Consider the following 72,089-nt stretch of genomic DNA (forward strand, 5'->3'; position numbering starts at 1 on the left):
ACTGGGATACGTATCACTACATACAACCTTCGGAAAGGGGAACCAATCCAGAACACTCAAGATAGACTACATCGTGGTAGACGTAAGCTCAGCCTACAACGCCTTAATAAGTCGGACAACGTTAAACCAACTCAGCGCAATAGTTTCAACTCCACATCTATGTATGAAATTCCCAACTACAGAAGGGATAGCTACAATAAAAGCAGATCAAAAAATAGCGCGCCGCTGTAATAAAGAAAGTCTAAACCTCAGAGGCGAAGGAGGAGAGTTCCACATAATCGAACTTGGTTGAGTTCAGAAGCAAGAAGAACTCCGTCCACAGCCGGAGGGTGAAGTAGAGAAAGTTCAGATCGGAGACACCTCGGATAAGACAACTAATATTGGCACGGTCCTGAAAGGAGATGCAAAGGAATCACTCATACAATTCCTACGAGATAATGTTGATCTCTTCGCATGGAAAGCTGTCGACATGCCAGGCATAGATCCCGAACTGATGAGCCACAAGTTGGCAGTCTATCCGGGATCCCGGCCGGTACAACAAAGACGAAGAAAATTTGGGCCAGAACGGTCTCAGGCTGTAGCAGAACAGGTACAAGCACTACTAGAGGCAAGGTTCATAAGAGAAGTTAAGTACCCACTATAGCTAGCAAACGTCGTCTTGGTAAGAAAGTCAAATGGGAAGTGGCGAATGTGCACCGACTACACCGACCTCAACAAATCCTGCCCAAAAGACCCTTATCCACTCCCAAGCATCAACGCTCTAGTAGATGCCTCATCGGGATATAAGTATCTCTCATTTATGGATGCATACTCGGGGTACAACCAGATCCTAATGTATCCACCGGATCAAGAAAAAACCTCGTTTCTAACACCCAAAGCAAACTATTGTTACATTGTAATGGCTTTCGGCCTTAAGAACGTGGGAGCTACTTATTAGAGGCTAATGAATAAGGTCTTCTCAGATCACATTGGAAAAATCATGGAGGTCTACGTGGATGACATGTTGATAAAGACACAAAGCATGGCATGCGACTTAACCCGGCTAAATGCACCTTCACCGTGGAAGCAGGTAAGTTCTTGGGCTTTATGCTCACACAAAGAGGAATCGAGGCAAATCCAGATAAATGCCAGGCCATGCTCAACATGAAGAGCCCAACCTGCGTCAAAGAGGTACAACAACTCAATGGGAGATTGGCGGCCTTGTCCAGATTCCTAGCAGGGTCAGCGATAAGATCCCTCCCTTTCTACGCTACTTTAAGGAAGGGAAAGAACTTCGAGTGGACAACGGAATGTGAGCAAGCCTTCCAAGACTTCAAAGAATTCTTGGGGCGGCAACCTATCCTATCTCGACCACGAAAAGGAAAACCACTCATATTGTACCTCACAGTAGGAAGCCGGGCAATAGCCTCAGCACTAATTAGAGAAAACGAGGGTGGGCAACAACTCGTCTACTTCATTAGCAAAGCACTGCAGGGGTCAGAGCTGAACTACCAGAAAATAGAAAAGTTTGCTTACGCTCTCATACTCACATCCCGATGACTTCGCCCGTACTTCCAAGCGCATACCATTAAGGTTTAGACCAACCAGCCCAAAAAGGGGATACTGCAGAAAACAGATCTAGCAGGAAGAATCCTACAGTGGGCAATCGAGTTGTCTGAATTCGACCTCCAATACGAGGCACAAACAGCCATTAAATCACAATACCTAGCCGACTTCATTGCAGAATTCACAGACATCCCGGAGATCCCCATAGAGTGGAATATATACGTGGACGGCTCCTCGAATAAAACCGAAAGTGGTGCAGGTGTGATAATCGAAAGCAACCAAGGAACCCAACTTGAGCTTTCCCTCAAATTCGGATTCCCGGCCTCAAACAACCAGGCGGAATATGAAGCGTTATTAGCTGGTTTGAAGCTGGCTAGAGAAGTTGGAGCTCGAAAACTCAACATCTATAGCGATTCACAAGTTGTTACCTCACAAATAACAGGGAGCTACCAAGCCAAAGATCCTACAATGAAAAAGTAATTGGATAAAACCAAGGAACAGCTCGGACAACTCGAGGAATATAGGATCTGCCACACACCCCGCGAGCAAAACGCCCGAGCTGATGCACTCTCAAAACTAGCCAGCACCAAACCAGGGGGCAACAATAGAAGCCTCATCCAGGAAGTACTACAGAACCCGTCAATATCAGAAGAAGAAAACGTCCTAGCCATAACAGGTCGGGATCAAGGATGGATGACCCCCATAATTAACTACCTCAAAACAGAAGCGCTCCCTACAGATGAAAAAGAGGCAAAGAGGTTAAAAAGGGAGGCACAGTACTACACTATCATAAACAACACCCTATACAAAAGAGGGATCTCAGCACCATTGTTAAAATGCATACCGACCTCCAATACAAAGGAAGTCTTGGAAGAAGTACACAGCGGCATTTGTGGCAATCATCTCGGAGCGCAAGCTCTCACCAAAAAGGTACTCCGGGTGGGATTCTATTGGCCAACTCTACGAAAGGAAGCTACCAAATTTGTAAAGACATGTCCACCATGTCAGAAGCATGCCAACTTTCATATCGCCCCGCCGGAAAAGCTCATCAGCGTGACCTCACCCTGGCCATTTGCAAAGTGGGGACTCGATCTTCTCGTACCCTTTCCCCAGGGATCGGGACAAGTCAAGTTCCTCATAGTAGGGGTAGACTATTTCACAAAATGGATCGAGACAGAACCCCTAGCCAACGCCACTGCTCAAAGAAGTCAAAAATTCCTATATAGGAACATCATTACAAGGTTCGGGGTCCCATACTCCATCACCACAGATAATGGCACCCAATTCACAGATGCAGGCTTCAGAAAACTAGTGACCGACTTGAATATAAAACACCAGTTCACCTCCGTCAAACATCCCCAAGCCAATGGACAAGCCGAAGCTGCCAACAAAGTTATATTGGCCGGGCTGAAACAGAGACTGCAAGAAGCAAAGGGAGCTTGGGCCGAGGAACTTCCACAAGTCCGATGGGTGTATCGAACAACCCCCTATTCTACTACGAACGAATCACCATTTCGATTAGCATACGGAGTGGAGGCAATGATTCCAATAGAAGTCGAGGAAGGGTCTCCCTAAGTAGTCCACTACAATGAACAAACCAACTCTCAACTTCAAAGAGAAGAGCTCGACCTACTTCCGGAAATCCAAGAAAGAGCTCGGATCAGAGAAGAAGCACTAAAGCGGCGAATGGCTGCAAGGTATAATCAAAAGGTAGTGCCAAGAGGTTTTGCTGAGAATGATCTCATCTTAATCCGAAATGATATTGGAACAACTCGACCCGAAGAAGGAAAGCTGGCAGCCAACTAGAAAGGACCCTACCGAGTCACAGAAGTACTTGGGAAAGGCTACTACAGACTGTCCGAACTCGAGGGACGAGAACTCCCCAGATCATGGCACGCCTGTAACCTAAGAAGGTACTATAGCTAGGACAGGTGAAAGATCTCATCACAAGATGTACTCTTTTTTCTAAAAAGGTTTTTTAATGAGGCGTCAAGATTGGGATTTAATCCGACTTAAGGGTACGGAAAACTCCCGCATGTATATATTTGCACTTTCTTTGAATAAAATACATTTAAGATATTCTACAAATTCCCAAGGCACATTAATCTGAAGCATTCATCGTCCGATTATAAAGCAACGGATCGACAGAAAGTGAAGAACAGATTCACTGTACGATCTTGATAGGAATGATTGACCGACAAAGGTGAAAACGCGATTCACCTAAAGAACGATCAAACCGGGACAAAAACCACCATCGACAAATCGGCAAAGATGAACACAGAATTAATGCAAGAAGTTATCGAAAGTGATCCCAAAAAGAACCTGCCGAGGTCTTATGGATTTCTATATAATAACTTAAAAGGACTGGCCGACACTAAAAAGTCGGACCAAGTCAACCCAAGTTATCAGCAAATCCCTGGAAAGAGGTCTGACCAACCCTATTAAAGATGAATTGCTATAACTTAGAAGAGATTGACCTAACGAAGTCGGTCTCCTACAAGACAAGTTATAAAAGTAATCCCTGAAAGAGACCTAACAAAGGTCCAAGAAAGAGGATTACAAAAATAACTTAGAAGAGATCGACCTAACGAAGTCGGTCTCCTACAAGACAAGTTATAAAAGTAATCCATGAAAGAGACCTAACAAAGGTCCAAGAAAGAGGATTACAAAAATAACTTAGAAGAGATCGACCTAACGAAGTCGGTCTCCTACAAGACAAGTTATAAAAGTAATCCCTGAAAGAGACCTAACAAAGGTCCAAGAAAGAGGATTACAAAAATAACTTAGAAGAGATTGACCTAACGAAGTCGGTCTCCTACAAGACAAGTTATAAAAGTAATCCCTGAAAGAGACCTAACAAAGGTCCAAGAAAGAGGATTACAAAAATAACTTAGAAGAGATTGACTTAACGAAGTTGGCCCCCTACAAGACAAGTTATAAAAGTAATCCCTGAAAGAGACCTAACAAAGGTCCAAGAAAGAGGATTACAAAAATAACTTAGAAGAGATCGACTTAATGAAGTCGGCCCCTACAAGACAAGTTATAAAAGTAATCCCTAAAAGAGACCTAACAAAGATCCAAGAAATAGGATTACAAAAATAACTCAGAAGGGGACCAACACGAAGAAATCGGTTATGGGGCGCTAAAAATACAAGCAAAAGCGAGAAAACCGACAAACAAGTCGGACCCATACAAGTCACGACCTCAAAGGATCCAAGTTACAAACAATAAAGTACAAAAGCAATCCAAAGAGGTCAAGCAGCAAGATTCCAACACTCTCAGAAACCAGAAGAGATACCATGTTAAAGCGCAATAAAAGCATAGTATAATAAAGCTTCAGGAGGCCACCAAAATCTACCTCAGAAAGCTACTTTTATTTTTCAAAATAAAAGTTGCCAAGCAGGCAACTAAAAAGCGTCAGCAGTTAAACAAAACAATAAAACAGTTCAAAAGCCCACAAACTGGGCTATTTACACAAATACTTAAAAAGAAGATCAGCAAAGATCGAGAGCCTTCCCGGCAGCATCAGTACGGGGAGAAGGAGGACGAGTCTGAATAGGCACAGCATCTACAGTTTCATCATCCCGGTTCAGAATCTGACAATCCAGATCAGACGTAACTAGAGGAACCGAGGAGGTCGACACCTTGATAGAAGGCACTGGGGGAGGTTCAACATCATCATCGGGATCATCTGGGACAATCTTGCCATCCTTTACTACGTTATCAAGACTAACGAGAGTCAAATCGGCATCAGGAGCTACAATCTGGAACTGCTCCATCAGGTTCTCAGAGGCGGCAGTTACGCTGCCCACAAGGTGACCCTGAAGCTCGGCATAATTAACCCGAGCAGTTTTCAAATCATCCCGAAGATGCATTAACTCCCTATAAGCTGAGACATAGCTATCCTTGTGCTTCAGTGCCATGTCCTCATCCAACTTCAAAGAAGCAGCCAAAGCAATAGAGCTGGCCTTCTCACCCTCCAGTTCCTTCTCTACCTTCGCCAACTTCACCTCCAACTCATCCTTCAGACCCTTGATCCGATCAAATTCTGATTTGGCCTCCTCCATAAAAGATTTTGTGGCATGAATCGGGATCCCCTGAACAGTTCAGAAAATAGCCGCTCCCATATGTGCCATTTTCACACTACTCTTGGTGATAAAATCCAGATGCTGAAAAAGAGACACATCGTCCATGGAGAGCCCACCATAGGGGGCAATTTGCTGGTTAACAAACTCGATAGCATCAAAATCCGGGGCATCCAGGTTAAAGGGCTTGGATGTTTTTTGCTCTTTTAAGGGAGGAACACCAGAAGCAATGGCAGAAGTTTGTGGAGGATCGACCTGACGAAACCAAGGAGTAGGAATTGCTTTCCTCGGCCCGGGAGAACTCGGCACAGGAGGCTTCACTGGAACCTGAGAAGATCCCTCGCCGGCCACTTTGGCCAAGATGTTTAGAGCAGCAGTTGCCTTTTTAAATGCCTTCATGGAGTCGTTGTTCTTTGACATCTCTGTAAATACATAATCAGCCACAGCAAAGAGTTACAGTCACAATAAGAGGAAGAAAAAATTAAGAAACAAGTGTAGAAACAAGTCAGACAAGTACCCAAAACAGTCCAAACCAAGGACGGGTCATTCAAAAACCTTTTTGTATCAAGATGGGGTGGTGCCCCCCATAGATCCTCAAGAACAACAACAAAGGCAGGCTCAACATCATCAAGCATCTCCCAGGTATAGCGAGACACTCTCACATCCCTCTACCACTCTAGAGGGAAAGAAGGCTCATCATTTTCATAAAAAAAAGGGGCAGGCCCCATCGACAGCACGAACCCTAAAGAAGTAATTCTTAAAGTCCTTAAAGGACTCATCATACATAGCAAAAACTTTATGGCCCTGGGCGGACCTGAAAGAAACCCAGGAAGCTTTCTTTTTTGAAGAACCGCCAGGCTTGGCGGAAACAAACAAATAAAGAAAAAGAGTCTGAGAGGGTGTGATGAGCGGATAATTTATACGCTTTTTGGCATTATTTTTAGTATGTTTTTAGTATGTTTTAGTTAGTTTTTATTATATTTTTATTAGTTTTTAGTTAAAATTTACTTTTCTGGACTTTACTATGAGTTTGTGTGTTTTTCTGTGACTTCAGGTATTTTCTGGCTGAAATTGAGGGACCTGAGCAAAAATCTGATTCAGAGGCTGAAAAGGACTGCAGATGCTGTTGGATTCTGACCTCCCTGCACTCGAAGTGGATTTTCTGGAGCTACAGATGTCCAATTGGCGTGCTCTCAATTGCGTTGGAAAGTAGACATCCTGGGCTTTCCAGCAATGTATAATAGTTTATACTTTGCCCGAGATTTGATGGCCCAAACAGGCGTTTCAAGTCAGCTCAAGAATTCTGGCGTAAAACGCCGGAACTGGCACAAGAATGGGAGTTAAACGCCCAAATTGGCACAAAAGCTGGCGTTTATCTCCAAGAAAAGTCTCTACACGAAAATGCTTCAATGATCAGCCCAAGCACACACCAAGTGGGCCCGGAAGTGGATTTTTATGTAATTTACTCATCTTTGTAAACCCTAGGCTACTAGTTCTATACAAATAGGACCTTTTACTATTGTATTTTCATCGGGGTAGCTATCTTTGAGTAGTCTTATGCTATCTTAGATCATGGGACTGGCCTCACGGCCATGCCTAGACCTTGTTCTTATGTATTTTTAACGGTGGAGTTTCTACACACCATAGATTAAGGTGTGGAGCTCTGTTGTACCTCGAGTATTAATGCAATTACTATTGTTCTTCTATTCAATTCGGCTTATTCTTGTTCTAAGATATCACTTGTCCCTCAACTTGATGAATGTGATGATCCGTGACACTCATCATCATTCTCACCTATGAACGTGTGCCTGACAACCACCTCCGTTCTACCTTAGATTGAGTGGATATCTCTTGGATCCCTTAATCGGAATCTTCGTGGTATAAGCTAGAATTGATGGCGGCATTCAAGAGAATCGGAAGGTCTAAACCTTGTCTGTGGTATTCTGAGTAGGATTCAAGGATTGAATGACTGTGACGAGTTACAAACTCGCGATTGTGGGGCGTTAGTGACAGACGCAAAAGAATCACTGGATTCTATTCCGACATGATCGAGAACCGACAGCTGAATAGCCGTGCTGTGACAGAGCGCGTTGAACATTTTCACTGAGAGGATGGGAGGTAGCCATTGACAACGATGAAACCCTACATACAGCTTTTCATGGAAAGGAGTAAGAAGGATTGGATGAATACAGTAGAAAAGCAGAGAGACGGAAGAGACAAAGCATCTCCATACGCTTATTTGAAATTCTCACCAATGAATTACATAAGTATCTCTATCTTTATTTTATGTTTTATTCATCTTTTAATTATCAATCCTCCATAACCATTTGAATCCGCCTGACTGAGATTTACAAGATGACCATAGCTTGCTTCATACCAACAATCTCCGTGGGATCGACCCTTACTCGCGTAAGGTTTATTACTTGGACGACCCAGTGCACTTGCTGGTTAGTTGTGCGAAGTTGTGATAGAGAGTTGAGATTACAATTGTGCGTGCCATGTTGATGGCGCCATTGATGATCACAATTTCATGCACCAAGTTTTTGGCGCCGTTGCCGGGGAATTAAATGTCCTAACTACAGTTTCGCCTTTGTTCCCTGCAATAACAGTGCCAAGTTTTGATCCGGCAACAACACCAAGTTTTTGGCGCCGTTGCTGGGGATTGTTTGAGTTTGGACAACTGACGGTTCATCTTGTTGCTTAGATTAGGTATTTTTCAGAATTTTTAAGAATGAATTCTAGTGTTTCAAGGTGATGTTTTCATCATCACCAAAGCTGATTGATTCTCATTAATTTAGCTCTTGAATGCAATGTCCTGCTGAAGCTTGGCTAGCCATGTCTAATTTCTTTAGACTGAAGCTTTAGACTAACATTGCATGATTCCTGGAATTCTTATTAAAAATTTTGAATCTTTTTATTTTCTTCCCCATATAATTTTTGAAAAAACCAAAAAAAATTACAAAATCATAAAAACCAAAAATATTTCATGTTGAGTCTAGTGTCTCATTTTAAGTTTGGTGTCAATTGCATGTTTCAGTTCTTCTTGCATTCTTCGAATTCATGCATGTGTCTTCATTAATCTTCAAGTTGTTTGGTGCACGAAATTGTGATCATCAATGGCACCATCAACATGGTATGCACAATTGTAATCTCAACTCTTTATCACAACTTCGCACAACTAACCAGCAAGTGTACTGGGTCGTCCAAGTAATAAACCTTACGCGAGTAAGGGTCGATCCCACAGAGATTGTTGGTATGAAGCAAGCTATGGTCACCTTGTAAATCTTAGTCAAGCAAACTCAAATGGTTATGGATGATGTATGAATAAAACATAAAGATAAAGATAGAGATACTTATGTAATTCATTGGTGAGAATTTCAGATAAGCGTATGGAGATGCTTTGTCCCTTCCGTCTCTCTGCTTTCCTACTGTCTTCATCTAATCCTTCTTACTCCTTTCCATGGCAAGTTGTATGTAGGGTTTCACCGTTGTCAGTGGCTACCTCCCATCCTCTCAGTGAAAATGTTCAACGCATCCTGTCACGACACGGCTAATCATCTGTCGGTTCTCAATCAGGTTGGAATAGAATCCAGTGATTCTTTTGCGTCTGTCACTAACGCCCAGCCTTCAGGAGTTTGAAGCTCGTCACAGTCATTCAATCATTGAATCCTACTCAGAATATCACAGACAAGGTTTAGACCTTCCGGATTCTCTCGAATGCCGCCATCAATTCTAGCTTATACCACGAAGATTCCGATTAAGGGATCCAAGAGATAAACATTCAAGCCTTGTTTGCTTGTAGAACAGAAGTGGTTGTCAGGCACTCTTTCATAAGTGAGAATGATGATGAGTGTCACATAATCATCACATTCATCATGTTCTTGGGTGCACATGAATATCTTAGAACAAGAATAAGTCGAATTCAATAGAAGAATAATAGTAATTGCATTAATACTCGAGGTACAGCAGAGCTCCACACCTTAATCTATGGTGTGTAGAAACTCCACCGTTGAAAATACATAAGAACAAGATCTAGGCATGGCCGTGAGGCCAGTCCCCCAATGATCTAAGATAGCATAAGAATAAAGATAGCTACCCAGATCAGAATACAATAGTAAAAGGTCCTATTTATAGAGAACTAGTAGCCTAAGGTTTACAAAGATGAGTAAATGACATAAAAATCCACTTCCGGGCCCACTTGGTGTGTGCTTGGGCTAAACATTGAAGCATTTTCGTGTAGAGACTTCTCTTGGAGTTAAACGCCAGCTTTTGTGCCAGTTTGGGCGTCTAACTCCCATTCTTGTGCCAGTTCCGGCGTTTAACGCCGGGCATTCTTGAGCTGATTTGGAACGCCGATTTGGGCCATCAAATCTCGAGTAAAGTATGGACTATTATACGTTCCTGGAAAGCCTAGGATGTCTAATTTCCAACGCCGTTGAGAGCGCGCCAATTGGGCTTCTATAGCTCCAGAAAATCCACTTCGAGTGCAGGGAGGTCAGAATCCAACAGCATCTGCAGTCCTTTTTAGTCTCTGAATTAGATTTTTGCTCAAGTCCCTCAATTTCAGCCAGAAAATACCTGAAATCACAGAAAAACACACAAACTCATAGTAAAGTCCAGAAAAGTGAATTTTAACTAAAAAATAATAAAAATATACTAAAAACATACTAAAAACATCCTAAAAACAATGCCAAAAAGCGTACAAATTATCCGCTCATCACAACACCAAACTTAAATTGTTGCTTGTCCTCAAGCAACTGAAAATAAAATAAGATAAAAAGAAGAGAATATACAATGAATTCCAAAAACATCTATGAAGATCAGTATTAATTAGATGAGCGGGGCCTTTAGCTTTTTGCCTCTGAACAGTTTTGGCATCTCACTCTATCCTTTGAAATTCAGAATGATTGACTTCTTTAAGAACTCAGAATCCAGATAGTGTTATTGATTCTCCTAGTTAAGTATGATGATTCTTGAACACAGCTACTTTATGAGTCTTGGCCGTGGCCCAAAGCACTCTGTCTTCCAGTATTACCACCGGATACATACATGCCACAGACACATAATTGGGTGAACCTTTTCAGATTGTGACTCAGCTTTGCTAGAGTCCCCAATTAGAGGTGTCCAAGGTTCTTAAGCACACTCTTTTTGCCTTGGATCACAACTTTATTTTTTTTCTTTTCTCTCTTTTTTTTCGTTTTTCTCTTTTTTTTCCGTTTTTCTTTTCTCCCTTTTTTTGTATTCACTGCTTTTTCTTGCTTCAAGAATCATTTTTATGATTTTTCAGATCCTCAGTAATATGTCTCCTTTTTCATCATTCTTTCAAGAGTCAACATTCATGAACAACAAATTCAAAAGACATATGCACTGTTTAAGCATACATTCAGAAAACAAAAGTATTGCCACCACATCAAAATAATTAATCTGTTATAAAATTTAAAATTCATGCAATTCTTCTCTTTTTCAATTAAGAACATTTTTCATTTAAGAAAGGTGATGGATTCATAGGACATTCATAACTTTAAGGCATAGACACTAAGACACTAATGATCACAAGACACAAACATAGATAAACATAAGCATAATTTTCGAAAAACAGGAAACTAAAGAACAAGGGAAATTAAAGAATGGGTCCACCTTAGTGATGGCGGCTTGTTCTTCCTCTTGAAGATCTTATGGAGTGCTTGAGCTCCTCAATGTCTCTTCCTTGTCTTTGTTGCTCCTCCCTCATGATTCTTTGATCTTCTCTAATTTCATGGAGGAGAATGGAGTGTTCTTGGTGCTCCACCCTTAGTTGTCCCATGTTGGAACTCAATTCTCTTAGGGAGGTGTTCAGTTGCTCCCAATAGTTTTGTGGAGGAAAGTGCATCCCTTGAGGCATCTCAGGGATTTGATGATGAGAGGGGTCTCTTGTTTGCTCCATCCTTTTCTTAGTGATGGGTTTGTCCTCATCAATGGGGATGTCTCCCTCTATGTCAATTCCAACTGAATAACAGAGGTGACAAATGAGATGAGGAAAGGCTAACCTTGCCAAGGTAGAGGACTTGTCCGCCACCTTATAAAGTTCTTGGGATATAACCTCATGAACTTCTATTTCTTCTCCAATCATGATGCTAGGAATCATGATAGCCCGGTCTAAAGTAACTTCGGACCGGTTGCTAGTGGGAATGATTGAGCGTTGGATAAACTCCAACCATCCCCTAGCCACAGGCTTGAGGTCATGCCTTCTCAATTGAACCGGCTTTCCTCTTGAATCTCTCTTCCATTGGGCGCCCTCTTCACAAATGACTGTGAGGACTTGGTCCAACCTTTGATTAAAGTTGACCCTTCTAGTGTAAGGATGTTCATCTCCTTGCATCATGGGCAAGTTGAATGCCAACCTTACATTTTCCGGACTAAAATCCAAGTATTTCCCCCGAACCATTGTAAGCCAATTCTTTGGGTCCGGGTTCACACTTTGATCATGGTTCTTGGTGATCCATGCATTGGCATAGAACTCTTGAACCATTAAGATTCCGACTTGTTGAATGGGGTTGGTAAGAACTTCCCAACCTCTTCTTCGGATCTCATGTCGGATCTCCGGATATTCACTCTTTTTGAGTTTGAAAGGGACCTCGGGGATCACCTTCTTCAAGGCCACAACTTCATAGAAGTGGTCTTGATGCACCCTTGAGATGAATCTCTCCATCTCCCATGACTCGGAGGTGGAAGATTTTGCCTTCTCTTTCCTCTTTCTAGAGGTTTCTCCGGCCTTGGATGCCATAAATGGTTATGGAAAAACAAAAAGCAATGCTTTTACCACACCAAACTTAAAAGGTTTGCTCGTCCTCGAGCAAAAGAGAAAAGAAGAGAGTAGATGAAGAAGAAATGAAGGAGATGGAGGAGGCTTTGTGGTTCGGCCAAAGGGGGAGAAGTAGTGTTTAGGGTGTGTGAAAATGAAAGAGTGAAGATGGGTTTATATAGGGGTGGGGAGAGGGTTAGGGTTCGGTTATGGGAGGGTGGGTTTGGGAGGGAAAGTGGTTTGAATTTGAATGGTGAGGTAGGTGGGGTTTTATGAAGGATGGATGTGAGTGGTGAAGAGAAAGATGGGATTTGATAGGTGAAGGGTTTTTGGGGAAGAGGTGTTGAGGTGATTGGTGAATGGGTGAAGAAGAGAGAGAGTGGTGGGGTAGGTGGGGATCCTGTGGGGTCCACAGATCCTGAGGTGTCAAGAAAAATTCATCCCTGCACCAAGTGGCGAGCAAAAATGCTCCATGTGCCAATTCTGGCGTTAAACGCCGGGCTGGTGCCCATTTCTGGCGTTTAACGCCAAGTTCTTGCCCTTCTCTAGCGTTTAACGCCAGTCTGGTGCCCCTTTCTGGCGTTAAACGCCCAGAATGGTGCCAGACTGGGCGTTAAACGCCCAATTGCTACCCTTACTGGCGTTTAAACGCCAGCAAGATCTTCCTCCAGGGTGTGCTATTTTTCTTTCTGTTTTTCATTCTATTTTTGCTTTTTCAATTGATTTTGTGACTTCTCATGATCATCAACCTACAGAAAATATAAAATAACAAAAGAGAATAGATAAATATAATAAGATTGGGTTGCCTCCCAACAAGCGCTTCTTTAATGTCATTAGCTTGACAGTGGGCTCTCATGGAGCCTCACAGATGCTCAAAGCAATGTTGGAACCTCCCAACACCAAACTTAGAGTTTGAATGTGGGGGTTCAACACCAAACTTAGAAATTGGTTGTGGCCTCCCAACACCAAACTTCGAGTTTGACTGTGGGGGCTCTGTTTGACTCTGTTTTGAGAGAAGCTCTTCATGCTTCCTCTCCATGGTGACAGAGGGAGATCCTTGAGCCTTAAACACAAGGGATTCTTCATTCACTTGAATGATCAATTCTCCTCTGTCCACATCAATCACAGCCTTTGCTGTGGCTAGGAAGGGTCTGTCTCGGATGATGAATTCATCCATGCACTTCCCAGTCTCTAGGACTATGAAATCAGCAGGGATGTAATGGTCTTCAACTTTTACCAGAACATCCTCTACAAGTCCATAAGCTTATTTTCTTGAATTGTATGCCATCTCTAGTGAGATTTTTGCAGCTTGCACCTCAAAGATCCCTAGCTTCTCCATTACAGAGAGAGGCATGAGGTTTACACTTGACCCTAAGTCACACAGAGCCTTCTTACAGGTCATGGTGCTTATGGTACAAGGTATTGAAAACTTCCCAGGATCTTGTCTCTTTTGAGGTAATCTCTGCCTAGACAAGTCATCCAGTTCTTTAGTGAGCAAAGGAGGTTTGTCCTCCCAAGTCTCATTACCAAATAACTTGTCATTTAGCTTCATGATTGCTCCAAGGTATTTAGCAACTTGCTCTTCAGTGACATACTCATCCTCTTCAGAGGAAGAATACTCATCAGAGCTCATGAATGGCAGAAGTAAATCCAATGGAATCTCTATGGTCTCAGTGGGAGCCTCGGATTCCCATGGTTCCTCATTAGGGAACTCATTTGAGGCCAGTGGACATCCATTGAGGTCTTCCTCAGTGGCGTTCACTGCTTCTTTCTCCTCTCCTAGTTCGGCCATGTTGATGGCCTTACATTCTCCTTTCGGATTCTCTTCTGTATTGCTTGGAAGAGTACTGGGAGGGAGTTCAGTAATTTTCTTGCTCAGCTGTCCCACTTGTGCCACCAAATTCCTAATGGAGGACCTTGTTTCAGTCATAAAACTTTGAGTGGTTTTGATTAGATCAAAGACCATGGTTGCTAAGTCAGAGTGGTTCTGCTTAGAATTCTCTGTCTGTTGCTTAGAAGATGATGGAAAAGGCTTGCCATTGCTAAACCTGTTTCTTCCACCATTTCTATTGTTGAAACCTTGTTGAGGTCTCTATTGATCCTTCCATGAAAGATTTGGATGATTTCTCCATGAAGGATTATAGGTGTTTCCATAGGGTTCTCCCATGTAATTCACCTCTTCCATTGAAGGGTTCTCAGGATCATAAGCTTCTTCTTCAGATGAAGCGTCCTTAGTACTGCCTGGTGCAGCTTGCATTCCAGACAGACTTTGAGAAATCAAATTGACTTGCTGAGTCAATATTTTGTTCTGAGCCAATATGGCATTCAGAGTATCAATCTCAAGAACTCCTTTCTTCTGATTTGTCCCATTGTTCACAGGATTCCTTTCAGAAGTGTACATGAATTGGTTATTTGCAACCATTTCAATCAGCTCTTGAGCTTCTGTAGGCGTCTTCTTCAGATGAAGAGATCCTCCAGCAGAGCTATCCAAAGGCATCTTGGACAGTTCAGACAGACCATCATAGAAAATACCTATGATTCTCCATTCAGAAAGCATATCAGAGGGACACTTTCTGACCAATTGTTTGTATCTTTCCCAAGCTTCATAGAGGGATTCTCCTTCCTTCTGTCTGAAAGTTTGGACTTCCACTCTAAGCTTACTCAATTTTTGAGGTGGAAAGAACGTTGCCAAAAAGGCATTGACTAGCTTTTCCCAAGAGTTCAGGCTTTCTTTAGGTTGTGAGTCCAACCATGTCCTAGCTCTGTCTCTTACAGCAAAAGGGAATAGCATAAGTCTGTAGACCTCAGGGTCAACCCCATTGGTCTTGACAGTGTTACAGATTTGCAAGAACTCAGCTAAAAACTGATGAGGATCTTCCAATGGAAGTCCATGGAACTTGCAATTCTGTTGCATCAGAGAAACTAATTGAGGCTTAAGCTCAAAGTTGTTTGCTCCAATGGCAGGGATAGAGATGCTTCTCCCATAGAAGTCGGGAGTAGGTGCAGTAAAGTCACCCAGCATCTTCCTTGCATTGTTGGCATTGTTGTTGTTTTCGGCTGCCATGGGTTCTTCTTGTTTGAAGATTTCTGTTAGGTCCTCTACAGAGAGTTGTGCCTTAGCTTCTCTTAGCTTTCGCTTCAAGGTCCTTTCAGGTTCAGGGTCATCCTCAACAAGAATGCTTTTGTCCTTGCTCCTACTCATATGAAAGAGAAGAGAACAAGAAAATATGGAGTCCTCTATGTCACAGTATAGAGATTCCTTGAGGTGTCAGAGGAAAAGAAAAATAGAAGGAGAGGTAGAAAATTCGAACTTATCAAAGGAGATGGAGTTCGAATTGTGCATTAAGGAGTAGTGTTAGTCCATAAATTGAAGGATGTGAGAAGAAGGGAAGAAATTTTCGAAAATTAAGTAAAAGATTTTAAAAACATTTTGAAAAACACTAATTGATTTTCGAAAACCAAGAGTGGAAAAGAAATCAAGTGATTTTTGAAAAAGATTTTGAAATTAGAAAGTAAAAAGATATGATTGAAAAGTATTTTGAAAAAGATGTGATTAAAAAGATATGATTGAAAAGTTATGGTTTTAAAAAGATGTGATTGAGAAAATATGATTTGAAAACAATTTAAAAAGATTTGATTTTCAAAATTAATGACTTGGCTAACAAGAAAAGATATGATTCAGACATTAAACCTTTCTCAATAGAAAAGGCAACATACTTGAAATGTTGAATCAAATCATTAATTGATAGCAAGTATTTTTGAAAATGGAAAGAAATTGATTTTGAAAACGATTTTATTGAAAAGATATGATTTGAAAAAGATTTGATTTTGAAAAATTTTGAAAACCTGAAAAAAATTTGAATTAAAAGCAGAATCTTCCCTCTTGTGCCATCCTGGTGTTAAACGCCCAGAATGGTGCACATTCTGGTGTTTAACGCCCAAACTACTACCCTTTTGGGCGTTAAACGCCCAGCCAGGCACTCTGGCTGGCGTTTAAACGCCAGTTTGCCTTCCTTACTGGGCGTTTTGAACGCCCAGCTTTTTCTGTATAATTCCTCTGCTGAATGTTCTGAATCTTCAATCCTCTGTATTATTGACTTGAAAAGACACAAACTAAAAATATTTTTGGATTTTTAATAATTAGGAATAATCAAAATGCAACTAAAATCAAATAATAATGCATGCAAGACACCAAACTTAGAAGTTTGTATACTATTGACACTAACAAAATGATAATGCATATGAGAAACAACAAAATACTCAAGTCAATAGAATTCAAAGATCAGAGCAATGAAATCATCAAGAACAACTTGAAGATTAATGAAGACACATGCATGAATGCAAGAAGAACAGAAACATGCAATTGATACCAAACTTAACATGAGACTCTAGACTAAAATATTTTTAGTTTTTTTATGATTTTGTAAATTTTTTTGGTTTTTTTCGAAAATTAAGTGGAAAAGGAAATAAAGATATCAAAATTCTTAATGAGAATTCTAGGAATCATACAATGTTAGTCTAAAGCTTCAGTCTAAAGGAATTAGACATGGCTAGCCAAACTTTAGCAGGACATTGCATTCAAGAGCTAAATTGATGAGAATCAATCAGCTTTGGTGATGATAAGAACATCACCTTGAAACACTAGAATTCATTCTTAAGAACTCTGAAAAAAATGCTTAATCTAAGCAACAAGATGAACCGTCAGTTGTCCAAACTCAAACAATCCCCGGCAACGGCGCCAAAAACTTGGTCCTGTTGCCGGATCAGAAATTTGGCACTGATGTTACCGGACCAAAAGCTTGCCGAAAACTCGAACAATCCCCGGCAACGGCGCCAAAAACATGGTGCACGAAATTGTGATCATCAATGGCGCCATCAACATGGTACGCACAATTGTAATCTCAACTCTTTATCACAACTCCACACAACTAACCAGCAAGTGTACCGGGTCGTCCAAGTAATAAACCTTACGCGAGTAAGGGTCGATCCCACAGAGATTGTTGGTATGAAGCAAGCTATGGTCACCTTGTAAATCTTAGTCAAGCAAACTCAAATGGTTATGGATGATGTATGAATAAAACATAAAGATAAAGATAGAGATACTTATGTAATTCATTGGTGAGAATTTCAGATAAGCGTATGGAGATGCTTTGTCCCTTCCGTCTCTCTGCTTTCCTACTGTCTTCATCCAATCCTTCTTACTCCTCTCCATGGCAAGCTGTATGTAGGGTTTCACCATTGTCAGTGGCTACCTCCCATCCTCTCAGTGAAAATGTTCAACGCACCCTGTCACGGCACGGCTAATCATCTGTCGGTTCTCAATCAGGTTGGAATAGAATCCAGTGATTCTTTTGCGTCTGTCACTAACGCCCAGCCTTCAGGAGTTTGAAGCTCGTCACAGTCATTCAATCATTGAATCCTACTCAGAATACCACAGACAAGGTTTAGACCTTCCGGATTCTCTCGAATGCCGCCATCAATTCTAGCTTATACCACGAAGATTCCGATTAAGGGATCCAAGAGATAAACATTCAAGCCTTGTTTGCTTGTAGAACAGAAGTGGTTGTCAGGCACTCGTTCATAAGTGAGAATGATGATGAGTGTCATATAATCATCACATTCATCATGTTCTTGGGTGCACATGAATATCTTAGAACAAGAATAAGCTGAATTAAATAGAAGAACAATAGTAATTGCATTAATTACTCAAGGTACAGCAGAGCTCCACACCTTAATCTATGGTGTGTAGAAACTCCACCGTTGAAAATACATAAGAACAAGGTCTAGGCATGGCTGTGAGGCCAGCCCCCCAATGATCTAAGATAGCATAAGAATAAAGATAGCTACCCAGATCAGAATACAATAGTAAAAGGTCCTATTTATAGAGAACTAGTAGCCTAAGGTTTACAAAGATGAGTAAATGACATAAAAATCCACTTCCGGGCCCACTTGGTGTGTGTTTGGGCTGAGCATTGAAGCATTTTCGTGTAGAGACTTCTCTTGGAGTTAAACGCCAGCTTTTGTGCCAGTTTGGGCGTTTAACTCCCATTCTTGTGCCAGTTCCGGCGTTTAACGCCGGGCATTCTTGAGCTGATTTGGAACGCTGGTTTGGGCCATCAAATCTCGGGCAAAGTATGGACTATTATACATTGCTGGAAAGCCCATGATGTCTACTTTCCAACGCCGTTGAGAGCGCGCCAATTGGGCCTCTGCAGCTTTAGAAAATCCACTTTGAGTGCAGGGAGGTCAGAATCCAACAGCATCTGCAGTCCTTTTTAGTCTCTGAATTAGATTTTTGTTCAAGTCCCTCAATTTCAGCCAGAAAATACCTGAAATCACAGAAAAACACACAAACTCATAGTAAAGTCCAGAAAAATGAATTTTAACTAAAAACTAATAAAAATATACTAAAAACCAACTAAAACATACTAAAAACATACTAAAAACAATGCCAAAAAGCGTACAAATTATCCGCTCATCATTGTTCTTGATGATTTCCTTATTCTGATCTTTAAATTCTCTTGTTTTGTGTGTTTTGTTGTTTCTCATATGCATTCTCAATTTGTTAGTGTCAGTAGTATACAAACTTCTAAGTTTGGTGTCTTGCATGCATTGTTTATTTGATCTTAGTTGCATTTTGATTATTCCTCATTATTAAAAATCCAAAAAAAAAATTTATTTGTGTCTTTTCAAGTCAATAATACAGAGAATTGAAGATTGAGAACATTCAGCAGAGGAATCAACAGAAAAAGCTGCACATTCAAAATACCCAGTGAGGAAGGAAAACTGGCGTTTAAACGCCGGCCAGGGTGCCTGGCTGGGCGTTTAACGCCCAAAAGGGTAGCATTTTGGGCGTTAAATGCCAGAATGGATACCATTCTGGGCGTTTAACGCCAGGATGGCACAAGAGGGAAGATTTTGTTTTTAATGCAATTTTTTTTCAAGTTTTCATAATTTTTCAAAATCAAATCTTTTTCAAATCATATCTTTTCAATCATATATTTTCAAAATCAATTTCTTTCCATTTTTCAAAATTACTTGCTAACAATTAATGATTTGATTCAACATTTCAAGTATGTTGCCTTTTCTGTTGAGCAAGGTTTAATGTTTGAATCATATCCTTTCTTGTTAGCCAAATCATTAATTTTAAAAATCAAATCTTTTTAAATTATTTTTCAATCATATCTTTTTAAAACCATAACTTTTCAATCATATCTTTTTAATCACATCTTTTTCAAAATAGTTTTCAATCATATCTTTTTGATTTCTAATTTCAAAATCTTTTTTCAAAAATCACTTTATTTCTTTCTCAATCTTAGTTTTCGAAAATCATCAATCAATTTTCAAAATGTTTTTAAAATCTTTTTAATTTATTTTCAAAAATTTCTTCCCCTCTTCTCACATCCTTCTACTTTTGGACTAACACTCCTCCTCAATGCATAATTCGAACTCTATCTTTCTAAGTTCGAATTCTTCTACCTCTTCCTTCTATTTTTCTTTTCCTCTGACACCTCAAGGAATCTCTATACTGTGACATAGAGGATTCCATATTTTCTTGTTCTCTTCTCTTTCATATGAGTAGGAGCAAAGACAAAAGCATTCTTGTTGAGGCTGACCCTGAACCTGAAAGGAAAAAAAGGCAAAAAGAGTGTGCTTAAGAACCCTGGACACCTCTAATTGGGGACTCTAGCAAAGCTGAGTCACAATCTGAAAAGGTTCACCCAGTTATGTGTCTATGGCATGTATGTATCCGGTGGTAATACTGGAAGACAGAGTGCTTTGGGCCACGGCCAAGACTCAAAAAGTAGCTGTGTTCAAGAATCATCATACTTAACTAGGAGAATCAATAACACTATCTGGATTCTGAGTTCCTAGAGAAGCCGATCATTCTGAATTTCAAAGGATAAAGTGAGATGCCAAAACTATTCAAAGGCAAAAAGCTAAAGCCCCGCTCATCTAATTAATACTGATCTTCGTAGATGTTTTTGGAGTTTATTGCATATTCTCTTCTTTTTATCTTATTTGATTTTCAGTTGCTTGGGGACCAGCAACAATTTAAGTTTGGTGTTGTGATGAGCGGATAATTTATACGCTTTTTGGCATTGTTTTTAGTATGTTTTTAGTATGTTTTAGTTAGTTTTTATTATATTTTTATTAGTTTTTAGTTAAAATTCACTTTTCTGGACTTTACTATGAGTTTGTGTGTTTTTCTGTGATTTCAGGTATTTTCTGGTTGAAATTGAGGGACCTAAGCAAAAATCTGATTCAGAGGCTGAAAAGGACTGCAGATGCTGTTAGATTCTAACCTCCCTGCACTCAAAGTGGATTTTCTAGAGCTACAGAAGCCCAATTGGCGCGCTATCAATTACGTTGGAAAGTAGGCATCCTGGGCTTTCCAACAATGTATAATAGTTATTACTTTTCTCGAGATTTGATGGCCCAAACAGGCGTTCTAAGTCAGCTCAAGAATTCTGGCGTAAAACGCCAGAACTGGCACAAGAATGGGAGTTAAACGCCCAAACTGGCCCAAAAGCTGGCGTTTAACTCCAATAGAAGTCTCTACACGAAAATGCTTCAATGCTCAGCCCAAGCACACACCAAGTGGGCCCGGAAGTGGATTTTTATGTAATTTACTCATCTTTGTAAATCCTAGGCTACTAGTTCTCTACAAATAGGACCTTTTACTATTGTATTTTCATTGGGGTAGCTATCTTTGAGTAGTCTTATGCTATCTTAGATCATGGGGCTGGCCTCACGGCCATGTCTAGACCTTGTTCTTATGTATTTTCAACGGTGGAGTTTCTACACACCATAGATTAAGGTGTGGAGCTCTGCTGTACCTCGAGTATTAATGCAATTACTATTGTTCTTCTATTCAATTCGCCTTATTCTTGTTCTAAGATATCACTTGTCCCTCAACTTGATGAATGTGATGATCCGTGACACTCATCATCATTCTCACCTATAACGTGTGCCTGACAACCACCTCCGTTCTACCTTAGATTGAGTGGATATCTCTTGGATCCCTTAATCGGAATCTTCGTGGTATAAGCTAGAATTGATGGCGGCTTTCAAGAGAATCCAGAAGGTCTAAACCTTTTCTGTGGTATTCTGAGTAGGATTCAAGGATTGAATGATTGTGACGAGCTTCAAACTCGAGATTGTGGGGCGTTAGTGATAGACGCAAAAGAATCACTGGATTCTATTCCGACATGATCGAGAACCGACAGCTGAATAGCCGTGCTGTGACAGAGCGCATTGAACATTTTCACTGAGAGGATGGGAGGTAGCCATTGACAATGGTGAAACCCTACATACAGCTTGCCATGGAAAGGAGTAAGAAGGATTGGATGAAGATAGTAGGAAAGCAGAGAGACGGAAGGGACAAAGCATCTCCATACGCTTATCTGAAATTCTCACCAATGAATTACATAAGTATCTCTATCTTTATTTTATGTTTTATTCATCTTTTAATTATCAATCCTTCATAACCATTTGAATCCGCCTGACTGAGATTTACAAGATGACCATAGCTTGCTTCATACCAACAATCTCCGTGGGATCGACCCTTACTCGTGTAAGGTTTATTACTTGGACGACCCAGTGCACTTGCTGGTTAGTTGTGCGAAGTTGTGATAGAGAGTTGAGATTACAATTGTGCGTACCATGTTGATGGCGCCATTGATGATCACAATTTCATGCACCATGGTGTTACATCTAATTCTCGGCAAAGAAGCTAAAAAATTTTAATAAAACCCCAGGAATTTGGGTGAAGCTGGGATGGGGCAATATTACACAACCACAACAGGTTGGTCTCGAAAGCAGTTCAACTGACTGAAGAAGTATTCATAGGCATAGAAGAAGGGACGCTCCCTCTCAATGGAAGTCGGAAAACAAACTCTCTCATCAGAATCAGGAGCAACAAGCTCATAATCCTCCTCACGGGCATTGTTACCACAAATCCTATGGCGCTTCCTCAGCTCTGTGCAAAATTCAGCATCCACAACAGAAACACACAACAAAACAAGGGAGTCCAGCCAATCGGACATCCCCTCGGAAACTCTGGAAGACATCTCTACAATGGTATTGCGAGAAGACATGAGGCCAACTAATCCTACAAGTAAGAAAAGAAGATAGGGTTACTAAAAACATCTCGGACAAAGGAGAAAACAACTCAATATGATACAGGCAGACACACAGAAAAGGAAAACCCCAAGACTCAAATAAAAGTCCTGGGGCATCCTTTGGAGGCAATAATAAAGCAAGGTTTCTAGGAAAAACCTACTTCTCGCATCCCAGTACCTCTCAAAACAAGAAAAGAAGGCTTCAAACAGCAAGCATTTTCCATCATAGCAAAACACAAAACGTCATAAAAATCATTGCCTTACAATCTAAACCAGCAAAAACCATCCACATCAAACACGCCAAGCAGAGGCCATTAAAGATGCAACCTTTTTCAGAATCAGACAAAGCAAATAAAACGAGGAACAAACGCGGACAGCGGTATCAGAACAGAAACAACAAAGAACATGCAAAGCCCTAAAAGCATCAAGCAAAAGCAAAAAGGATCATGCAGAAGATGGAGAAACTCCCAGAAAGCACATTTCAACAAATCTAGGGCACAATGGAAACAGAAAGATCTAAACTTTCTCAAAAAGGGAGGATCAAAATCAAAACCTCATCACAAAGCCAAAAACAAAGAGAAAGCACGAAATGGGACTAACCTGGAGAGGAAAGAAGCTTCGAGAAAGAAAAACGAAAATGCAGGAATGAAAGTTGCCCAAGAAATCGCCAAGCGACGCTGCAACGCAAGGAAGTAGAAGCACAAGCGCCAGACAGAGAGCGAAGAGAGCAGAGAAAGAAGTTGCGAAGAAGTTACAGGGAAAAGCAAAAGAAGAGAAACTATTTCTAAGTTTTCAAAATTAAAAACAAAAGGAAACGGATAATTAATGCTAAGAGTTAAACCCTTGCACGTTCCCGAAAAAAGCGCTGATATAAAAGCGCGCACTTTAGAGGAAACGTTCTACATTCAAAAGCTGCTACAAAGGAATCAACAAAATGCTTGAGTTCGGCTTCACCAAAGAAGGACTGAAGTCCAGGACTCAACCTCAACAAAAAAGACCGAGCTCAAGCAGAGACACTATTCATACCCTGGGTCGAGCTGTCCGACCCGGGATGTTCTACAGACAAAGCGACCGACCTCTTTAGGTCAAGCGGACCGACTTCTTCGCAAAGAACTCGGTCCAAATAGACAGGAAAGCCTAAAGAAGGGCCCAACTCAAGGAATACGATCCCAATCCAAGGGCAGCCCAAGCCTATAGAGATAAGGACGGTTCCGTGGAAGATAAGCTGACCTCGACAAAAGATAAGATAAGATAAGATAACTAACTTATCTTATCCAAAGAAGGTCACATCTCACCATTATAAGTACACTGGAGCACCCAGGTATAACTCATACTCTGATTCTACTCAATACCTGCTTAATACCCTTGCTAACTTAAGTATCGGAGTCCCTTGCAGGTACCCCCCATCCTTCGGTGATAAAGGATCAGCAGCACTCTCAGTTTCACAAGTCGGACACACCAGTTCCGACTGCTGTACACCTGCCAGGCACGTCGGCTCCGACCAACACAGAAGATCTCGACCGAGATCGACCTACAGTTTCAGGTAACCCTCGGAACAAAATCCTTGTGGGCAGCATAGGCTAGAAGCAACCTAATTGCTTCCATTATTGCTACCGGAGCAAATGACTCATCAAAATCAATACCTTCCTCTTGATCGTAACCTTGGGCCACTAGTCTAGCCTTGTTACGAACAATACTACCATCCTCACCCAATTTATTTTTGAAAATCCATTTTGTACCTGTTACCTTTTTACCAATTGGGTTTGGTACAAGAATTCAAACCTCATTCTTTTCAAATTGTGCTAGCTCTTTCTCTATGGCTTTAACCCACGAGGGATCTTCAAGAGCTTGCTTCACATTGAGAGGTTCTAATTGGGACAAAAAAGCAACTTTGCTTGGTTCTACTTGCTTTTTGCTTGAGGATCTAGTGGTTATGCCTTGTGAAAGATCACCAATCATGAATCCATGAGGGTAACCCTTCAAATATTTCCATTCACGTAGCCTTTGAGGAATGGTTTTGCTTTGACTAATTTCAGATGGTAGCTCTGTTCTGGATTCTCTGGCTTGTTCAGGAGACAAAACAGAAATATCTCCTCCATTCTAAAGAGAAGTTTCTAGACAAATAGATTCAACAGTTTGGATAGATTTGGAATTTTCTTGATTGGCTTGATGGTTCACATCAGTTTCACTACCTGCATCATTATCTAACACAACACTTGGAATAGAGTTATAATCACAAAAAGACACATGTATGGGTTCCTCAATTGTTCTATGTTCTTTGAGGTAAACCCTAAATGCTTTGCTAGTGGTGGAGTATCCAACAAACATTCCTTCATAAGATTTTGGATCAAATTTTTCAAGATTTTCTTTATTGTTAAGTACAAAACATTTGCATCCAAAAATATGAAAATACTTAAGATTAGGTGGGGTTCCTTTCCAAAGCTCATATGAGGTTTTATTTAAACTTTTCTAATAATGGTTCTATTTAAAATATAACAAGCTGTGTTTACAGCTTCAGCCCACAAAAACTTTGGAACATCATTTTCACAAAGCATTGCCCTAGTCATTTTTTGAAGGCTTCTATTCCTTCTTTCAACAACCCCATTTTGTTGAGGTGTTCTTGGGCATGAAAAGTTATGTGTTATTCCAAATTTATCACAAAAATTTTTAAAATCTTGGTTTTCAAACTATTTTCCATGATCACTTCTCAAGTGGGCAATTTTCAATCTTTTTTCATTTTGGATCTTTTTGCAAAGAGAGGAAAAATATAGAATGCATCATTTTTGTGAGCTAAGAAAAGAACCCAACCGAATCTAGAGTAATCATCCACCACTACCAAACCATAATGTTTTCCTCCCAAAATTTGTGTTCTAGTAGGACCAAAAAGATCAATATGTAATATTTCCAAAGGCCTTTTAGTGGAAATTCTATCCTTGGGTTTAAAAGATGATTTTACTTATTTGCCTAGTTGACAAGCATCGCAAGTAATATCTTTATCAAATTTAATATTTGGAATTCCTCTAACTAAATTCTTTTTAACAAGCTTAGAAATTTGGTACATGCTAGCATGTCCCAATTTTTTATGCCAAAGCCATTTTTCGGATTCAAGAGAGGTAAAACAAGTTACTTTTTTATCCTTTAAATCCTCTAGAGTTAATCCATAAACATTATTGCATCTTTTTGCTTCAAACAAAACATCACCGAATTTTTTACAAATAACCAAGCAATCCAATTTTCTAAAGATAACCAAATATCCAAGATCACACAATTGGCTAATGCTTAGTAGATTGTGCTTTAATCCATCAATAAGCAAAACATCATTAATGAAAGAAGATAAATTCTTACCCACTTTACCTATGGCCACTATTTTTCCTTTTTCATTGTCACCGAAAGTAACAAAACCTCCATCATACTCATCAAGCTTGATGAATAATGTTGACTTTCCGGTCATATGCCTAGAAGACCCACTATCCATATACCACATGTTGTCATTTCTTTTAGATGCTAGGCAAACATACAAAAATACTTAAGTGACCTTAGGTATCCAAATCTTTTTAGATCCTTTAATGTCAAACCATCTCCTTTGTCCCAAGCTATTATAATCACAAACAATCTTGTAAACTTTATCTCCAATCATCCTTTCACTTATTAAGCACTGAATAGGAAAATGTCCATTCCGATTGCATAATCTACAGAATTTTTGAGTTGCTATTTTTCTAAAGCTTGTTGGGTTTTGAAACCTTATGTCATCCGAAGAGGATGCCATGTTAGTAAAAGAAGATTTTTCAATAAATTTTTCAGATTTGTGAAAACCCAAACCGGCTTTATCATAAAGAGGTTTTTGCCTAGGCAAGAGTTAATTTAAATTTTCAGAACTTTGAGAAGAGTTGTCTAAGTCCTGTTTAAGTCTTTTTACCTCTTTATGAAGCCACTCATTTTTCTCAAAATGGTTTATATTTGCAGTCAAGAATGATGATATTCATAGCTCTTAAATTCAGCTTTTAACCGCTTGTTTTCCTCAACAAGATCAACAGTAGTTTTGCCTTCCCTTAATTTATCTTTAAGAAAACCATTTTCAGCTTTTAGTATTTCAATTTGAGACTCAAGATCTTGGTTTTCATTTAAGAAACATTTAATCTTTTCAGAAAGATGATCAATCATAAGATGAAGGTCTTCAGTGGAAGGATCAAGAAATACTACATGCTTTATGTGATCGGCCATGAGACGAGTTTGAAATTTGGTTTTTGATTCTTCATCTTTATCAGTATCATTTTCCAAGTCTTCCCATGAAGCCATGAGTCCTTTCCTCTTTTCTCTTTTTGGTTTGTCCTCCTTCTTCAGTTTTGGACAATCAAACTTAAAGTGTCCAGTTTCCTTACAGCTGTAGTAGATCACCTTGCTTAGGTCCCTCTTTCGTTTCCTTGAGCTGCCTCCTTTGCTCCGTTCCTTCAGCTTCATCATTTTCCTGAATTTCTTGGCAAACAAAACAAAGTCATTATCAGATAAACTATTACTGGATTCATCGTCAGACAAACTCCTTTCTTATTTGCATCTCTCTTTAAATAAGTGTTTTCAAAAGCAAGTAAGTTTCCTCTCAAATCATCATATATCATTTCATCAATACCACTACTCTCTGATATTATTATAGCCTTGGTTTCCCACTCTTTAGTGAGACATCTCAATATTCTCCTCACAAACACAAATTCAGGATTTTTGATTCCCATAGCATCCAAGACAGTGATGATAATGTTGAATCTTTCAAATATTTCATCAATTGTTTCTCTTTCTTTCATTGAGAATATTTCGTAGTCTCTGTTCAGGATGTCTATTTTGGATCTTTTCACTTGGGTTGTGCCTTCATGAGTAACTTAAAGTTTGTCCCATATTTTCTTTGCTGTTCTGCATCTTGATACCGGTCGATAATCCTCGAAGTTGACCGCACAGTTGAGCAAGTTGACCGTTTTGGCGTTGAGCTCTACTTTCTTTCTATCATCATCATTCCAATCAGCTTTAGCTTTGATAGCAACCACACCATCAGCTCCTGTAGTGGTTGCAAATTGTGGACCTTTCAGGATTATTTTCCAAAGTCTGAAATTTACAGATTGAACAAATATCTTCATTCTTTCTTTCCAGTAATGTAGTTCTTTCCATTGAAGAATGGGGGTCTGTTGCTTGACTGCTATTCTGTCAGAGTATAGGCCACCAGATTTGAACCACTGTTGACTGCCATCAGGATCTTTTCTCCAAGCTGCAAAGCTTGATCTCTTTGAGATCAATCTCTGATACCAATTGATGGTAATCAGTGGCTAAAAGAAGGGGGTTGAATCTTAGCCCCTTTTTGCTGAACATTAATTTCTGCTTTTGTCTCAGAACAAGTAAAGAGACATTTTCTTTTTGTCTTGTAACAGGTTAGGAGATATTTATTATTTTTGTCTCCAACGCAACAAAAATAGAATAGGAGTAGAAGAGAAAGAGAGAATCACACCCAGATGTATCCTGGTTCAGCTGCTAAGTGCAATGCAGCCTACATCCAGTCTCCATCAGAACAGTGATAGAATTTTACTATAATCATCAGATTACAAACACCAATTCTTCCCTAAGATCTACCCAATCCTATCTGGGACAAATCCAGATTCTATCCCCAAATCTAAACTTGACTTGGACTCCTACTAAGCTTTCAACCGTAAAGTGCTAACCCAACTTGCAAGAGAATCCCCACAGGATCATAAAACATAACATACATATGTACAAAGAAACTCTGAGATATCTATGACTCTTTCTCTAATATTGCTCATTGCCTTTTTTCTCTCACTGGTTTTTTCTTACAAACCTCACCATGTTTGCTTTTTACCATGAGACTTAGACAGACAATACTAAGAAAAAGAAAACAAAATGAACATCTTTGAAGGAGAAGAACTCAGGAAGCTTGGATAGCTATGAGAACTCTATGCTTTACACTTTCTTTCCTTGATCTCAACCTTTGGCCATTCACCCTTAAAATAGAAAGGGAAGCTTCCAAGGTTGAAACCGGTTCAACCAAGCAACTTTTTCTCCAACCAAAAAATAGCAGCGGTTCAGACAGAGAGAAGAGAGAGGGAAAACCAAAAATGAACATGCATGTACCTCTCTCAACCCTTTTCATCATGCTTCTTCAATCTGAGCCCCCTGATCTTGACTTTGCCTCTAAGACTTGATGAATCTCTGACCCAGGAGTACTTCTTTCCATCTATTTTTACTTCTTCCTATCCATAGCTTCAGAGGCTAGCTTCCTTCTCTGATAAACAAAAACGAAAATAAACTTTTGTAACTGAGATCTTCTTCTCTGACCGAGGCAAATCCTTTCTTTTCTTGGTATCAAGATCTTGAAGCCATCTTCAAAGATCTTTCCTTCAACGGCAAAGATCTTGCCATGGCTTATTTCAGATCTTCCTTCTTTATAGAATTTCTTCCATAGGCTTCTTTGTTACTTTACTTTTTCTTCTAATAACTTCTATCTTCTTCTTCCTCTGATGGATGTGACCGAAAGGCAAGAGAGAGGAGAGAGAAGAGAGAGAACGGTGAAGCTTTTGGTGGAAGCTTTGAAGGAAATTAAACTCAATTTAATTCCTAGTTCCAATTACCAAGACATGAAGACTTTTGAAAATCGAACCCCTTTTTGTGATTACCAAATGGGTTTCTAAGGCTTTGTACCAATTTGATTTTCTTCCTTTTAATTGTTCAATCACTATTTTTCTTCTTTCTTCTTATTTGAATGAGTGATGTGACTGAAGCAAGAGAGATGAGAGAGAGAAGATACAAAGCTTTTAATGCAATATTAAACCCAATTTAATTTTGAGTTTTGGTTACCTACGCATGCAATTAATCAATTTGAATTTTGAATTCCATTCCACCATGTAATAGGTAACCGTGGATTGCTTTGAGAACCTTTGGGTTCCTTCTTTTGATAATTCAATATTAGTTAGTGGGCTTGTGACATGGACCTCTTTGGATCCTCTTTCTCTTTTAATATTCAGCCATTTGAAGTGATCAATTATTATTGGGCTAAATATGTTTAGTAACCAAGCTAGAGTTTCGTCACTTGGGCCAAGAAACAATTTTATTTTCTTCCTGCACACTTAAACAAACATATCAAACAAACTATTGGAAGTAAATAATTTAATTAATATTTTAATAATGTTTGGTCATTATTTTAATTAAATATAAGTTTTTCAAACTCAACAGTATTTAATCTTATTTTAAAGAAGTTTATTATTTTTTTTTCTCTATCATAGTATGCACTATATATTTTACATAATATTTCATATAAAAGACTAATATAATACATAGGTTTTGTTGGCAATTGGAAAATAAGGTTGTTATTAGGAGTAAGCGATTTGACATAGGTTGATGAATCTCAACTTATGTTTTTGGATTTTATCTATATGTTCAAGATTTACTTGGATAGTTGTTATATGGAGTGCGAGCTGAGAACTTTGGTAAGTCAACAAGGTAGTTGATCTGACGGTAGGAATAATTGCAAAGGGATTCTGACACCAAATAATGAGGTTAGAATTGTTCAAAAGGTAATTGGGGAAGTGATTTGCTCCCCGTTATATAATGACTTGTTTGGTAATGAGGTTAGAATTATTTAAATAACTTTTCTAAAAAGCTCCTCCAATCTATTGGGAGAGTTAGAATTTGACTTTTGAAAATCTACTAGGATGGTTCTTCGGGTAGTTATTTTAGTTTTGACATTTTTGGTTGCAAAGCAAACGATTGGTCAGCCCCAATCGCGATTTTCAAATATCATATCGATGGTAGTTGTGGTTCGTATTTTCAGGATTGCATCCACATTTTGGTCTCTTTTAATGGTGATGTTCTGTTTTCTCGAGGTCTTTCGTTTCTCGTATAAACAAAGACCTCTTGAGAAGTTTTTCTTGTTCTTTGGATTTTGTGTTGTCGCTTGATTGATAGGTGTGGTTTTTAAAATTTCACTCATGATGAATCTGCTTCTATGAGAAAAGATTTTAGGGTATGCTTTTTCCTTATATCTCTAATGATTGAAGACAAAGGTGTTTTTTCCTTATCTCTTCGCATGTGTTTAGAAGAGTTTATTATTGGTCATCCTCCCTCTTTTTTTTTTCAGAGCTAAGGATCCCCATCCATGGCACCAACGTTTAGGATTTACCTAAACAATTCTTGTATAAAGTAAGAGCTGATAACTCTAGCAAATTGACAAGCATACAAGTAACTGGCCCGATAGTGGGATCTACCAACAAAGGGACTCAGACATTCAATTTAGAAAAGTCTACAATGAGATTAAATTTTGAGTTTAAGGGTTGATTACATCATACCTAGGAAAATGACCTGCTCCCTTTTATATAATAGCTTACTTGGTGATGAGGCTAGAGTCGTTCAAATGGTTACCGCCATATCTTCTCTGATTTCAGTGGGAAGTTAGAATTTGATTTTTAAAAGTCTATTAGAAAGATTTTTCGGAGCAGTCCAGCTACACATTCAAGAGTTTTTAGCAATCAAGTCCAACCAAGTTGGCCCAAACTCAACAAAAATCCAAACTCCTCCTCCTCTTCTTCCTTCTCCTCTACCTTCTTCTTCTTTTAAATTCGTGCGTGTAGGTTCTTCGTCTCTTTCGTTATCGTCATCACCAACAACACCAACATTTTGTTAACATCTTTATTGGTTTTGACTTTCTTTGGTGCCATATTTAAATAATTTTGGTTCATCTTTTAGTTTATTTCGGTTCATTTGTGAATTAATTGAGGTTCACTTGATGCTGCTGATAAGTATTGACTAAATTTTTTATTTCTTAAGTAATTTCGGTTTATTTCTTAGTTTAATAGAGCTTCATTTGAATCCAAAAATAAATTGTATGTATTTTTGTTGATGATTGAGTCTTTTTGACTGTTTGTTCAAAACTGAACTAATTTCAGTTCTTTTTTGTGTTAATTGAGGTTCACCTGATGCTACCAATAAGTATTGACCAAATTTTTTATTCCTTAAGTAATTTCGGTTCATTTCTTAGTTTATTTGAGGTTCATCTAGATCCAGAAATGAATTCGATGTATTTCATGCGTTACAAAGCTCATAATCCACGATCATTTTTCAATTACTCATTCTCATTAATTTGTGACCAGGATCAAACTTCCATCCTCACTGCGAACGGGATAAACCACCATCCCCGCATATTGGGTTACGCATTGAGCAGGCAGGATAGCACCACCGTCTTTACCAGGCAATCAATTAATATCACATAGTTTCTTTAATCGTATTTCATTTAACAAAATTCTTTATCGAGGAATTACTCAAGTTAATCTATCATATTCATCCCTGGCATATTCAAAGATTTTCAAAATAGTTCTCAGACTCCATACGAAAGTTATGGGATTTTACAAACTCACCGAAAAGGTTTAACAGTTCAAAACAACATTCAAGCACTCTCAAGACTCAAAATCTTTTCTTTAACCAACTTACAAAATTTCTCAAAAGTCTCGAGATTGATTTCATTTTCACCAAATTAAGTTCAAAAATCCAATTCACTTCTATTAGTTTTATCTCCTTTAAAACTCTTTAAAACATTGTCCTTAAACCAAAGTTAATCACACAAAAAATCCATTTCTCTTTCATAAGACTCGAAATATTCTTAATAATTCAAACTCAAAACATAATCCTTTTCTTAATAAATCAAAATCAAATAATATAATTCTTAAAACCAAATCTTTTTAAACAACTCTGTAAACAAAGTTTCCAATTTTTATAAAAATTTTGGCAGCATCTTCTCTAAAAATCAGACTATTGCCATCCTTCAAGGATTCCAACCAAACCATTTTTTAACCTTTTCCAACGGGTTCGAAACCCAACCATTCCCAAATCTCAAATCATTTTTCAAAATCAAACCAATTCCAATGTAGAATCATTTCCAAAATCATATCATTTTCCAAATCTCAAATCATTCCTCAATAAAACATACGAATCAAATTTTCAAATCAATCTTTCATTTACTACCACAATGCTAACTCAATAATCAGAAATAGTCACAATCCAATCATCATCATAACAACCTTAAACCAAGTACAAAATCCAACTAAATATCTTCATTCAATTAATAAACCAATCAAGCATGCAATTACATTCATTTAAGACAATTCAGTTCAATCCATAAGACTCACATAATCACCAAAAATATATTATTTGCATCAATATCGATTTATAACAATTTTTGAGAATAAAATAATTTTAATGAAAGCGTCCCTCCCTCGATCGTGACTCAACTACGCGACAAACTCTTTTCCTCTCGGCCCGCAACCGCGGCAGCCACAACCACAGCTCCAAACCACTTTCGCAACAACCACAGCAACTCTAATCACAACATGTAACAACCAGAACTCGACCCTGCGTTACCAAAACCTCATAATATCAAACCGAACATAGCAGACTACTAATTTTCAAGGGTTCCAGAACAAAATATACTTATTGTAATTATGAGCAAGGGATAGAACTGAGCGGCAGCAGCTCCGATTATGACTTTCGGCGAGCTGAACGACAACAAAGCTCTGGCAATGTGCTTAAACCGAAAGCAGAGGAAACCTTCAGTAGCAGTGCCAGCCAGGAACGGCTTTGACGGTGGCAATTGAGGCAGAGGAGCTTCAGCGACGACATTGGATTCAACGGATGGCAGCAGTAGCAACTTGCGCGATGGTGGCGACACTCTTCTTCTCCCCTTCAGCTCGCGCATCCCTCTCTCTCTCTCTCTCTCTCTCTCTCTCTCTCTCTCTTCACAGTCAGTGACGGTGATTTGGCCATGATGGAGTAGCTCAAAACGGCGACAACGACGCGGCTCAACGACGACGACGAGTCTAGTACGACGACGATGAACCTCCAGCACGACAATGACAACGCAAACAGCTTCCCTCTCTCCTCGCATTCGTTTCTCTTTCCTCCATCGTTGGCAACAATGACAGCGACTTGGTAGCAAGGCGGCGCGACGATTAGCTGGACGCGGTTGGAAGTGACGGGCTGCGGTGGCGGCACAACTCCTCCCTCTTTTTTACTCCCTCGGGCACTCCCTGGGTATGTATTGTGTTAGGGTTAGGATTAGGGGTAATTTAGGTATTTTTAATAATAATAATAATAATAATAATAATAATAATAATAATAGAGATAATAGAGTAATTGAAAATCATTTTTTTATCCAATAATAATTTTATATAAAAATACTATTTGTTTATCAATTTACAAATTATTTTCTAATAAATACTCTAATTCAAAAATTAAAGATAATATAATTAATTTTTTTTATTCATAAAAATTAAAGTATTAAATTCTAAAATCTCACTTATTTAAATCAAATCATATACAATTCTTATCATTTTATAACTACTAAACTTTATAATTTAAATATAAAAAATTATCCAATTATTATAAAATTAGATATAAATTCTAATTTAATTCAAATTCAGTTTATCCAAACTTGATTTAATTACTTTTATTAAAGTAATTTCTAGAATTAAAGTCTTTAATAAATAAATAAATTGAAATTGACTCATAACAAGATTTTTCAAAAGTTCTGAGTCTTATAGAAATACCCCCACAAGCTGGAGTCTCCAGCATATACTCTCCAGAGGAATAACTCTCATTGGACAACCTGCTTTCGGCCACATAATCCGAATCAAACTCACTCAAGTCTATGTCAACATTATCTCGAGGATCAGCAAAGTGAATCGGTCTTGCCAATACCAGGACTGCTTCGGGTATTGAAGAAGATGATCCAAAACCATCTCCTGCGTCACGAATCATAGCATACCACTCTATAACATATTGTGGCATTAGCCTAACATGTACATTAAATATTATATTGATATTATTATCGACTTCAATCCAAAACGTGTTGTTAATGAAACTTCCACCAGGCAGTATTAATAGGAATCTATATGTGACTCTACCAACTTCTTTTAAACCAATTGACCCTATGTTGCTCAACATAACAGTTTTAAGCGATCTAGAGAATCAAGACGGCAAATACGCAGTATCAGAGATAAATTACACTCAAATATCACTCTTTCTTCATCGTTTCTAATAATCTCATTGGGATAAATTACCATAAAAAAATACTGATTACTGGCCATTTTTTAAGAAACAAGAAGAGGAAGAGTTGATGGAATTGAAATGGATTTAGTGTGATGAATAGTTGAACCAACAAACTACTTATATATGTATTTTTTTTTAATGTACTTATTTAGGGTACAGAAAATTCTATACATTTATGCATGTATCTCAGGTACAGTGCTTTGAATTTGGCCCCGTCTATATTCTGAGTACAATGTACAATAGCATCGTTGTGTTATATTCCAGATGCACCAGATTTCTTTTATTATTATTATTATTATTATTATTATTATTATTATTATTATTTATCCCGAGTACAGTCTTCAGTTTGTGAATTTAACACATTTTTCCCGTTAGTATCTGAGATATGACACGACGTGTATTTCCATAATTTTTCTTTATTAAATACATTTTGTAATTATTATATTTATTTAATTTAAATAAAAAAATATGAAGACATCATTGTTAAAATATTCATCTTTATTATATATATATATATTAAAGCTCACCGACAAATTATACCCATTTTTATATCATTCTCGTCAACACTAAAAGTGACTTTGCACAAATTAAATGCAACAATTATTTTGTACTTGGATGGTATAGATATGTCTATAAATAATTTTTTTTTAATTTTTAACTTATAAAATATTATAATATTAATATTTAGTATAATTTTTAAAATTAATTTGTGACTTTTAAAAATCATTTAAAGTGTTTAATATTTATTAAAAAAATTAATAAAAAGTAATTTTTCTTATAATAAAAAAATTATTAACACTCCTTTTAAAATAAATACTTTTGTGATTATAAAAATCAAATATAAAAAAACTTATTTATAAATTACTTTTAATATAAAAACTCGTGTTTTAAGCTCCTTTCTTCAAGAAAAATTAAATTGTTTATTCAAATTGTCGCTTAACCAATTAAGGTTAATTTATCAATTAGCTTACTAGTTCGTTTAAATAAGAATTGAAATTTTAAATTGTATCTTATACATGAAACGATCTATTAACTAACAACAAACCTTTAAATAAAACTCAGATACACGACGAATTAAACTTTGGCCTATCAAACTAAAAAATACCATAAACTCAGATCAGCGACAAACTAAAAAATACCATAAACTCAGATCAGCGACAAATTAGACTTTTGCTCCACCATGATATTTTGACAATCTCGAGGGATTTACTCAGTTAAACACCAACTAGTGCATGATTATAAGTTAGCCTTTATATAGGCCATTTTCTGAAAATGAGTGAATGTGTAATTTCGACAACAGTATTTTCCTACCGTCTATTTACTCCTTAAAAGAATTTTAAAATCAAACGATCCTTGGGAAATCAAATATAACATTGCATTAGCTTGTAACATCAAATAAATTAATGAAAGTCAAAATATGACATCACGTTAGACAATGAAAGATGTAAATGACATCATATCATACATCTTTTTAAGAACTAAATTGCCTACTCACTCTTAAAATTAGTCCCCCAATCTAATTATCCGGATATGAAGGACATATAACACGAAATAAAGCTTTTATAGACTAAATCAAACATTCACAGATGAACTTTCAAGGGTAAAAATATAATAGATTATAATTATGCAACTATACAAGTGTACACGTTAAGTGTTAATTGATTAGTATCATTCATATCCATGTTCACATGATTTGTTATCGAGGGGAAAAATGTTCTTCTGCACTTTCCCATATATTAAAAGAATATGGGAAACTGAAATCCAGAAAGCTGAAAGATATATATAATAAAGAAACGAAGCAAAGTATTCTTTATATTGTTCATTAAAAATGCTGCTATTCACTACAAACATGTGATTCTTACAAAGCACGTGCTTCCATTCCACCAATAACATTTTCACCTTTCATCTTTCCAGGTTTCTACTAAAACAACCCTTCTCCTGAAAGCATGAATTGATTATGGCGTCAGACCAAAGAAATGCAAATCAATGACAACAGTACAGAGAAATATTCAACTATAGTTAAAAGGACTTGCGCAATTCATCCAATGAATTTGAATTAATGCTCTCTCCACCCTTTATGAGGCGAAGTTTCCCTGAGGAGATAAAATAGAGGTAAAGAATTAATAAAAATGAACATGAACACAAGCAACAATAACATTGAAATTTCTCTATTTAGATAGGAGCTTAGAATCCTTTAAATCTGATATGGTCCATACTCATAACATGTCGAATTACCCCTAAAACTAAATATGGAAAATGCACTGCTCACAAAGGAGATCATACCTGCTTTTTCATGCAACGGACACATATTTAGGTTCTCAGAACTAGAGTGCTATATCAAGAAGAATGGCAAAATGCTTTCTTTTACCCATAAATTAATTAAATGATGAGGGAACCAAAATGCTAAATTTATACAATAGTCGTGATTGCTAGAATGAGAAAATTAACTGTAAGTAAGCAATTAGCTTTCACTCATGATGAAACAAATCATCTAAGATATGAGTAAGCACTGTATGTACTTTCTGAATGCCAAAAAGAGCCGGTGCGCCCTATGGGGACCTAGCTTTCAGTCTTTCTTATGTAATCACCAGCAACGTTTTAAGTAAAAAATTAAAAATAAAAAGTAAAAACATAAAAAAAGGAAAGGACAAGAAAAAGATTAATGTACATATGGGAGAACAGTTGGGGAGAAAAAAAGTTGCCATACCATCATGACGTACACATATCTCAGGAATGCTTTTGACTTCGCCAGTGATGCTATCATTATAAACTCTAGTCTCAATGTTACCCTCAACATAAACTGAAGAGCTACAATGATGCTTCAAACATCAGCCAGAAACATTTACACCAAAATTCAAGTATCCTCTTTTATGCATACTTGATGCTTACTTTTTAAAAAGTTGTTGTACTGCATAGGCCCCAAGGATGTCATTATGCACAGCAATGCGATGCCATTGAGCAGGTCTTGGCATATCCACTTCTCTCATGATTCTCTGGTCAAACATTCCCCCAGTCCCAACCGTAAAGATCGTTACGTTCTTCCCATTCCTCAATATCTTTTGTACAGGGACTTGGCCAACTTTTCCACATATTATTGCCTAATTCAAATCATTCTTGTGATCAAATATTTTTATACAAAGTGCAACATGAAAACATATCACTGATTGTCATTTTAGGCCCAGGAAGAATAACATAAAAAATAAATAAATAAATAAAAAGAAACTATTCTAAACTCTGGTAATTTTCTTCAGCTTCAAAGACTCGACCTCCATTTAGTGAAGAACTCTCTTTAATTGGCTTCAGGACAATTATATTCAGAATCAATTCAATTTTTCATGCTTAAACATTACCAGCTTTAATAATACTTAAAAGTTAATCCCTTCTTAAAACCTTGTATTGTGCAGAATGAAAACTTTAACGCAATCATAGCATTTCAAAGGCATCAAGTATATTATATCTGTGGATTAGGTTTTCTGCAGATACCAAACCAAAGTTCCATCTCTAGCAATGTCTACAGTAACAAAGAAAAATCATAAACAATTAAACAATGACTACCATCGGATACCTTGTGCACTCCTCGAAATCCCCAACCCCTCTTTGGATCCACACCCTGCAGTTCTAGATCAGGCTTGCTACCAAGAAAATCATCAAATTCATCATCCAATTCTTCATTCTTTCGATCATCATTAACCCTATCATTTAGGCCCTCGTCATTGTCACTTTCAGTTGACAATGTTGAGTACCACTGTCCCGTCATAGTCATTCTAAATGCTGAAAATAAAGTGAATAAAAATCACCGTTAAAACATAATCTCAAGCAGCAAGCCAGTTTCCCCAGCGCATGTCATCGAAATTCTCCTTTGAACAAAGAAGATCAGCTCAAACAAATTTAGTGAAGGTGCAATCTAAATAAGTCTTAGAAAATCAAAACCAGGGATTAATTAAAAAAAATCTAAGTCTAATTACAAAAAGAAGCATGAGAAATCATTTTAGTTCACGAGTCTACCTTAGTAATCATACAGTGACTTCAAAATAAGGTTACGACATAAAATGAGTAAGTGTGTTCTAGTAACGAGAACAATAGAAGCCTATTCAAAGAGGTTACACACTTAAAGTGAAATAATAATAATAAAAGAATGTGGGAAAATGGTGAGTGTAACACGCACCATGGGAAGAGGAGCTCAGAGAAGTGATACGAAGATGCTTCGCAAGTCTAATACCAAGCGAATTCATTTTAAGCAAAAACCTGCAAATAACAACGAAGAAGAAAAAGAGGAGGAGGTGGAGCAAGGGTTTAAACACTTTCTCAGAGTCCAGCGGAAAAAGGAGGAGAGAGAGAAGATTTTTGCAATCACCGTCACTCTTCTTGTAAAAAATGGACTCATCTAAATGGGCCGGACCCATTTTTCCAGTATCATAGAACCAAAAGACTTCAGCAACTAGACGGTTCAACATGGAAATGGGTTTGAGACAAGAAGCTCTATTATCATCATTTTTATTTATTTTTGTTGTTGACGTCTTTCTTAGAATGGTGAAAAAAAAATAAGGAATGACCTTATATCTCCACTATTAGTGGGGAGGAATAATATTAAGTTGTCACCTTTTCAATTTGTAAATGACACAATTTTATTATTATATCTACCTGATGAAGATATTATCAAAAATTATAAGAGACTGTTATGATATTTTAAAATGATGTCGGAGCTTAGCATTAATTTTGATAAGACTAGTTTGATATCGATTAATTGCGAGAAGCAATGAATTCAGAGTATGTGCAGCTTGCTAAGATGTAAGGAGGTTATTCTTCTAGTCAAATATCTTAGAATTTCTTTAGGAGCTAACCCAAGACTTTGAAACTGATAATAGACAAAGTGGAGGAAAAATTTAGTTTATGGAAAGCTAAGGTGCTCAATAAAACTGGTAAGCTGGTGCTTATTAAATCAATGTTGAATAGCTTGCTAATATATTATTTGAACTTGTACAAGTTGTCAAAGGCTGTTGCAGAGAGGTTGATTTCCTTATAGAAAAAATTTATATGGAGCAAAGAAGACGATAGGAATGATATGATATTGGTTAAATGGGAAGTGGTGTAGGCTCCAAAATGACTAGGTGGATTGGGGGTTGGCAATGCAGTGATTTGTAATACAACACTTTTGTTTAAGTGGTAGTAGCGGTTTTTGAAGGAGGAATGTCCGTTATGGAAGAAAGTTTATGCTCTTGTAACAATCTAAACCAAAGGAAATGCTATCCAATCAAATTCTACCAACCAGAAGTGGTTCGAAGAAGGATATTTGTCGCCTACAGATTAAAAAGCAACAAGTTAAGGATAAGATTATTGCTGGCCTATCTATGGAGGTAGGTGATGAAAAAAGAACTCGATTCTAGGAGGATGTATGGCTACAATGTGGATCTTTGAAAACTCGATTTCTAAGACTCTTCTCAGTTTCATTCCAAAAAGGATATGTCATAGGGGATTGTGGATTCTGTGATAGATTTGAGAGGATTTGAAACTTCCATTGGAGGAGAGAGCTATATCAATAAAAATTAGAACTAGTAAATCAACTACATGATACATTAAGGCCGGTTAAGCTATCACATCGCAGAGAGGATAAAGTTGTGTGAAAATTTGATAAAAAAAGGTATTTATTCTACTAACTCTTTTATGCAAGTATTGCAGACAGAGACGCTCTCGGAGGATGTAACAAGGTTTAGTTTTACTAAAACTGTTTGGAAAGGTCTAGTTCCACCAAGTGTAGAGTTGTTTATTTGGTTTGTTTTGAGTAGTAAAGTGAACACTAAGCAAAAACTATATAGATTAGGAGTGTCTAATCAGGTTGATAACGTCTGTGTACTATGTAAAAAAGATGTTGAAAATGTTTCCCATTTATTTCTTAGTTGTGAGTTTATTTGGCAGGTGTCGTGCATATGTCTTTTGAATTTTGGGAGGCTGTGGTCTATTTCAGACACCTTGAAAGATTATTTTGAGAGTTGGACAAAAGGTCATAATAAGAAAGAGGAGCATTAAAAATAGTTTATGAGCTTCTTTGCAATTATTTGAAATGTCTAATTGAAAAAGAATAGAAGAATTTTTTTAAATAAAGAATCAGGTGTGGTGAAAATCATCAACACATCTTTTCAGTGTTACAAAGAGTGAAAAAAAATAGGATAAGTGAATTAGATGTTTCTGCTTTGTTATTTTTATTTTTTGTTGGTTCTTTTACTCCACTTAATGTATTGAGCTTCTTTGTTTAAAACAAAATAAAACTAGAATAAGTAGTGATTTTTGGGACTATTATTCCAAGCCTAAAAAAAACCAGTGAACAACATCAAACGGCAGCGTCTTCCTCTGTGGTGCTGCGGCGGAATCTTCCTCAGTGATGTGGTGGTTGATACTGCTGCTCCTCTAAGGAGGTTGTATAGAATTTAGGATTTGTATAAAGTAGGATACAATTGTAATTTATGTTTTATAAAAAATTTTCCATGTGAAAAAAATATTTATGATTTCTTTTCGCCTAGTATACTAGGCATTTTAGAGATTTCAGGTTCTGGAATTGGATGGAAGATCTTCGAAATCCAACGCTGAAGTTCTTCGCCGATCAAGAGCTTTGTTATGCTAATATCGTCCCTAGTGCTTAGGTATATAAATTATTCTTTACATCATACGTCCCCTTTTTTCTTCGATTCTGATGGCACCTTTTTCATCTGATGATACATGCAATGACCGTAGGTCTGAGCTAGAATTGAAGTTTCAATGCTTAATTTTCTCAATAATTTGAATGCGTCAAACCCTGCCATCTCAGATTTGCCTCTGGTACGTACCTACTTTCATAATCTCTCTCCGTTTCCTTATTAATTTGCTAAATCTATTTCTACAAGTTGCTTAGTTGAACATTGATACCATTGTTTGATTTCGTTGAGCTAAATGCGTTCTAATCAATGGTTTGAAAACTGAAAGTTTCAGCGATTCCACTTTTAATTATTTTTTAATCATGAAGCAAATATAGGTTGCTAATCTCAAGATATCAATCCTAATACGTGAACAGGTTCAGAGAAAATTTCATTAAAGGTCTTTTTTATTTTCTTCATATTTTGATTTTATGTTTTAATAATTTCTTCTTCCGATTGAGTTCACTATAACTCATTTTACTTGCAGTGTGGAAGGTGATGGGGTTGTGCTATCAGATATTACTTCAAGTATGGTGTGTCACATAGAGGGAACTATACTACAAGATTCTGTGTAATTTGCCACATCTATTTCCTTCTCCGACAAATGTCAACATGACAATCAAGATTTTATCACTCTCATTTTGCTTTGAGTTTGAGATCTCTTGGTGTTTTTTTGAATGCGAATGAAATGATCTATCTATACACCATAGATGTTGTGGCATTGCTTAGGTGCAGCCAATACAGTCTTGGAATCATGGCATCTAGTCAAGGTCTAGCAGTCGGCCGCCTTACTTTTTAGGTTCCTCAACATTTTCACTGACTCCTTACTTGTATAGGTCTCAACTGTTCAATTAAAGTGCTACTGCAACTTTACTGATATCTAGTTTTCAATTTTTTTCTTGCATAGGAGCCAAGCAAAGAGGTTGTTGATTGCTCTGTATGCAAATCTTTTGGACATTCAATTCCGGGAGACTTGAATTTGTTAGAAAACTTTATTTAGAGAATGATGCTAGATACATTATAATTGTGGAGAAGGTAGGTTTCTTGGTGGTAATGTAGGTTTGATAGATTTTCTTAGTTTCATTGTCCAATTGCATTGTGCTACTTGAACAAGTTCCATTTTTTTCCCTAAAGGTAGAAAGTTTGATATAAGAATATGGTTTTGTTTAGCATACAATATTTTAGTGGTGTAACACCGTCGCTATCAGATTGTCACGCTTCCAGCTGCGCCACTTAGATAGCGAGAATATTACGACGATATATTTAATAATAAAATATGATCTTTTAACTCGAAACCGTATCACTGTTTTCTTGGAAAAATCGGAAATACTTTTAGATTATTACCAACATGCATATACATATATACAAAACTTCTTATACAAGTAACCTATGCATATTTTATGCTTGCAAATCATACAACTCCTATCTCTCTTACAAAATTATAATGACAAAGGCGAGGAAAAACCATGACTAATATATATTAATCAGAAACAGTACAACTAAAAACTTAGCAAAAATTTTCTCAACTTCATCGTCCGTCCTAAAAAAAGAAGTCTGTAGCGGACAAGAACATCGTCTTCGCTGGTTCTCAGTAGAGAGTTTTTAAGAATTGTCGTAAAAAGATATTTTAAATAAAACTATTTTCAATCGCAATGATCGTCAGTTCATTATCCAAAACTCATATTTTTCTTATAAAAATTTCACGCAAAATAACATTACATATATTTCACCACTTATTAAGAAAACATTTTAACCAAAACTTACTACTGATCTAACCAATCATGGCCTTTGACTCAAATCAAATCAACTCGACCTTCGTCCCAAATTAAATCAACTCGGCCTTGGGTCCAAATTAAATCAAATCACCATCAAAACTCAAACCCAAAACAAAATCCATCATAGGCACAAATAATGCAAGGCAAACACAATCAGAGAGCAATTACAGCAAGTATAACAAATAACAATTAGACAGAAATCATCAGATAGGCAAACCAAAACACTTAAATACACCCAGACAAAGCAAACAAATGCAATAAGATGCATGCATGTCCTACTGGCCATGACCTCACGTGTCCGTTACTTTTCTAGAACCCGACACATCCGTTAGCTAAACTGGATATTGTTCTCTTGAAAACCGGTGGACGGTACACCACTGCGATCCTCACCTGGTGAGTGGTACACCACCACGATCATCGCAAGATTTTCAATTGGAAAACACAAACCCGTGGGTGGTAAATAATCACGATCCCCACAAACATTTTTATTTAAAAACTTGTGGGCGGTAAACAACCACGATCCCCACGTCCATTGCAACACTAGACAAGCAGTACACCACCACGATCCTTGCTAGGTCAAAGCTCACATTCAAAATCACAATCTTTTAAAATCTTGACTCGGGGCAAGTGGGACTAAGGCACAACCCTTGCATATTGCCCAAGTGTTTCAAATATAAAAATCTCTTTTTAAAAACAATTCAAATCTATTTCTCTTTCATAAAACTTCTTTTTACCAAAACAAAAGTCTCAAATCAACTTCATTTTCAAGTTCAATAATTTTCCAAAGACCCAAAATCATCTTTCCATTATAAATTAAACTAAAATAAAATTATTTTTAAAACAATTTTTTTTAAATAACGAGGCCCAATATCTTAATAAAAAATTCATTTTTTTATTCCTCTTCACAAACCAATGCCTTTCCCAAATGGCACAAAACACACACGGCTACCACTGGGAACTAATCACCCCCGAGACCAAACAAATATGGATATCCACGAAAAAACAACTAAAACGACCCACCGAGGGTCCACGATGAACACTCCGCTCAAAAATCCTAAGTCATAAAACGGCTTAGAATAAACGGTCTAGACGACCCAAACGCTAACAAAGTCACAACAACGGCTTAGAACAAACGGCTCGGATGGTCCGATCGCAAAAATAAAGTTATAGAAATGACTTAAGAGTAAAAAGGCCCAGCACGCAAGTCACAAACACGGCCGAATGGCCAACCACAACCAAAAATATAGTCTATAAAAATAAATCTATAAATACTCTACTCTAAATCGACGATTTGGCCATCTCAGACAGTCTTGAACGCCCCCATAAGGACACATCCGCATCCGGCGCAAGAACCAAAACCCAGGCCCTCATTGTCTCCTCGGTAGCGGATATTACATTCTTCATGTCCGCCAGCAGCTCCCCCTTCTCCTACTTTAAACCCACCACCTCGGCTTTCAAAGCAACCACCTCGGCCTTCAAGGAATCCACCTCGGTGAGGAGAACGGCAGCTCGAGACTCAGTATCCAAAGCCCGTTTTCGCTTACCCCCCAGTTGGGACAAAAATAAAGCCTCGACCTCGAATAAATGGAGCAGCTTAGCCCCGGCATCCTCAGCTTCCTTGACAGCCTTTAACTTGGCCGTCTCCGCTGCCTCCAATTGGTCTTTCAACTTGCCTACCTCAGCCTGAGAATGACGAAGCTTCTTGTCCAGAAGACCCACCTGAGCCATCACCGGCTCGGCCTTCTGAACTATTACGGCAGAACGGAGAAGTGAACGATACACCGACTTCACCTGAAAAGCAACATCGCAGTCATAAAAAAATTCCTCAGTACTGGGAAGGAGGTACTAATAAAAAAAATCCAAAGCATCGAAACTTTGATCCATCACTGAAGGGACCGTACCCTCCTCCCCTAGGTTCTCGCTGCTGCCCTCCTCTGGCCTCTTCCGCTTATGAGAGGCATCAGCAGCCGAAATCACGATCACTTCCTCCCCACGATCCGCGACCCCCAGACCTGGGGTACCAGGACCCCCACCCCCAGCCGAGGTCGGCTCCTAAGAGACAGTGCGAGAATCCTCAGGAGGTCGAGATGAAGGAGTAGAAGGAGAAGCATCCGAACCCACCTCCCGATCCATGGTGGCCTTCAACCTCGCTAAGGTGCTCAAACCACCGGCCATTTCAACTGAAAAACCCAAAAGGGATGATATCCCCAAACAGGGCGCACTTTAAAATACTCCCTCTTGAACCCATGAAAAGAATCTTCGTATAAGCCAAAAATACGTCGATTAGGCTGAGTCCTAAACGACACATATCCTTTCTTATAATTTTCCTCTTTGGTCGGTAAGGTGCACAAGAAGAAGAAAAGGAAAACATTAACCGAAGTCGGAAGCTCAAAATACTCACACACGAGCTCAAAAGAACGAATGGCAGCCCAGTTGAGACAGTGCTACAGAACACCGGTTCAACATTGCCTGAACAAAAGGTGAAAAAAGAAGCCGCATGCCGAGCTGTGTAAACATCAACTCATACACCCATATCCAATCCGGGACGGTCGGGGAATCAGGATTTAGATAGCAAACCCTCTCGTCGACCCCAAAAAGGGCGAGCTCATACTGACGCTTGGCATCACCACACCCACAAATAGCCCCCTAGTCATGGAACCGCTGGAGATTCACCTCCGTCATCCGAGACAGCATTCCCCAAACGTCAGAAGTCACCTAATAATACAGAGAGGGAATGCCCCCATCGGGGACCACCGGAGCACCCATACCCTCAGTCCTCCGTCGAGATATACCTAAAAAAGGAGAGAGCACCACCGTCAGCCTACCAAAGCCACACGGTGGAAAATAGTGAAAAAAACAAAAAATACTACCATCTACCACAAACCACACCTAAGAAACAATGGTGCTCATTCCCTCCAAAAGCTCATTACCCCTACCCAGAGCAGCCTAAAACAGAGAAATTGCAGGAAACAAAATCATCCAAACAAAGCAAAGTAAAAAATAAAAAAGAGAAGAAGTAAGATACCAACCTGATAAGGTACTGAAGCAGGAAACGGCACAAAAAGCACAAAACAAAACACCAAAGCACACAGAGGAAGGTGGAAGAATGCGAGACAGAAAGGGAAGATACGAAATAGAGAGAGCAAAGAAGAAATGAAGCAAACGAGGGAAAAAGGAAAGCAAAAAATCAAAACGGTTGCAACAAGCAAAAAAACCAAAACTACCCCCGGAATGAACAAAGGGTAAATGGGCAGAAATGAAAAAGCAGCTCAAACATCCCCTCACAATAAATGCCCTTATAAAACGTAACTGACAAAACCCTTCAAAAAGCACAACAGACACATAATACGAAAATTCCAAATCAGCCACCAGCACAAACTCAAAGAACGATGATCCCAAATTTTGCTCACTCCCACACAGGCTCGGTTCATCGATCCCACACCGGATCAGCCTTCAGATCAACCTTCCAGGCTTTGGCCCCTATCCTGATAGCACTAAATAAAGCCACAAATGGCAAGGCCCATATCCTCCAGCGATAAAGACCGATCTAGCTTGCTCTCCCGCTGCGGGGGTAAATGTTATAGACTCAGCCTTTAGGTCCCGCACCCGGAATGGCCTTTGAACCCAGATACCTGGATCGGTCCGTTTTCTTGTTCTAGAAGGCCCAAAACTGGCTTACTAGACCTTCTAATCGACATTCAAATTCAAATATCTCTCTTATCTTGACCAAATAATTAATTTAAAGAAATTTCGAATTTGAAAACATTGATATAAAAATTTCGAATTTGAAAACATTGATAAAAATTATGTTGAATTTTGATTTATTTGATTCTCATTTAAATTAATCACTACATAAGTTAAAGTTCTATTTTGAAGTTATATTCGAGCTTTAATTTGATTTTTAAAGTTTCAATTTACTTAGTTTGATTTTTTAACTTAGGTATCAATGACTCATATTAGGATTTTAAGTGTCTAGTTAAAAAAAATAAGGTAAAAAAAATTTCAATTGTCACATCAAATAGTCGCTAGAATGTATAATGTAGCAGTTGTTAGTCCATCTCAGTATGTTGTTAACGATTTTGTGAGACAGTGACAAAAATAAGATTAGGAACCAATGTGAGTCATAACTATTAAGTTGGGAGACTAAATTGAGTAAATCAAAATTTTTGAAATTAGATTGAAACAAAGTTGTTAGAACCGAACCAGTGATCGAACCGGTCAAGCTACTGATTCACTGGTTTATTGGTTCAACCGATAAATCACTGGTTGAACTGATAAAATCGATCTCACGTAAATATAAAATATAAAATAGTTAAAACTTAAAATTAAAATTTGAAATACATATCTTCACTAACATTTTATGAAGAATCAAGTCTCAACTTCTAAAAATAACTAATATAAAAAAATTATAAAATTTTAATACTACAATAGTATCTTATTTTGACACAATAAAAAAAATAATTAATTCACAAAGCCTATCATCTAACTATAATATTAGTAGATTTTAACATTAACATCAAAATAAATAACCTTAATCACAATAATAGCAATAAAATAGATCAAGTAAATTAATATATTTTTAGTAAAATTTATATTTATATTAATAATGGTATATAATTAAAATATAATTAATTTTAAAAATAAAGAAAACAAAAATTAAATTAAATTAGATATTTATCTATACTATATAATTAGTATTTGTCAAATATAATATTTAGAAGTGCAATGGCTAAGTGGCAAGTAAAGGTTGCTTTTGCTCCAAGGTTTTTGGTTCGAGACCTTGTGGAGACATTTTAAAAAATTTTCAAGTAGACCAGTTCGGTTAGACCGATTTGCACCGGTTTACATCGGTTTTATTCCTTAAACGGTCCAAGGAGTAAACCGAATCGGACTAGGGTCCGGTTCTAGTCCGATTCACTAGTTTTTCGGTCGAATCAGCCGATCCAATTCGGTTTTTATAACTATGGATATGATATCCATATAAATCCACAGTATTTATCTGTATGGGTGTTCATAGATTAGATCATATCCATATAAATCTACAGTATTTATCCGTATCTGATCTATAATTTGAGGATATGATATGATCTGTAAGATGATCGGATTGGATCGAATCGGATCCACATTCTAATCAGATAGAAGTAAATATGTTTAAAAAAGTAAACAAAAAATATTGACTTTTTTTATAAAAATAAAATTTTTTAATATTTTTTATTTTATGGATATATTTGATATCTGATCCAAACATAAAAAGTACGAATATCGAATTTGATCTAATGAGTTTAGTGCCGATTGGATCGAAATTTCAGCCATATCCCATCTGTAAACACTCCTAGCAATAATAACTAAAAAATTATAATGATTATATTTTTAACTAAGAGGAGGCGCCAAAAAAAGTACTAAATACAAGAACATTTAATCAAATATTAAAAGAAAATTTTACTTTAAAACAGTTGGACTTTTTAAAAAGTACTATATATAAACGTATTATTATTATTGTTTTATAATAATAATAATAATATGATAATTGTTTTATATATCACACAAATATAAACGTTTTTTTTTATGATCTTAAGAAAGGTTTTGTAAGTCCCTAATCATCGATTTTTGTAGTGTTAACCCTCATATATCAATTTGATTCATATATAATTCGGATGATAAATTATTTGGTGACGTACTTCCTTTTTACTGTGATATACTTGTTATTATTATTATTATTATTATTATTATTATTATTATTATTATTATTATTATTATTATTATTATTATGTACATTAAAAAATAACAGGCCAAATTATTGTCATAACATAATAGAAGTATGGAAGTTTATCATTCTTCTCTAATGGAGAAAACAAAATTCTTTTCAATAGTTTATTTAACGTTTAGTAGAATAAAATAAATTTTATTAGAATAAATTTTAGTACGAGTTTAATATTTTTATTCATCATAAAATATTTATAGAATTACTCGTAGATAAATTTTGGAAAAAAAACCATAATTTTTAATTTTATTTTTTAATAATATTAAATTTTTTACCGTATATAATTATTCAATTATTTTTTAATCATATATAAATAAATTACTCTTAATAAGACTTTTTGTGTTATTCAATTATCTTTTTTAAAAAATAATTAATTATTAAAATAATTAAACTTTCACAACAAAAATAATAAAAAATTATTAAAGAAAATCATCCTGATAATTTTTTGTATTTTTATTCATATTTTAATTATAAACATAAATATAATGTAATTATATTATTTATGAAATGTGACTATAGATGTGGATAAAATTTAGTTATATTATTTATATATAGTTTTATTGTATTATATTACTTATAAAGTTAGATTATAATTATGACAATAGAATTGTTCTTGTATTTTTATACGTGTGACTAATTGGTGGTGTTAAAACATTACTCTTAATTATAAATAAGGTTTATAATTTAAAAAATCAAAGACTCGATTAAAAAGATACGAAAAAAATAATGTTAAAATATTCTAACTCTTTAAAATAAAAATATTTGAAATTCAATTAAAAATTATTTAAAATTTAAACTTAATAAAAATTTATATTCAATGTGTTTTGTATTAAATATATTTCATAACCTATTATATCATATTAGTTGAAATTAATTTTATAATGTTAATTTTTTAATAACACTTTATTAAAAAAAAACATCTTTTCAGAATTTTTTAAAAATTAATTAATATATATATTTTATTACATTACATCTTGTTATAAAAAATTTATTTATTTCTAATATTTATATTAAAAATAAAAACAAAATTTAAATTAATAAATTTTAATCTATAATATAATATAATAATAATATAGTAATTGTTTTATATATTATACGAATAAAAATTAATTATTTTTTATTTATAAAAATTTTAAGAGTTTGTTATATATATATATATATATATATATATATATATATATATATATATATATATATATATTTTGATGAATGTGATATATTTTTTTATGTAAATAATCTTTTAAAAAAACTAATAGTTAATCTATTACATTTTTTGTTTTAGTCCAAATTAAATATTTTTTATTGTTTTTGGAAAGAAATCTTTTGAAGAATTTAATAATATGTGACGAGGAACACCGAATAAATTATACAGAAACTAATTAAAACACAACATAAAAACATCTTTAAAAAATAAGGTTTTAAGCGTCTTTATCTGAGTGGCCTCCATAGAAAATACTTTTTTTAGTGTCTTTTTTTAGCTCATCACTATTAGATGAGAAAATGCTTAATATATACAATGATGTGCAGTGTAACTTCCATGAAGCAAGACAATCTTCTCTCCACGTTCCCACTTCTCAAGTCTTATATTATACGGTTGAAAGAATCTGCCACCCATTATTTACCCCCGACAATAACCGCTATCGATCACGTCAATGGGAAAGCGAGAGAAAACGAGTCGAGGCAAACACAAGACGCACACTGGTAGTTACACATCTTAACTGTCTCACATTGTGACAAATCCATGCAGGGTCACTATCCAAAGTTAAGGATTAAGGTCCGAAAATTATCATTATTTGTGGCCAAGAAGATGCACAGGAACAAGCGTCACTTCCACATCAAGGAAAATGCCAATACTGCCAGTGATAGAGACTGCAAAGGGAGCACAAGGAAATTATTATTATTTAGGGTCCTTCGGAATAATATGGGATCTTCATCATCAGCACATGTTAAGTATCCATCGAATAAAGGGAAGAAAAGCAATGAGGATAATGGTGACAATGCTGAAACTGAGAGGGCATTTTCAAGAGAGTTGGAAAATAATTTGGTGTATGGGAATGTTAATGATGAGCGACCAATTGGAGTTGTTTCATTGTCTCAGCTTATTGCACTTGAAAAGCATGAAGGTGGAAAAGCTGAAGGAAAGAACAAAATGGACAAGAAGAGTGCAAGAATGAACCATCGTTTGATGAGTTTTTTAAATGAGAAGAAGAGAAGGTGGAAGAATTTCATCATCAAGGCAAATACAAGGAAGAAGAGATTCAATGGTGATGGTGAGTGTGATTGTGCTGTTAAGAGATTCAGGCCAGCAAGGAGGAAGAGGAAGGTCAGTTTATGGCGGTTGCTTAGGATTCCATCGAGAATGTTAGTCATTCGGGCGTTGAAGTTGAAGATGGTGAAATGTCTGGTGACAAAGAAGAAAGTTAGAAAGCAAAGTGAACAAGGAAATGTGGATGGTGAAGCTGAGGGAGTGTTGGAAGTGGAACTATGCAAGAGAAGGATTCTTATGGGAGCGAAATGCAAGCCCTTGAGTTCTTCTGGAGTACTAAGGTATGACAAAGATGGCATTCATATACCAGAGATAATTCCATGACAAGGGAACCAACTACTAAGCCATGCCACATTTTCCTTCCTTTCACGTTGGCTAGGCTTCTTTGCATGTTTTCTCTTGTCCTGGATTTAATCTGCTAGGAGAATCAGTTTTTTATTTTTTATTTTTTGGTTGTAGTTGGTGATTAGTTCGTAACTACATACTTGTCAAGTTTATTATTTTTTATTTTTTGGTTGTAGCTGGTGATTAGTTCGTAACTACATACTTGTCAAGTTCATTTTTGTACTCTGGAAGAACTGTTAGAATTTTCTCCATTTGTTCTACACTTCTACTCTGTCCGACATTCCAATCATTATTGAACATGTGAAAGGAATATAATTTAGGAAGAATTTTAAATGTACTAGGTATACAGTGTTAGTCGTTGATATATATATATATATTTATACGAATCAACCAATTAGCAATAACTTAAGGGAGGTCTCGTACTTTACAATCTGAATATAGTTGATTTGGTATTCAAAGTTCGTTCATTAAGTCATTAAGAGTTCAAGGCAAGCTGTACACTGAAAGATCAAATATTAAGTGATATTTCTTCACGCTCCTAATAAGCAAGTCATAATATTCAGTGAAATGAATATGATATAGTTGAGATTATATACCCCAAAGTTAAGGCTGTCGGAGGTTCTTGTAGGGTAAATTTCATTCCACAGGCACAAAATGTCTCATCAAATAAAGGCAATCAAACCCACAAATATTTGAACAGCTTTCGTGCCAATTACACTACAGACATTTGTCCTATCGAAGAGACTATGGACCAACAAGCTCAAGCCAAGAAACATATACACATGTCGCAAACTCTTCTTGTGAACTTGATAACTGCCACTCAGCAAGAAAACAGCAAAAATAGTGTTGAGTGCCACATACATGCCCCCACAAATTACGAGGTAAAATACAGTAAGCAACTTTTCCCCCCTATGAATCTTCACTGGTTTTAAAACCCGCACATCCGCATATCAAATTCAAAGCAAAGCTTTAGACCTTCAGAGGTTTCAAACCCAGGGCTGCACGTAGCTTGTTAGCTTCTGCAATCTCAGGATCAGGGTGGTCAGTCCCATCATCCTTCTTTTCCTTCTTTTCTTTTTTCTCCTTCTTTTTCTTAGGCTCATCATCCTCATGTCCATCTCCATGCCTTCGAGGACTAGTGCTGCTCCGAGCATGTCTCTTTCTGTAGTCACCTCCATCGTAGTCCTTGCGATCCTTACTCCTACTTCGACTTCTTGAACGACTCCTTCGCCTTCCACGGTCACGATCTCTGTCTCTCCTATCCCGCTCCCTACCTTCTCTCTCACGACCATAATCTTTTTCTTCCCTTAGACGATATCTGTCTCTATCCCTCTCCCTATCTCTGTCCCTATCTCGGTCTCTGTCTCTGTCTCGGCCACGTCCACGCTCTCTCTCGTAATCTCTATCGTAATCTCTGTCATAATCTCTATCATAGTCACGATCCCTATTTTAAAAAAGAACATAAACACCCAAATTTTAAGTAAGATTAAACATTTAAAAGGACAAATCGAATAAAACCAGGATTACAAAGCAAAATATACTGATACAACATACATGTATGACCCATCATACTTCTCACTGCACACTGTCAGTGCAGAGAAACCTGGCAGGGTCACCAGATTTTATTATAGGAAGCAGTTGCTCATCACAAGTGGCTCTGAATGCCACAGTGGAAACCAAAATTATTCTACTGGATATTAATCCAATGTGAATGTGTGCATTCATGTGCAAACTTCAGAAACAGCTTCCAATATGGCAACATACATATATAAATTTGTTCACATCTGCTATTTTGAAAATACAATAAATATAAGAGAATTAACATTAAATTGGGGATTTAGTTCCTTGGGCCAGAATAAACCCCCATACCAGCACAGAAGTTCAAGAAAACCAAAAAGCAAATGAAAAGAAATAGCAAAAAGGCCGAAGACAGATTGACATCTGCATTAGTGCATTAATACATACAAGCTTACAACACACCTGCAAGGAGAGAACAGTACCTGTGTCTATGACTATCTCGTCTTCTATCCCTCTCTCTTTCCCTTGTAGGACTCCGCCCACGATAATAATCCTGTATTGTACAAATCATTAAATAGTTAAATCAAAACATCAGCAGCACTATCAGATATGTCTGATACAAGTAAGTTTTAAACATGAAGGGAAGGATTCACCTTTTCATAGGCCCTATCTTCAAGCTCATCAGCAGGTTGGTCGTTATCCTCTTTCTCTTCTTCCTCCTCAAAATCTTCCTCAAGTGCACTCCGTCTAGGTTCTAATGAACCAAGAGACTCAAGATTCCACCTAGGAAATAGACCAGAGAACCCCATAATTTAATATAACTTTAGGCTACATAAAATACACATGAATAAGGCATATCTTAAAATATTAGCATCACAGCTGAACACAAATCAAAACCATCATCTGATAAGGACAAAACAACCTAGGAATATTGCTCAAACATCTTCAATCATAAAGCAGATATGTGAAATTTCAGTTCCTTGAACTCTTGAAAGTGATTATTAATCTGACTCCTATATTCAACAAGAGAAAGAAAGTAAGATAAACTAGAAAGAAAGATGAGGGGCATGAATCTCAGACTCTTATACAAACTATCTAACCCCCTTTGCCCACTTAGGCAGCATTTGTTTCATGCCACTGTTTGTTTTGTGAGACACAAATTTAAGAAGGACATGGCTAAACATAAGCACCCACAAAATACATGTATTATTTTGTGTCTAGACAAAATGTTGAGACACACATTTCTTGCCGGAGACACAGATTGGACAGTCATTTTGGACAATTTTATCCTTAATAGTTTTCAAAACTTCCCTAAACCAACTTTGCACTGCTGCCTCTTCCTTTTCTCTTCTCCCCTGCTGCCGTCTCAACCACCTCTTCCTCCTCCTCCAGATCTATTAGACCATCGCCGTCCACCACCCCACTAGTTGTCGCCACCGCAAAGCTCTCTGTATATCTCTCCAAGAAAGAGATACAAAGAAGACAAATGCAAGGGAGGGCGTCGGGAGGAAGATGAAGCGGTTGAGGGTGATAAAGTTGATGAAGATGAAAACTTTTATTTTTCAATTGAGAGTAAAACAGACTTTTAAAATGGTTTTTGTCATGTCCATCAACATTGCCAAACAGAATTGTCTTTGTGAATGTGTCTATCTTTGTATCCAAATTCCAAATCTTTGTCTCTAAGAGACATCAAACAATCACTGCCTTGATTAACAGATAATGTACTACCAGAATCAATTTGTTTCCAAATGTTATACAAAATTAAATCTTCAAAAGGTCTACACAAAGACCTGACATGTATCTTATCTTTCAAATCCAGTCCACCAGAAAAGAAAATAGGGTAAATATAATTCAAAATTCAGTAATATGAAAATGGCTGGAAAAGCAAATCAGAATTATCATATCAGAGTATTTTTTTTTTAAAAAGGAAAAGACAAATAAAACATTGAAGCCAGAGAGCACAGAGACATGTAAAAATGAATCAACAAAAAGCTGTATAATACATACCTTCTCTTGACGCGTGGCAAAGCAATATCACAGGAATAATCTTTTGTAAGAAGCTCATCAATAACTTCATCAACATGTGTCAATGTAAACTCTGCAACACCAAGTGCAACAAGTGAGTTATCAATAAAACCAATAAATACAAAAGCATCAAACAAGACATTTTCCACCCGAAAAATAAGAGATATCTTACGTCCATCAGCTAACTTGCGCCTTAGTTTCCGGTAGTCATTGTAAAGGGGCTCCAGATAGCGGTACACGTCAACATCAGTACCAGTAAGACGCAAATAAAAGGCACCAAGCACTCTAACATACCTGCATTCCACATAAAACAACAAAAACAAATTCAAAAACCACTCAACAAAAATTACATGAAACAACATTAGGATTTCACAACTAAAAACAAGTCAAATGCAAAAGGAATGGACAACTAGCTGGCTACGTGGTGCTGAATACCATAACTGCCACAAATTACTGTACATGTATGGCATATCATTTAGATAAAATCATTCAGACAAATTCTATATCTTACAAACAAATGTGACAAAAAATATATCCAAAACCATAACAATAAGTATAACAGATTTTTTTTCTAATAATTAATGAATTGAAAAAGATTAAAGCGTGCAACTTTTTCTTATCAGGGTATTAACATTTGTTTATAGGAGAGATACAGCATTACTCATATGTCAGTCCTTCATGCTCCTTGAGTACACAGCCGCTCATGTTCCTAGAATACAAGCTAAATGCGCTCCAAGAGTATGAAAGAGTTTCTCTTCAAACCTTACTAAATTCTAATCAATTAATTTTCTCATTATCAATCGTTCAGAATGCTTACACCTCGCACTTCAGCCAAATAACTAAATACTAATGCCAATTACTTTGCGGTGGCTCGAACCAAATTATAGACCAAACGGGGAAATTGAATGAAAATGAAAAAGAAGGGTTTGAAATAGTTACTTGTAATCCTCGTTCTTAATGAACTCGATAACGATTTCCTTCTCGGGCTGGATCTGGAGCATCTTCATGACAAGGCACATGAAGGGGGTGGGCTTGCGGTTGCCGCCGTAGGTGCCGCCGAGGTGATCGAGCTCCATGGCCTTGTCAACGAGGGTCTCCGCCGTGAGGCCAAAACATTGCTCCTTCCAGTAGGTGTTCTGGTAAATTTTGGAGCGGAGAATCTTCTCCACAAGGTTCTGTGGGTTCGTCCCCCTTATGCTCTTCGCCGCTGGATCCGTTCGATTTGCCATTGATTAGCTGGGATTTTGGGTGAAACCCTAATCCCCCCTTTATCTGCTTCTGCTTGCTATTAACACGGCAGTCGTAAGTAGTTTTTTTATTTTTTTTCCTTTAATATTTTTTTTCGTAAATTATTAAATTAAGAGATAATTAAGCGGAAAGATTAAACTCGGTGAATTTAGAGAATTTTTTTAAATAAATTAAATAAATATTTTATTTACGGAAATAAAAATTTTGCAATTTTTTTTACGAAATTGCATCGTGTGACTTATTTTATTTATAGTGTAAACAAAATAATTATCCACGTATTTTGTTTTCATTGTAAACGAAATAAACTCGTTACACAACACGTGCGCAAACGTCATACGATCATCACGTTTTCAGTGTAAACAAAATACGTAGATAATTTATTTCATTTACATTATAAACAAAATAAGATTAAGAATGCATCTATATAAGAGTTTGTTCACAATATATGTGAAAGCCTAAAACCCTTCATTTCTTTCATTTTTCTCCCACTTTACCCTTCTCTAATCAAATCTACGAGTTACTTGAAGATTATGGCGTGCAAAGTCCAACTACCCAAATCCACAGCCACCAACATCACCAATCTTAGCAGAAAGTTTCATCACTTATTCGGTCATGATTCTCTCATTAATGTCAAATATCAGACGCACATGCTCGTCGCTTTGCAACCAAAATAGACGAAAACTGAAAAACTTCATTTCCCATTGGTGCTAGTAGTCTATACCCTATCTGTCCGATTTCTTTTCTCCCACTACCAGCAACGTTACTCAATATCAGACTCTTCAGGTCCGACAACGAGGCAACTCGCCGTATATACAACAAAATGGGATTCTCACACTCAAAAATAATCACATTATCACCATTTCTCGTAAGGCAATTGAAATACACACATATAACCAAATATCTACTACTAATAGACATTATGGTTAATTTGCGAAAGAAAAAAGTTTAAAAGAATAGTAAACTTGTGAAGAATACACAAAAAGTTGCACACTCTTTTATAGTTATTGAAAATTTATCGTAACGTATTTCATTTATACTGTAAAAATCATAATATTCTATGTATTTTATTTACAATATAAACAAAATAATTATTCACGTATTTTGTTTATACTATAAATGAAATAAATACATCTCAACATAAACACTATAAATAAAATAAATCATGATACAATTTCACAAAAAATATAAAATATTTATTTAATTTATTTAAAAAAATCCGTGAATTTAGCTTACTGTGATGGTTTTTTTTCCTCCAAAAAAAATTTTCATTTTCGTTGAATGAACTACCATGTCTCAGGATTTGAAATCCTTTTTTTTGTTTTTATTCTTTTTATTTTTTATATTTTACAAGTTTTTATATGATGAATAGTGTAAGCGGTGACAAATCCAAAAAATGTTATGAGTAGGACAAAGTATATATAATATATAAAATATGATAATAATTTTATAATTATATTTTTTATTATTATAAAATATAATTAGTGTTCTAATTATTTAACTAATAATTAAAATATTCATATAGTAATTTAAATAATAATATATAATTTAAAATTTTATCTTTTTAAATTTTATATTTTAAAAATATTGAATAATTTTTTATTAATAAAATTAGATGTTTATTTTTATATATATGTCACTAAATAATTATTTAAAAAATTATTTTTCATAAGATTACGAAATTGACTCTTTATAATATTTATAACAGAAATTATTTTCAATTGATATCATTATTACTAACAAAATTAGAACTAACTTTAAAAGAAGAAATACCAATAGGTTTTAATATATATATTTCAAAATTTTGATTTACTTTTTATTTCAACTAGTTGTTAATATTATTATATTTCAAAATTTAAATTATTGAGAAATCTTATTATTCAATAACTATTAACCATGTAATAAAAAATAGGGTTAAGTACGATTTTGGTTTCTAAGTTATAGGATGAAAATTTTTTTCTCCCTAACTTTTTTTCCATGCAAAATAATCTCTAAAGTTAACTTGGTTTTAAAATTGTCCCTAAGATTTAACTTGGTTTTAAATTTTTGGCGGTAGAAACAGAGACAGAGGTGGATCGTCGACAACTTTTTCTTCTTCTTCTATTTTTCCTTTTTCTTCTTCCATTCCCCCTTCGTAGGAGCAGAAACATTCTCTTTCTCTTTTTTTATTATGAGTAATTTGGTCCAAAATTTTAAGATTTAAGTAAAAAGGATAATTTTAAACTTGATTTTAAATCTTAGGAACGATTTTGTATACAAAAAAGATTGGGGACAAAAAAAAAATATTTTAAAGAAAGGGCAGCGTCGATGAGATGCGGCACAACAATAGCAACAACGCGACGGGAAGGATAGACGACAAGAATAACGTGCATCTCGAATGGCACGACGGGAGGCAGGCGGCGGCGCGACGATAGTAGGTAGCCGCATTGAGACTCGTTGGTACGACAACGAGGTCTGCGTGACAGGAAAGAAAACTCATGTATTGACACAAGATAAAAGTGTGAGAGGTACATAGTATGAATGCATTTAATTACTAATTCTAATTTTTGAAATTTCAAAATTTGAAATTAAATAATTAATTAATAATATAATTATTAATTTTAATTTTACCTTCTTTTTTAATCTATTATTTACATTGTTCACAATTATCATTGTTCACTATTATTTCACCCTATACTTTCTGTATTTATAAACACATTCAAAATAGACGAACACTCACAAAATTAGCATGATTTTGAAGTAGAACAAGAGTGAGGGCAGATGAAATCAGTGGCAGCATGATCGCAAGGCACGACAGAGGCAGCGATCTGGCAGCTCTCTTCAAGCTCAAATACGGTGGTAGTAGCGACGGCTTCACCCTCTCTCTCTCTCTCTCTGTCTCTCTTCACTTAATGAAGATAACGACGAACGGCAGCAGGAGCGCGATGAAACAGACAAAGACTACGATTGACATCAAATTCGAAGAATAAATTGTGATTGTTGAGTGAGAAAGAAGCACGAACAACTAGACAAAGATGATGGTGCTTAAGAGCGACGGACGACAACATTCCTTGAGGCGGTAATGGAAAAGTTAAGGTTCCTTTTAATTTCTTTTTTATTTAGGGGAGAAGCTTTGTTTAGTTCATTAAACCTTGAGATTTAAACTGAAGACTAAAGAGTGACGAGTGAAGAGTGGCATGCCGTTGATTATTTTTTGCTAATTTCAAAATGACGCCATTTTATTAAACCATCCAGATCTGATTTGGTCCGATTTGTCGATTCTCGGCCGATTCAGGAGTCCATGAATGACTTTGGTAATTACAATTTTTTTTATTTACACAAAATTATAGAGGTATACATAAGACATATTTCGTACCTCTATTTTTATCTTTGCTTAGAAATTTAATAATCTTCTTTGGTGCCCTTCATGGCACCCTACTCGGCCCTCCTTCACTGTGCGTCTGTGCCTCACAGTTCAAGTCCCTCATTACGTCTTCTTTTCTTTGTCTTTTCTAGTAGTGCTTCGTTCTCTCCCTCAGTATCACTGCCCATTCCTTTTATCACACCACCGCTTCAGCGTGCTACACTGATACTACTTCTGTGAGACTACTTTTGTGAATCTCTTTCTTTGAATTTGCTTCTGCTTAAAAATTTTGCATAAGTTCTTATAATTTAAATAATTTAGTCAATAGAAACTATCTCTTTTTACTATAAAATCAATTTTTTTAATAAATTTATTAGTGGTATGAATATTTGTGTGTAAAAATAATAATTTGTTCACTAAATAACTTTGTTTTGACCAACTTAAAAATTGAGAAATGAAATTGTTACAATGGTGTAAAATTAAAGATAATATTAAAGCTAATGATAATCCCATGCATAATACGTGCTATATTACAGTATTACACATAAGATTTATATATTTCAATTTGATTAACATCACCTTTAAATATATAACCATATCCAAATTAATACTTCCAATTATGAATTATGAATTATTAAAAATAATAAGAAATATAATATTCCATATGACACATAAACACGCACTTTCATACTTGGACCTACTAAGCGTATGCCCAGCCCACATGCATTTCCTTTAGTGGATAAAGTAGAATTAGAATTGGGCCACATAAAATCGGCACAATACTTGCGAAACCAATCCTTGTGAGTTGAGGGTAAAGAAAACAGAAAAAAAATCCTTGTGACTTGGTTTGTATGGGTCGGATCGAATTGGATATAAATTTCCAAAAATCGTATTGGACTCGACTTAGAGAATAACTTAGATACTCCTCTACTACTTTGATTACCATCATCGAGACGATGGCTAACTTAAACATGGACTAGCTTTCCACTCTATAAAAAAAATAATAATCCAAGATTTTACATTTTCAAAAAATAACTAAATTTTACAGTGTTACTATATAAATATTCTAATATTCAGATATTTTTTTTAATTTAATTTTATGTAAAAATCTGTTTAAAATTTTACTGACTTAGATATTGAAATTCTTTGTAAGTATTCTTTATCACTGTTCAAATGTAACACCCTAATATTCAAATCCTTATACTCGAGTCATAAGTCAATGATCATAAGGTGGTATGACTCTCAAAGGGGATTTTTAACACATAATTATAAGTAAAATTGAAAGGAGTATTAATTGAGAAACCTGAAAAGAGTAAAAATAAAATCGCGAAGTCGTACCACTCACGTATCGACAACTAAAAGATAAACCGTGAAGTTGAAAGCGATATACAGATAAAGGCATTAAGGAGAATAAGAGGAGAATAGTATAAAGATATATAACATAAGTAAATAGCCACTAGCCGCGACCCGCGAAGTTTAAGCTGGCTAGGGTATAGTATAAAAGCAGTTTGACAACCATATCTCCTAATCTCTCCCAAATGATACACAATGGCCTCTATAGGCAAGTTCAAAAGAGTTCAATACATAATATAGGCTTTTCAAAATAAAGGTAGAGAGATTCTAAGCAAAATATAACGTAGAGCATATAAAGATCTTTGCCATCTCTCAAATGAACCACAACTCACTTCTGAGCACCTCGACCTGTATCTGAAAAATAAGAGATATATACGGAATGAGAACCCCTGACCCATGGATTTTCAGTACGGTAAAAGTGCCAAATAAATACAATGCATTGCAATAAAAACTCACTAAGCATCCTAAACTCCCTTCCACCAAATATTCATCATATGTTCTCACTAATCCATAAATAGGCAACTGTCATAAGGGAATGCTAAATCTAATTCCTCTTCCTCATGCTTCCCATCTTTCTCACTCGCCAACAAATCAGAATCAGAATCACAAACAAAACCATCACCAGCTATTTTGTCTCAGCAATTCTATATCAATACTTTATATCCTCACCTAGAGCAAGTGAAATCACTTCACTGCGTCTACCCTGGGAGCTCAATTACCTCATTTAATAATCATTATCATTATTCAATCACATCATCAACTCATCTCATCAAGAACAGCCCTTAGCGTCAACTGACACCAGCATGAGGGACCTCTCAGTTGTACAAACACAAGTAATACAGGCAAGTAATACACAATGAGGTACAAGTAGAACAAGTAGCACATAATCAAGTAACATAGCATATATGATATAACAATCCAAAATAAATAAGCAAACCCAAACAATTCAAACATATGCAAATGATGTATATATGTCTGCCCTATAGCTGATGATATCATCTGTCGGTTATATAGCTAACCTGACACGTCCTGCTAGCTAACCATGGACAGAAACACCCATGCGGAGCAAGTGGGATTGAGCTACAACCGCTTTGCTATTACTCGCTTAACCCAGAGCAAGTGGAACAACCACTACTGCGGCTACTACTCAGGCGGGTGTTTAAAAACTCAACCTGGAGCGAGTGAAATCACCACTACTGCCGCTACTACCCAGACGTCACAATCTCTGACCTGGAGCAAGCGGGACGAACCATAACTCTTGCTACTACCCAGGCGTCACGATCTCTGACCTGGAGCAAGTGGGACGAACCACAACCCTTGCTACTGCCTAGGATCTCAAAATATACCTTCATTTAGTTTAAAATCAGTCATCATTATTATTCAAATCTCAAACATTAACCTGGAGCAAGCGGGAGAAATCACTACCCTTGCTACTACCCAGGTATCACAAATACACATTTATTCATAATCACCTTTCATTATTACCAATTCTCAGACAATGACCCGGAGCAAGCGGGACGAACCGCAACCCTTGCTACTACCCGGGCATAGTCATACATTCATTCAAAACTCCATAATTAAACTCATTTATCATAATTCTCCTTCCCTATCTCATACCTGGAGCAAGTGGACAACGCCACTACCTATTACCCGGGGTCACACGTCACATTCAACATTTTCATCATTATTCATTTACCACATTCATTCTATATATGCACCTCTGGTATACTCGCCACATGTTCAAGCCTCCTCAATCAATCATAATCATTTAATCATTAATCATATACATATACTTACTCAACCATAATTCAATGCTTATCACAGCCATCCGGCTCATAACATACACAACACCTTCACCATCATCCTCAGCAACTCATACAATCATCATTACTCATTATTCATCATTAATTCTCACTTTACCTCATCCACAAGTTACCACATGTCCTAATTTCTTCTCATTACTAGGCATACTATAAAAAATTTAAGACTTAAAGGATGAAAATGGAGGCCTAGAAGTCTGAAATTCGACTTTAAAAACTCACAAATCAATTTTTGCTGAAAACAGGGTCACGCGTGCGCATCGCCCATGCGCACGCTTGGAAGGCGGAAAAGTAGGGTGACACGTGCACGTCTCCCATGCACACGCATAAGAGGCAGAGAGGTGGAGTGACGCGTGCGCGTCAGTCACGCGTACGGGTGGGTGTGTTTTGTGCTCCTCGCACAAAACCAGCACAGTACCAGCGCAACTCTCTAGATTTTCTACTGTGCAATTGCATCAATACAGCGACGAGTACGCGTCGGCCTGGCGCACGCGTGAGAGAGTAAAAATCATGAGTGACGCGTGCGCGTTGGCCATGCGTGCGCGTCGGAGTATGTTTTCTTAAAAGTTTTACTAAGTCTGAAAAAGCTACAGAATTTTATTTTTAAACCTCAAACTTCCGCCACATATTACTTCTTCTACGAAATTCTTTTTACGACCATTTCTGAACCGTTGGAAAGATCGTTGAATAAACTTTCATAAAAAAAATCTGGTTTTGAAGAATTCCTAACTTCGAGGACCAAGTTATGGACTGCCGAAATTGGTAAAAAAATCAGTTTTTACCGAAAAACAAAAATCACCAATTGTTCCAATGTTCACAAGTCAAATTTACTTCTCCTCATCCAAATGACCAGAACCCAACCACATTCACATAATTACACTCAACCAAAACCAAATCTACCTCATCTACACAATTCAATTCAATTTCGTCACTTTCCATTCCTAAATTCCTATTTTTTCTCATTATTCCACATTCCTCCCATTCATTCACACACTCAATATTCAATATCCATTCAATCTCATATGACATCACACAATACACACATCACTTACCTTCCTTATCTCTTTTCGGCCTCCGGCCCAAGATTCACGGTCTCTGGCCCAAATTCACAATTTAAATGCATATTCCACAAATAAATATTCATTATCCAATTCATCAAATTCTCTATACACCAAACATACAACTTCACACAATTCTCAACCCAATCATTAATTTAAATTCCATATCAACTATACATATTAGTACCAACTATTTACACAATCCAAACTTAATCCTAGAGGCATTTAGCCTAGGAATTCTTATTACACCACACGGTACTTAAATAAAACTTAAACCGTACCTCTTGTAGCCAAAATAATTGAGCTTCTTCTTGGAAGTCTCCACCAACCCTTAGCTCTAAACCTCACCAAGGCCCCACAAGCAATATCAATTTTCTAATTGTGCACCAAAATCACCTAATACTCTAACATAATCAATTTTCACACTTATAGTCAACCTAAGGTTCATAAAATTGATAAATCACAAGGATTAGAGGGTTTCTTACCATAACCCACGAAATTGGTTGATGGAACTCACCAATGGCTCATACTAGAGCACTTTTAAACAAGCAAAATCATAAAATCACTCAACACCCATAGCCAATCATGTTTTCAGAGGGAAAAATCAAAATTGGGCAGAGAATAACAAAATACTCACCATAAAATATAGATAAAATTGTAGAGGATGAGAAGAGCGACTCGTGGCCACAAACGGCTCGTCAATCGGAGTTCCGGAAAAAAAGTTATGGTGATTTGAAGTTTGGAAAGTTAGGTTTTCTTTCTCTCTTCTCTCTATCCGCCCCACACCCTTTTCTTTAGGGTAAATGAGCTGAAATGCTCATAACTAATGTTTATATATGTTGGGTTTTGGGCCCACTTGAACCCGGTTCACTTGATTTAGTCCATTAGCCCAGTTTTGGGCCAAAACTTTTAAGATTAGAGTTTTAAATCATATTTTAAATATTTTTATCTTCCCAAATTATAAATTCTTATTTCTTAAAATTATTCACTTCTAATTAATTTTTTCAGCCACAGTATCGGACATATCGCAGTCGGTACTGCCGGTCAAATTTTCAGTGTGCATTTTTATTTAGAAAACTATGTTTTTCGACTCAAAAAAATTCACCGAGTTCAAATATCATATTTAAACTATCAAATTTCGATTGCTAAATTTTCTAACCATATTTATTCTTATTTAATTTATTATTTAAATAAGAGCATAAGAGCACTTTTCATCCCGACAAACAAATTAGACACTTTAATCTTAAGTGTTTGAACCTCAAATCCAAGCTAATATTTAATTCAGTTTTAAGATAACGTGTACATATATATTTTGTTTCAACAATAATTTAAGTATTATAGATGATCTTTTTCATATAAAATGTTATCATGTGTTTAACAGGTTAATTTTAACTTAGTGAATTATATATTGTAATTTTATTTCAGATATGGTTTTAAAATTGTAACTACTTTAAAATTAAAAACTAGATTATTGAATAAAAATTTATAGACGAAATTAAATCTTATCTAGAAAAAGAAAAAAGAATCCTTCATAAGATCTATCTATGTAAATCATTTATAAGAAAAGAAAAAGAACCCCCAAAATGAATCTTCTAATAATGCTAATCTAAATGCCAAACACTTCAACATGTAAGTCCATTTCCCTAAGCTTTTATAAGTTTAACATGTTCATTTAATTTGCAGTTTTGCACCGTCTTTTGAATTGCTATGCTCCATCCACAAATACCTTTAATCCTTTATTCTCTATTTGGACCATCATTTGTTAATAGCAACGTGTCCCTGCCTCCCTGTCCCTGGGAATAATAGTCAAAATTGGTTGAATTATTGAGCACCTTTTCTCTCATTAGGACGGAAGGTTGGTAGAAAGTAGCAACTAACCAAAATTGGATATGGAGTCACCAGTGAAGACCAGGCGTGATACACTACATTATCAACAAAAGAAGAGTCAAAGGCATAATACACTACACACAGACACCTTTTAGGGAATCTACTGTATTTGGAGTTTGGCCCCTGGTTACACACTTACTATGTTTGGGAATTGTGAAAGAAATAAAACACAAAACACACGCACAAAGGCTAATTTTTTTTTTACATGAAAAAGATATTGATGTTTTTATTAAAAATAGAATTATTTAGAATAATTATATATACATGTTGATTACATGTTATTATTCTAACAATATAGAAGGGCTCATTTTTTTTTTTGTTATAGAACAAAGATTGATGTTGTTCAATATAATGGATGTATGGACAAATTTTTTCTGTTATGGTGTCAAGTCTAAAACATAAACTACGCTTTAATTTTGGCTTGGTTTTTTTTTTTTTTTGATTCAGGAAAGGAAATACATGTGGGCTGTGTTTTGCTTTCTGCATGTTTTTCAATTTTTTTTGTTTTGTTTTAAACCAAACGCAGCCTGCGTTTTGTGATGGGTTTATTTTTTTTTTGTAATAACATAACGCAACTTGCGTTTTGTGCTGTATGTCACCTTTTTTTTAGGAAATGCAAAATGCAGGTTGCGTTTTTTGTGGTATCAGATTAATTTTTTGAAAAATGAAAAAGTGCAGGTTGCGTTTTGTGAAAAAATATTTTAATGAAGAGGCCTGCCTATAAATACGAAGCAAGTCTCGCCTAAATGGTCTCACTTCACTTCTACTCATCATACTCTTCTTTCTTATACATATGTTGTAGTTCTTAGTTTTTTTTTGCAGTTAGGTGTGTCAAAAAAATCGGATTAGGTGAGGTTGAAGTTATGAAAAATATTACAAATTTGCGAGTATATTATAACGGTGAAGTTATACCAAACACACATGAAGGAATGTCCGTTGTCATTTGCTATTCCATGTACCATGAGTTTTGTCGAGTTGTGATGTGTGAGCATCTTTCCTATCTTTTCCTAGTGAATTTGCATTTAAATTGTTAAGTTTAATCAAGAATTAATTACTTTTTAGCCACTATAAATGCTACTTTGTGTCTTGTGCAATTTTGTTTATTTTAGGTAGCATTCGGCTAGATTTGATGGAGTTTCTGCAGCACAAGAATTAAAGGAGATGACAGCGAGGAGCGACGCACACGCGTACCTGACGCGTGCGCGTAATTTGGAGCTTTCCATGGTGACGCGGGTGCGTGGATGACGCGTACGCGTGATTTGAAGATTTGCACGGCGACGCGTGCGCGTACCTGACGCGTACGCGTGACATGCGCCACGAGCAGAAAATGCAGAAAACGCTGGGGCAATTTCTGGGCTATTTTTGACCCAGTTTTCAGCCCAGAAAACACAGATTAGAGGCTGCAGAATGGATGACTCAAGGGAACACTTCCTGTTACTTCCCAAGTTAGGTGTGGGTCCTACGAAACAAGTGGTTCCCATCCATCACTTGAAGACTTGCTGATTGCCATAATTAATTCTGATTTAAATTTAAATATTAGAGGAAAAGATATTTTTTATATTTTAGATTTTTTAATTTATTAGGATTAGATATAAGAGACAATTCCATTATATACCAATTTACATTTCGTACTTCCAGTTTTACCAGAATCCTTATTTTCTCTGAGTCATGAGTAATTAAACCTCCACTGTTAAGGTTAGGAGCTTTGTCTATTGTATGGATTGATACTATTATTTTTCTATTTTAATTCATGTTTTGATTTATATTTCAAGAATTATTTTTGTTCTTCATCTTATGAATTTAGGTGGAACGGAAGTATGACCCATGTTCTAATTAAGTTATTGTATAACTTGAAAAAGCTCTTTACTTGAACAACAGCTTGAAAATATATTCTCCTGAATTTCTAATTGTTTGTATTTAACGGGATACATGACATATAATCCCCTTATATTTGGATAGTTTGGATTCTTGTGGCATATAAACTGGAATTTGATCATCACCCGCTAATTGGAATTAATTGACCAAGAAATTGACAGTTAATGAATTTTAGAGGAGACTAGGAAGGTCTAAGGAATTAGGGTATAGTCACATATAGTTTGCCATGAATTAAATCTTGCATGATTAAAATAGTTAGTAAGAAAAGTCAATCTAGAAAATAGACAACTCTGAAACCTTAACTATTTTCTCCAATATTTTATTTCCGACTTATTCACCTGCTGTCTTCAAACTCTTAATTTACTGTTTAATGCTCCTTGAACATCCAACACTATTTTCTGCTTGCCTAACTAAGTAAATCATTTAACAATTGTTGCTTAGTCCATCAATCCTCGTGGGATCGACCCTCACTCACCTGAGGTATTACTTGGTACGACCCGATGCACTTGCCGGTTGGTTTGTGGGTTATAAATCCCGCACCAAGTTGCAAAATGGGCTTTGTAATAATATTCAAAGCCACATTTTGAAAAGGGTGAGCAACCTTTTATATAGAAGTCTTATGCAAGTATTTAGTGGGCTAATACAGTTTCAATTAATGTCCATCACTGACGATACCAGTATGCAGTAGATGTTCTCTATTCATCAACAAACCCGATTTCACGTGCCGATGATAGAGTTGTACGTTGAGTTTGAACAGCAGTCAGGGTTGGGCGCAGTCGGCGAGGAGGTCAATGTTAATGAGCTCGGGGATATAGAATGGGAAGAAGATAATAATGACAGTGAAGAGGATTTCGAAGCTAACTATGAAGTCGATGACGAAAATGATGATGGAGACTTGGTAGGTAATCCGGAGGTGCAAAATGAAGTGAATGCGATTGTAAGCCAGCACCCGTTTGATGTTCCGTCTTTTATGCGGACTCTAGATCTCGAAGCCATGCATGCCCTGGAATTTCCTGAGTATGCGAATATGGGTATGTTATGATTATTAACTCAAGTTTCCTATAGTGTTTATTTTATTTGCCTTGTTTGACTGATGGTGGTGCGCATGTCGTAGGTGAAGGCATGATGAGCGGATAATTTATACGCTTTTTGGCATTGTTTTTAGGTAGTTTTTAGTAAGTTCAAGCTACTTTTAGGGATGTTTTCATTAGTTTTTATGTTAAATTCACATTTCTGGACTTTACTATGTGTTTGTGTGTTTTTCTGTGATTTCAGGTAATTTCTGCCTAAAATTGAGGGACCTGAGCAAAACTCTGAGAAGGAGGCTAACAAAGGACTGCTGATGCTGTTGGAATCTGACCTCTCTGTACTCAAAATGGATTTTCTGGAGCTACAGAACTCCAAATGACGCGCTCTCAACGGCGTTGGAAAGTAGACATCTAGAGCTTTCCAGCAATATATAATAGTCCATAATTTATTCAGAAATTGACGACGTAACTTGGCGTTGAACGCCAAGTACATGCTGCTATCTGAAGTTAAACGCCAGAAAAACGTCATGATCCGGAGTTGAACGCCCAAAACACGTTATAACTTGGAGTTCAACTCCAAGAGAAGCCTCAGCTCGTGGATAGATCAAGCTCAGCCCAAACATACACCAAGTGGGCCCCGGAAGTGGATTTATGCATCAATTACTTACTCATGTAAACCCTAGTAGCTAGTTTAGTATAAATAAGACTTTTAACTATTGTATTAGTCGTCTTTTGACCACGTTTCATCTTTGGTCTCAGTTTTGTTTTATTCTTCATCTTAGGAGGCTATTGATCACGTTTTAGGGGGCTAGCCATTCGGCCATGCCTGAACCTTTCACTTATGTATTTTCAACGGTGGAGTTTCTACACACCATAGATTAAGGATGTGGAGCTCTGCTGTACCTCAAGTTTCAATACAATCACTATTATTTTCTATTCAATTCTCTTTTATTCTTATTCCAAGATATACGTTGCACAACACTTTGATGAATGTGATGATCCGTGACACTCATTATCATTCTCACCTATGAACGCGCGTGATTGACAACCACTTCCGTTCTACTCTAGGCCGAGTGCATATCTCTTAGATTCCCAAACAAAATCTTCGTGGTATAAGCTAGATAGATGGCGGCATTCATGGAGATCCGGAAAGTCTAACCTTGTCTGTGGTATTCCGAGTAGGATCCCGGGAATCCGGAAAGTCTAACCTTGTCTGTGGTATTCTGAGTAGGATTCCGGTATTGAATGACTGTGACGAGCTTCAAACTCCTGAAGGCTGGGCGTGATGACAAACGCAAAAGAATCAAGGGATTCTACTCCAACCTGATTGAGAACCGACAGATGATTAGCCGTGCTGTGACAGAGCATTTGGACCATTTTCACTGAGAGGATGGGATGTAGCTATCAACAAGGGTGATGCCTCCAGACAATTAACCGTGCAGTGACAGCGCATAGGACCATTTTCTCGTGAGGATTAAAAGTAGCCATTGATGATGGTAATGCCCTACATATAGCTTGCCATGGAAAAGAGTAAGAAGGATTGGATGAATGTAATAAGAAAGTAGAGATTCAAGAGGAGCACAGCATCTCCATGCGCCTATCTGAAATTTCCACTATTGATTTACATAAGTATTTCTACCCCTTTTTATTTTCCATTTATTATTAATTTTCGAAACCTATAACCAATTAATCTGCCTAACTGAGATTTACAAGGTGACCATAGCTTGCTTCATACCAACAATCTCTGTGGGATCGACCCTTACTCACGTAAGGTATTACTTGGATGACCCAGTACACTTGCTGGTTAAGTTGAACGGAGTTGTGAGCTTCTCTAACAGTGCCTAGAAATCTTGTATCACAATTTTGTCCACCAAGGCAACGTTGCGGCGGAAGATGGTGAGTTTAGTGTTGGAATGAAATTTGGTTCGAGAGAGTCGTTGATATCTGCAATCAAAAGCTACACTATCTCTGGAGGAGTTGATTACACTGTGTATAAATTTGAGCCACAGACATTCTATGCAAAATGCAAGGGGTATGGTGCAGGGTGCGATTGGCTTATTCGAGCTAGCTTGATTCGAAAGAAAGCTTGTTGGGAGATCAGGAGATACAATGGCAAGCACACGTGTACCGTGGGAACGATATCACAAGATCATGGCAAGTTAGACTTGGACACAATTGCAGATGCCATTAGGCCATTGGTCGAATTAGACCCCTCGATAAAGGTGAAGTCTGTTATTGCAGAAGTTCAATACAGGTTCAACTACACTGTGAGTTACCGTAAAGCTTGGTTGGCAAAGCAGAAAGCTGTTGCCAAGGTTTTCAGTGATTGGGAAGTTTCTTACCAGACTCTGCCAATATGGTTGAAAGCAATGACGGTGAAGATGTCAAGGTCTCGTGTTCAAATTAAAACGCTCCCCGTTTACTGTGACAGTGAGGAGGTTCAAGGTGTAAGAGTTTTGCACCGTATTTTTTGGAGCTTCTATCCGTGTATTGTAGCATTTAGACACTACAAGCCACTGGTGCAAGTTGATGGCATGCACCTGTACAGAAAATGTAAAGGTGCACTTCTGGTAGCGGTTGCACAAGATGGGAATCAAAATATTGTGCCTATTGCATTTGCGATAGTCGAGGGCGAGACGACAGACGCATGAGAGTTTTTCCTAACTAATTTGTGGAGATATGTTGTTACCATTGATGGTGTGGGTATTATTTCTGACTGCCATACCTCCATCGATGCTACAATAGCTCGCAGTAACGGTGCATAGTCACCACCAAGGGCGTGGCACATGTACTGTATCAGGCACATCGGGTCCAACTTTTTAAGGAAGTTCAAGGCTCTATATTTGCATAAACTCATGGTGAGCACAGGTATTCAAATCGCTGTTATGGTTCTATTCATAGTAAATTTATGGCATCTGCTTATGACTAAATGGTTTGTTCAACAGGCTATTCTAGGACAGAGCAGGAGTACAACAAAAACTACCAAAGGCTTAAAGAGCGGGGTGAGGCATATACTCAATGGTGCGATGAGATCGGTGTTGAGAGTGGGTGTTGGCATTAGATGGTGGTCATCGTTGGGGACATATGACGACAAACTTGGTAGAGTGCATAAATTCTGTCTTGAAGGGTGCACGCAACCTTCTTGTGACTGCCTTGGTCCGGTCAACTTTCTATTGGTTGAATGAATTGTTCACTCGGAAGAGTACCGAGGCTCATGAGCGTCTCCATAACAGATTCACGTATTCAGAATTTACAATGAAGAGAGTTGAAGAAAGCTTTCGACGTGCAGGAAACGTGGTGGTCAACCGATTCGACAGGCACAACGAGATGTTTGAGGTTAACGAAATACAACATGGTACTATTTACACTGTTAACCTGGCGCAACGACACTGCGACTGTGGCCATTTTCAGGTTGAGCAACTTCCATGTCGCCATGTGCTTGCATGTTGCGCCAACCAGCATCTTGATTGGCAAGTGTACATGCACGACGTGTACAAGATGTCTGA

The 72,089-nt window shown here is 36.8% G+C and overlaps 3 protein-coding genes and 1 non-coding gene across 6 annotated transcripts in view; 2 read left to right on the forward strand and 2 right to left on the reverse strand.

The window, feature by feature from the left end:
• Window positions 1–14,962: 14,962 nt before the first annotated feature.
• LOC112713384 (small nucleolar RNA R71) lies at window positions 14,963–15,070 on the forward strand. Its single transcript, XR_003158356.1, has one exon. It is a non-coding gene; the product is annotated as a small nucleolar RNA R71 (small nucleolar RNA).
• A 21,141-nt stretch (window positions 15,071–36,211) lies between these two features.
• On the reverse strand, window positions 36,212–39,052 carry LOC112710766 (single-stranded DNA-binding protein, mitochondrial). Of its 3 annotated transcripts, XM_025763169.2 has the most exons (6): window positions 38,785–39,052; window positions 38,185–38,390; window positions 37,509–37,717; window positions 37,327–37,427; window positions 36,653–36,712; window positions 36,212–36,557 (listed from the first exon to the last, which is right to left on the reverse strand). In XM_025763169.2, the coding sequence occupies exons 1-6, from the start codon at window positions 39,020–39,022 to the stop codon at window positions 36,541–36,543; spliced, it is 831 nt and encodes a 276-aa protein (XP_025618954.1). In that variant the 5' UTR covers window positions 39,023–39,052; the 3' UTR covers window positions 36,212–36,540. The 3 variants fall into 3 exon arrangements, with proteins under 3 accessions (XP_025618954.1, XP_025618955.1, XP_025618953.1); XM_025763170.2 differs by lacking the exon at window positions 36,653–36,712 and having other exon boundaries at window positions 36,380–36,557; XM_025763168.3 differs by lacking the exons at window positions 36,212–36,557; window positions 36,653–36,712 and having other exon boundaries at window positions 37,046–37,427.
• Window positions 39,053–51,932: 12,880 nt separating this feature from the next.
• Window positions 51,933–56,344, reverse strand: LOC112710767 (uncharacterized). The gene is made up of 6 exons (XM_025763171.3): window positions 55,914–56,344; window positions 55,147–55,268; window positions 54,957–55,047; window positions 53,603–53,732; window positions 53,432–53,502; window positions 51,933–52,875 (listed from the first exon to the last, which is right to left on the reverse strand). The coding sequence occupies exons 1-6, from the start codon at window positions 56,201–56,203 to the stop codon at window positions 52,401–52,403; spliced, it is 1,179 nt and encodes a 392-aa protein (XP_025618956.1). The 5' UTR covers window positions 56,204–56,344; the 3' UTR covers window positions 51,933–52,400.
• Window positions 56,345–71,667: 15,323 nt separating this feature from the next.
• LOC114924438 (uncharacterized) overlaps window positions 71,668–72,089 on the forward strand; it is a 648-nt gene continuing 226 nt past the window's right edge. Inside the window, exon 1 of the mRNA XM_029289001.1 lies at window positions 71,668–72,089. This exon is cut by the window's right edge and continues 226 nt beyond it. Coding sequence (XP_029144834.1) covers window positions 71,668–72,089 — 422 coding nt within the window.

The sequence above is a fragment of the Arachis hypogaea genome, chromosome 9 (genome assembly GCF_003086295.3).
Source record: "Arachis hypogaea cultivar Tifrunner chromosome 9, arahy.Tifrunner.gnm2.J5K5, whole genome shotgun sequence".
Lineage (NCBI taxonomy): Eukaryota > Viridiplantae > Streptophyta > Magnoliopsida > Fabales > Fabaceae > Arachis > Arachis hypogaea.

What these genes read in the sequence shown, in the direction of transcription:
- LOC112710766 (XM_025763168.3), bottom strand. Translation starts at nt 39,022, where the DNA reads ATGGGTCCGGCCCATTTAGATGAGTCCATTTTTTACAAGAAGAGTGAC. An exon ending in TCTGAGCTCCTCTTCCCATG is followed by an intron (nt 38,391 to 38,784) that starts GTGCGTGTTACA and finishes CTTTATTTTCAG; the next exon opens with CATTTAGAATGACTATGACG. An exon ending in GTACAACAACTTTTTAAAAA is followed by an intron (nt 37,428 to 37,508) that starts GTAAGCATCAAG and finishes GCATCATTGTAG; the next exon opens with CTCTTCAGTTTATGTTGAGG.
- LOC112710767 (XM_025763171.3), bottom strand. Translation starts at nt 56,203, where the DNA reads ATGGCAAATCGAACGGATCCAGCGGCGAAGAGCATAAGGGGGACGAAC. An exon ending in GCGCAAGTTAGCTGATGGAC is followed by an intron (nt 55,048 to 55,146) that starts GTAAGATATCTC and finishes TTGGTGTTGCAG; the next exon opens with AGTTTACATTGACACATGTT. An exon ending in CGAGATAGTCATAGACACAG is followed by an intron (nt 52,876 to 53,431) that starts GTACTGTTCTCT and finishes TTTTTAAAATAG; the next exon opens with GGATCGTGACTATGATAGAG.